Below are 70,826 nucleotides of genomic sequence, written 5' to 3' on the forward strand. Positions count from 1 at the left end.
GCCCACCCGAATTATTTCCTCCCCTTATAAATAACGTTGTCTTCCCTTACAATATTATAATCAGAATCATTCAATTTCTTAATCTTCAGTTGAAGATCATCCTTACCAAAAGCCATTTGAATCGAACATTGTTTAGTAATTCAGATATATCAAATAAATCAACGGTGTAGGTATCAAGTAATATATTAATGATGAGCCGTCCATTTGTTTGATATATTTGGATGACTAAAAATCTCTATTTTGAGAGATTATTGTAAATATGATCTTCAAATGAAGATTAAGAAATTCCCTGGCGGAGGCACAGAAAGACCAGAGTGATCATAGGTTTATCCTAACTTAGAAAAAATAAGATTAGTATTACACCTATTTCTATTGCTTCGCAACCGTTCTCAACACTTCAACAAATTGAATCATTATATCTCTTCTTTTCCATCACAAATCAATAACCATTAAGTTAAAACCCTTCATTCACTTTTAATTTTAAAAAAAAAAAATACCCGGCGTTCACTTAGCTCTGCAGAGCTATTCCCCCTCTTCTTCTTGAATTTTTATATTTAACCATTTCAAATTTATTGAATAAATAACAATAAGGTTTGTAAAACTCTATTCAATTCTCTATTACTCTACCCTACCTCTTACTTGAGTGTAAGGGTTTATAAATTTTTTAGTAATGTTCTCTATTGAGTTTAATAAATTTTTTTAATAGTATGCAACGGTTCCAAAATATGAAAACTCGTCAAGAATAATTATGATTACTGTGAATATATAAGATTTTGTACACATATGTTAATTTTGACTACTTCATTATTTGGGTATATATATATGTTTTGCTTTAGTAATTTTATAAATAATATTCTTCTTTTATACTTGTGTGGGGCCCCTCTTCAGATGAAATCATGGCAACCACTGAAGAAATTGAACAGTTCTGATTATGAAATTATTAGGGAAGATACATTATTTACAAGCTTGGGAATGCAAATATTATTCTTTTTACGTTGATCATGTGACACTAGCATTATCCTTTTTACTTGCAATGAGAAGTTTTACGCACAACAATTTTATGGACAAACACATATGGATCTCATCAGGGCATGCTGGTCGTCACGTGAAAGTGACGTAACCATATGCACAGTTCGGAAGCTAATAAATAATAATAAAAGTACGAATAAATAAAAACCAGCTATACACAAAGTAAGAACATACATGTGCAAGCGTAAGTGTGAAAACAAAGTTCGGAGCACGAAGACCTAATGCAGTCTGAAAGAAACAACACTACATAAACACACCCAAAGGTGGTCCTACACTGGTGATAATCTGTCAGATATGCCGAGAAAATCCTCTGGGGAGCCACCACAAGTGCTAGCCAACTAGAACCTGGAAGGGCGCAAAACAGAAAGCGTGAGTGGGCAAAAACAAAGCTTTTCAAAAAGCATTTCATAAACAAAGTTCTAACCCCTCGCCGTAAAACCTGTATACTTCCCAGAAAAATAGAATATATACATATATATAAATCATGCTTGGAAATATGCCATGCCAAATGCCTCGATATAAAATGCAAGTACTCAGGTAATGCCAAACAATGCCATGTAATCTGTCAGCCGGAGTCACCTAACGTGACCTGTACGGTTGAATCTAGAGCTCAAATCTCCATCTCACTAACTATACCTGCACACGAGTCGGAACCACCTAAAGTGGTCTGTACGACAGGACTAGGTGTATAATAAGTACGCTCAAGTGCTACGATCACGTGAAGGCTGGGTGAATGATCGCGGGTCACCTACGAGTCGGAACCACCTAAAGTGGTCTGTACGACAGGACTGTGCACCTAACTTGGATCCAAGATGAGCGTGTGGTGCGGGAGGTGAACATCACGTGAAGGACTGTGCCCAACTCTGGACGGGAGCACTAACACCGGGGGTGCAGGTTATGAGCTATCTATGCATCTGAAATCACTACTGAACATAAACATAAACCATAACTCACCTTGCACTTACCTGTGCGTCCGCAGCACCAACACATATATAAATATGCAACAATAATGCATAAATAACTGGGCAAACAATATACGTGGCATATAAACATATAAGCATTTCATTTCACTTTCTGGGAAAAACATAAGTATATAGGTATATACGGAAAACCAAAAGCCCACTCACTGGTATGTAGAAGGGTTGTAATCCCCTTGCCTTGAGTGACCGCGCTCGTCCTCGGGATAGGTCTCACCTATATGCGAAACAACTATAAAAACGTTAATTTTAAAGCACATAACCAACCTTACGAAATAACTTCTCATACAATGCTCAAATGGGGTGTATGAATACACCAACGTGATCTACTCAACCTCAGGAACATCCTCATATTTTTAGAAAAATTTTCCGACGCCGCACGTGCCTAGCACACTGACGACGTCAGTTAACGCCGTTAGGAATATTCTGTTAAATCTAACTGATGCCGTTAACGCCGTTAGGAATATTCCATCCAAACTGACGGCCCGTCATCTTCTCCGGCCAAACTCCAGCACTATCGCCGGTGCCGGAAAATCGGGAAATTTTCAAAACTTTGTATCTTCTTCGTTTTTCAACCAAATTTCACAAAATAGGTACCAAAATGAAGCTTACAACAAGAGGAACAAATCCATACCACTTTCAAGCACTAAAACCCACGGAATCTCGTCGGGAAAACACCACCAACTCCGGCCAAACTTGTAACTCACGATCCTAACGTCCAAAACCTTCAAACGAACCACCCCGAGCCTCCTAAGGACCTCACCAAGCTTCCTACAAGCTTGAAATTCCCAAAAACACAAGAATTAACGTGTGCATGAATAGTGACCAAAATCGGGGATCCCGAGTTCGACGTGAAAACGAAGGTATCCTTACTTGAAATGGGTATGGTTGAACTCCTAAGGACCTCACAAGCACGAATATGTAATTTGTTTCCTCGATCTGTGAAGTTTTCAAGGGTTTTGGGTGGTGTCCGTACGAAAAGAATAGGAATGGGAGAGAGAGAGAGAGGGACTCGGGACAGGGCAAAGAGAGAGGGTAAGTGTGAGGGTGTGTGTGTGGTCCAAATTCCACCAACCAAAGCCCAAAAATGGCCACACAATGAAACAAACATACTAGGGCAAAACCGTCATTTCACCCCTACGGTACGAAAAATCTGGGACAGGCTATCACAATTCAAGTCATACAACCGTTTTCATCACCACCATTAAGGCACAGAGCATGCAAGTCGTGCAATTTTTTTATTTTTTATTTCTTATTTTTTTTATTTTTTAAATTATGATTATTAAAGAAAGGGTGTGAGTTAATATTATAATAATTTAGAGAAATTGAATTTTTGAACATATGCGGGGAAATTCAACACCTTATTAATTAGGATATTATACCACTTGCAATCCTACAATTCCACAAACACAAATCCCATTTCACAAAACTTAAAAGTTCAAATTAAATTCCATTTGAACTTGGATTCCCATTTTCAAAGCATACATTGGCACAACAAATTAGGAATTTCTCAAAGCAAAATTGCCATTTGCAAAAGAAACTCAGAAAATTCTCAAAGCAAAATTGGAACAAAGGGGTACGAATCTCATATCCTTGTTGATTTCTTACTTTCAAATTACTGTTAGGCCAAGGGCCATTTTGAATCCTCTATGCATAGAGTCTTTATTAATTAGAATTTTTGTTAAATTGCACAAATGACACCTATATTTCTTTAACTTATGTCATTTACCACCCTGGCTAATTAAGTTACAATAACCACCCAAACTAAATATTTTAACAATATTTCTACATGCTAGCTCCTGTATAGATATGTGGCATCATTTAACTAGAAGGGAACTCAAGCTCTATCAATGTACCCGTCACCTAGAAAAATTTCTTGAGGAGTGGATGGACCACTTTCGAGATAATTGGGCCCAATTTTACAAGGAAGATGGAATTCGACCCCCGACACATTTTAGTGTGGGTTATTTTGCTGTAGTTTCAGAAATAATGTGAATTATTTTGGTTCAGTTTCAGAAATAATGTGGGTATTTTGCTTAAGTTTCAGAAATAGTGAGGTTATTTTGTGTAGTTCTAGAAATAGTGTGGGTTATTTTGCTGTAGTTCCATAAATAATGTGGATTATGTTGGTTAAGTTGAAAAAATATTGTGGTTATTTTGCTATAGTTCTAGAAATAGTGTAGTTATTTTGCTGTAATTCCAGAAATAGTGTGAGTTATTTTGGTTAAGTTCTAGAAATAATGTGGATTATTTTGGTTAAGTTTCAGAAATAGTGTGGTTATTTTGCTATAGTTCCAAAATTAGTGTGGATTATTTTGGTTAAGTTTCAGAAATAGTGTAGTTATTTTGCTATAGTTCCAAAAATAGTGTGGGTTATTTTGCTATAGTTCCAGAAATAATGTGGATTATTTTGGTTAAGTTTCAGAAATAGTATGACTTATTTTGCCATAGCTTCAGAAATAGTGTGTGATTATTTTGTTGTAGTTCCAGAAATAGTGTGTTGTATTTTGATTCAGTTTCACAAATAAAGTGTAATTTTGTAGAAGATTCATAAATAGTATTTATTTTTCAATTCAGAAACAATGTGAATTATTTTGGTTCAGTTCATAAATAGTATGAATTATTTTGTTACTTGTCATGCTTGTTAAGCCTTTTTCTGATTTGGAATTAATTGATAAAATTCCAAAGGGGATCTCTTTTATTTTCTTCCTTCTCCCCCAATTTTTCCTACTTCGTTTCATCTCTTTTTTTCTATGGTCAAAAGTCAAAACTAAGAAGGCCCAACTTCCTTCTTCTCCTCCACCACCACCACAAAACCCATCATTTTCTCATTACTAAATCAAGCAAAATCATAACTAGTAGCAATAGTAAACTTCCTTCTCCAATACCAAAGCTATCTCTCTCCTCACTCACTCACTCCCTCTTAAAGCTCAACAAAAGTATGAATCATAAATAAAGCCCCCAGATCAGGGAAAGAAGCAATTAAAGGTACAAAATTACTCATGCCACTCAACCCAAATGACCCAAAAAAAAGAGCATAAGTTAAATTCCCAAAAAAAAAATTACAATTTACAAGAAAAAATTTCAGAAGCATTCCATTGATAGCAAGTGAGGAAAAAGCTAAAGGCAGGGGGGGAAAAAAAAAATCTTTCTCTACCACTACTGCTGGTCTTCTTACGAGGGCAAGTGGTGAAAACCCCAAAATTTTGTTTTTTTTTTTTATATTAATTTTTTAAGGAAAATTATGGATTTGTGTGTGAGGGTTACTAGATATACCTAGTGGCGGCAAGTTTAGGTCTGGGCGACTGTGCACAACATTTGCAATCAAAGCTTCAATCACATAAATGTCTGATATTTTTTTTTTTTTTGGGTTATTCATATTCAAAGTAATTTTGCTCTCTTTAAGTCTACATGCGTGTGTACAAGTGTGGGCACACCAAATATGGAAGGATTTGAGGTTATGGAGGCAGAGAATAGCAGAGAGAACTAAAAAGAAAGAGAAATGTTAAACGGGGCTGGGCGTGCCAATCGTTGAAAGGATTTAAGGGTAAAATTGGAAATTCCATGTTTGGGCCATTTTAATTGGACTGATTCAATACTGAGTTTTGTCCTAACCATTAAATAAAATTATTACATAGTTTTTGGATAACATTCAAAATTTTCAAGTTCTTATCATTAGTTTTTCCCATATTATAGGACGTGGATTCGTAATGTTGCCTATGTAGTACGTAGCAGTATTTTGATTCAGTTTCACAAATAGTGTGTAATTTTGATTCAGTTTCACAAATAATGTGTAATTTTGTTGTAGATTCATATAGTGTGTAATTTTGATTCAGTTTCACAAATAAATAGTATTTATTTCTCATTTCAGAAACAATGTGGAGTATTTTGCTTCAGTTCAGAAATAGTATGAATTATTTTGTTACTTGTCATGCTTGTTAAGCCCTTTTTTGATTTGGAATTAATTGATAAAATTTCAAAGGAGATCTCTTTTATTTTCTTCCTTTTCCCCCAATTTTTCCTACTTCATTTCATCTCTTTTTTTCTATGGTCAAAAGTCAAAAGTCAAAACTAAGAAGGCCCACCTTCCTTCTTTTCCTCCACCACCACCACAAAACCCATCATAAAAGTATGATTCATAAATAAAGCCCTTAGATCAGGGAAAGAAGCAATTAAAGGTACAAAATTACTCATGCCACTCAACCCAAATGACCTCAAAAAGAAAAAGAGCATAAGTTAAATTCCCAAATTCCCAGAAAAAATTGAAATTTACAAGAAATAATTTCAGAAGCATACCATTGATAGCAAGTGAGGAAAAAGTTGATGGTAGAAGAAGAAGAACAACAAGAAAAAAAAAAAAAAAAAAAATTTCTCTACCACTACACTCCTGGCCCACCTTCCTTCTTTCCTCCACCACCACCACAAAACCCATCACAAAAGTATGATTCATAAATAAAGCCCTTAGATCAGGAAAAAAGCAATTAAAGGTACAAAATTACTCATGCCGCTCAACCCAAATGACCTAAAAAAGAAAAAGAGCATAAGTTAAATTCCCAGAAAAAATTGAAATTTACAAGAAATAATTTCAGAAGCATACCATTGATAGCAAGTGAGGAAAAAGTTGATGGTAGAAGAAGAAGAACAAGAAGAACAAGAAAAAAAAAAAAAAAAAAAAAAAAAAAAAAAAACTTTCTCTACCACTACACTCCTGCTTGTCTTCTTATGGGGGCAAGTGGCGAAAATCCCAAAATTTGTTTTTTTTTTTTATATTAATTTTTTAAGAAAAGTTATGGATTTGTGTGTGAGGGTTACCGGATATAGCTAATGATGGCAAGTTCAGGTCTGGGCGACTATGCACAACATGTGCAATCAAAGCTTCGAGCACATAAATGTTTGATATTTTTTTTTTTGGATTATTGATATTCAAAGTAATTTTGCTCTCTTTAAGTCTGCATGCGTGTGTACGAGTGTGGGTGCGCCGAATATGGAAGGATTTGAGGTTATGGAGGCAGAGAATAGCATAAATATCTAAAAAGAAAGAGGAATGTTAAACGGGCCTAGGCATACCAAGCGTTGGAAGGATTTAAGGGTAAAATTGAAAATTCCGTGTTTGGACCATTTTAATTGGACCAATTCAGTATTGAGCTTTTCCTAACCATTAAGTAAAGTTACCAAATTATAAGACGTGGATTCATAATGTTGCTTATGTAGTACGCAGCAGAAGATGTTTGCTCATGTAGTACGCGGCAGTAGTCTTGACTTGAGCTGCGCTTTCTTCAGTCAGTCAGTTGTTCATCAAGGCTCTCTTCAATCGGTTGGCAGGTGAATCTGGTGTGTGCTTTCAAGTTGTTTCTTGCATCATCCACTTTCATGTCGATTTTTAGTGACTTGTGGAGATGGATTTTTGGTGGTAATGATGAGCATGATTCTAATTCTGCTTCTCACGTTCAACATCGCACACAAACCCGATCCTATGAGCAATCTCAACCCCTATTTCCTCCATCTAAACCAGTCTCATCTCCCTGTAATCCATCTTCATCGTCCCTCAAACCCCCATTTCCTCCATCTAAACCAGTCTCATCTTCATCGTCCCTCAAACCCCCATTTCCTCCATCTAAACCAGTCTCATCTCCATCCTCATCGCCCCTCAAACCCCCATTTCCTCCATCTAAACCAGTCTCATCTCCCTTTAATTCATCTTCATCGTCCCCGAAACCTTTTACGTCATTGTTTAAACCACCGGAATCTTCTTCTCTCAATGCATCGTCTCCATTTTCTCCTAATCGCCCTCCGGTATGTGCTTCAAAACCATCTCCACCTTCCCCTATTGGGCCTGCCGTATCTTCCACTAAGCTCCATCCAACGTTTAAGCCCGTTCTATCCCGCGCCTCTTCAAATGTACTGGATCAAAAGGGGAAGCAAAGCTATGTGTGGGTTGAGAATGATTCCTTACCTCTATTCGCAATTCCTGACGATATCAAGAATGGCATCGCACCCAAAGTTCTAAACCAGCCTCTGTCTCCCGCGACATATAAGGATTACTTCGCTGCTCTCTTATATGCTGAAGAATTATACTACGAGGTACGCATGAATCTTGCCAGTTTCGTAATGCATTTTTCCTCTTAGTTTGCTAGTTAAGAAAAAGCCTTTTACTCGGAAAAAATTTGAAAGATAAGAGGGATACTCTCTGTACTGTATCTGCATATGACGTCTCGTTAAGTTGTGTTCGTAGTAATCTTACTGCAGGCATTGGTTGGTCGTATGAATCATAGATCGTAGGGGGTTGTGATAGATGCAACGTTGTTATTTTCTCGGTTTTGCTTGTATGCTTTGCATCCTTGCATTGAAGAAAAACTCATGCTTTTCTTTGAATCAGAAATGGCCTCATTTCGAATTGGAGAATGTCCCTGTGGAGTTGCAGGAAGCAGCAATTTTTAAAAAACCAGACAAGGAAGAGAAAACCTTGGTAGCATTTGATATGGCTTCTTTTCCTACGAATCGCCCATTTCTTTTGTCGAGGGACTTGGTCTATGTGCGACCATCGGGGACAAAAGCTGAGCCATTTCAGGTAAACTACGAGCTTCGACCCATCAACATGCTCTGGATTCTAAACGTGTATCTCATTTCAAAACTTATCCGTCAACATGATCTTACCTGTTATACAGGGCTTTATATATCGCGTCGTCAAAAGCAGTGTTGTTCTAGTAGAATTTGAAGATAATTTTTATGTCAATCACCATTCGGCCCAAAAATATGATGTCAGCTTCTCGTTCAATAGGGTCTGTTTGAAAAGAGCTCACCAAGCTGTACAAAATGCATCAGAGGCTTTGTTTAGGAACTTCCTCTTCCCTGAGTCTGTTTCGCGTGCGAGCATTCCCACTGCACCAGTGCTGCTGTGCACCGGTCATAAACTTGATCCCAATCAATTATCTGCAGTTCGTCGTATTTTAAGCATTCGTGGCTCACCACCTTACCTATTGGCTGGCCAGCTCTGTGTTGGAAGGAGCGATTTTGGGCTATCGAGAACTGGACTGGTGGTTAGTGAAGCAGTGCACCAGTTACGTCAAACTTCACACGGAAATAGGATGCTCATATGTGCTCCTAGTAACCGCTGTTGTGATGGGCTTATGAGAAGCTTGTTGAAATGGATTCCTGAGTCGGACATGTTTCGAGCGAATGCTGCATTCCGCGAGAAAGATGAGGTACCCGAAGACATCCTCCCGTCATGCCTTTACAAAGAGCCCTACTTCTCTTGTCCTCCGACAGAGGAACTTCGTAAATTCAGAGTGATCTTCTCCACTTACATGAGTAGCTTTCGGCTACATGATAAAGGCCTAACTGCAGGACATTTTAGTCATATTTTTCTGGTGGATGCTTCGTCTGCTATTGAGCCAGAAATAATGGTGGCCCTGACTAGTTTCGCTGACAAGAATACTACTGTTATAGTTACCGGTGAACCAGGAAACCGTTCGTCTTGGATTCGAGCTGAGATTGGAAGGAATAAGGGGCTGAAGATTTCATTCTTTGAAAGACTCTCCAAGTCAGTGCCATATAATATAGAAGACAGTCCAATGTTCATCACACAATTGGAGCAAAGAGTCTGACTCATTGAACACCTACAGGCTACGGCCTGAACTTTATGGGTTTGTTTGTCAAGCGCCATCGAATGTGTACGTAATTATTCGAATGTGTACGGTATATGTTATCTTTTGGATGTGTACGTATAAGTTATTGTACTGACACATATGTTATCTTTTGGATGTGTACGTATAAGTTATTGTACTGACAGGTCTTGGTGTTCTGCAGATGATTTCTTGTGTATTAAGCTTAAAAGTTCAAACCATTTTCGTAGATGTCTTGGTTTATGTATGCAGTTTATGAGATGGAGATTTTTTATGGTACTCTAGAGTATTTCGCCACTCCAAATCTTTTAACCTTTGATATTTGGTTGAAAACTCAACAACAACAATAACAACAAAGATTTCTCTCTAAGTGGTGTCGGCTATATGAATCCTAGAACGTCATTGTGTTCGGTTTTGTGTCATGTCTTCCGTTAGATTTAAGTACTCCAAGTTTTTTCTTAGAGTCTCTTTCCAGGTCTTCCTAAGTCTACATGTACCCCTTCGGCCCTAAACTTCTGTCTCATAATCACATCTTCTAACGGAGCGTTTGTAGGCCTTAGTTTCACATGTCCAAACCACCTTAACCGATTTTCTCTCATTTTTTCTTCAATCTCAGCTACTACTATTTTACCTTGGATATCCTCATTCCTAATCCTATCCTTTCTCGTGTGCCTACACATCCAACGATGCATTCTCATCTCCGCTACACTTATTTTATGTACGTGTTGATGTTTCACCGCCCAACATTCCGTGTTATAAAGCATTGCTGGCCTTATTGTTGTCCTATAAAATTTTCCCTTGAACTTTAGTGGCATACGATGGTCACACAACACACCCGATACACTCTTCCACTTCATCCATCCAGCTTGTATTCTACGGTTGAAATCTCCATCCAACTCCCTGTTCTTTTGCAAGATAAAACCTAGGTAGCGAAAACGGTCGCTCTTTAGTACTTCTTGATCTCCAATCCTCACCCCTAACTCATTTGAACCTAAACTTGCACCCCTAACTCATTTGGTTGAAAACTCAAACCAGATAAATCCAACCGTTAAAAACGCCCGAGTATCGTATGCCGTATGACCGTTTGGGGGAAGAAAGTGCAGTGATAGAAGCTGCTCTCAGAAAAGAAAAAGGTGTACTTCAAACCTGAATGGGGAAGGAAAAAGGTTTATGGAACTACTTAGAATCATCAGCACCCCCACAAATCGGGCATCCCCGATTCCTCATGCACAAACTTTCTATTGTTCCCACAGCAAGTGAAAAAGGTGGCAAATTTCCAGACCCAGTTTGGGAAGATCTTCGTTTCAACTAAGTATTTCTGCAAAGATTTTGATCTGCAGAAGTTCAGTTGTCAATTTAACAACTAATTCAAAACCACAAGTGTTCCTCTCAGAGAGAGAGAGAGAGAGAAAATAAATAAATAAATAAATAAAGCTAATAGCGAAATGTTACAAACATAACAAAACAATTACTCGATTCAGAAAGATCACACGACGCATGCTACATCACAGCATTAGTGTTTCAACACTCAGGAAGATCATTCCCAATTCATACAATCAGACAGATCTGCACTTCTTCACACTTGAAAACCGGTACTTTAACATGAACTTTGAATTCAATATTGACAAACACAACAAAAACCACCTACCCCATGTTTTAGGAGACCAACTGCTTCGATTTTGCTTGCTCGTCCCAGCTTCACCTGATATTATTTACTTTCTAGACTTTACAGGCAACCTGCACGTTAAATTCACAATTTCGTTACTGAAGAACAGAAACAGTAGGAAGAACAAACCATGTATCACGAAAACCATATTCATGATCAATGATCCAGAGTTTCCAACACTGAATGTAACATTGAATTAATTTACAGTTGCCACACACACACACCAAGCATCGGAAAACTGATTCAGTTTCCAGTTTAGCGTGCTGCTCCCCAGTTGGGAGTGGTATTGGCCATTACATTTGATCCAACGGTTGGAATGTGCCTTCAAATGCGGCAGAGATGTATGTCGCGCTGTGAAGGCAGAGCAGTCAAACCCCTGCTGCTCAAGTCTAAACACGACTAGCAAAGTAGTCGAAAGATGATTTACCAATACCAGAACAATCACAAAAGCTAGCAATGTAATGTAGGAAGACGACTATAACAACATGTCATATAATTGGATATGAAGCATGAGGATCGATTAGTCGGAGATAGAAAGACGATTTGGAATAAATATTTTCATCATAAAATTGAAATTCTGGAAAGCCCTTTCCAGTTACAACAGCAAAACCTCCAGCTAAAACCCTAACTCTTCTTCTTCTTCTTCTTCTTCTCCTTCATTCTCTCTCCTCCTCCAGCAAAAACCTCCCAAATCCTACAAACAATTTGAACCCCTAAGAAAAACCCTAATTTAAATTGCATTGATACATTGCTTAAAATTCACAAATTTGCACAAACCCTTATTCTTCTTCTTCGTCTTCTTCGTCTTCTTCTTGTTCCAGCCACCCAAAGCTAGTTAAATTCTAACCTTATGAATCCTACTACAAAGAAATTTCTTCAAATAAAAGAAGAAGTCCAACTCTCTCACCTCTCCCCTAAAGGCTAAAACCACACAACCAACAACAACAAAAAAAACAAAACAGAGACATACACATATTTATATATACCAACAAAACACACCACCACCACCAGCCACCGCCAACGGACGGAACTCCAACCGAATCGGGTTTTTCAACGCTGGTCGTCTTCTCTCCGACCCGAATTGCCGTGCCCGCCCGACAAAGAAGCCAACAAATTGAGATGTCCAGGAAGGTAATTTCCCACTCTGGCCGCCGAGGCCTCGCCCATCGGCTGCTGCTGCAAGAACAACGAATGCTGCTGATGGTGCTGTTGCTGCTGCTGGTGGGACAGCGCTGACTGAGCCATCAGCTCCGGGGGTGGTGTGGCGGCGAAGCTCCACACCTGCCCGAAGTGCGGGGCCCAGAACCCGCCGGGTCCCCCTGCGTTGGGGCCTAGCATGGAGGCCATGGAGTGCCCGACGACTGAGACGGCTCCGTCGTTGTTGGCGTGGTTGTCGGAGGGGTCCTTGGCGGCGGAGGCGTCGTGGTTGTGGTTGTGGTTGTGGCTGTGGTTGTTTTCGGGGTCGTCGAGGGAACCGCGGACGCGTTTGCCGAGGATGAAGGGGGTGGGGCCCAGAAGCTGAGGTTTGTGATCGGAGGAGGTGGTGGAGGAGGGGGCTGAAGAGGAGGTGTTGCCACCGCGGAGGGAGACAGAGACGGTGGAGAAGGAGGCAGGGGTGGTGCCGGTGCCGGTGGCGGCGATGATGGAGGGCTCGGCCTGGCGGAGGAGCCATTCGATGGTCTGGCCGTCGGACTTGTGGCCGAGCTCACGTGTGAGCTGGAAGACACGTGCGGCGCAGATGATGGGCATGCGGATGCGGCGGCCCCGTCCGTCGACCTTGCTGTGTCGGTCCTTAGAGGGTGGCTTCTTGACGGCTAAGACGCCGTTACTTGACGGCCTCTGCGAGGTCTGCTCCACCATGGCTCCTGCGCCGCCGCCGCCGTTAGTGAGCTCGTTATTAGGCGCCTCGGAATTTGACATGGGAAGAAATTGATGGTGAGCTGCTCCTGCTCAGCTGGGTGTAAAGCTGGGTTTACACACCCACACACACAGTGCGTATACGAGCTGTTCAACTTCTAGAGGGAGAGGGAGGGAGAGAGGGTTGAGTGGTGGTGGTTTTCGGGGGGTTTTGGGGCGGGGTAGGGGGGAGGTGGAGAGGGAGAGTGGGGAGGGGAGGGAGGTGGGCTGGGCTGTAGGAAACACAGCTCTTTCAAATGATTGAGCTTCCAGACAGGAGCTGGTGGAGACAGAGGAGGGCACATGGGGTGGTGGCCCCCACTTATATACAAACACTCTTCCCCTTCACACCTCTTCCTTCACTGTGTGAAACACGCGCACTCCCAATCCCATAATTAATTAAAATGAAATTCTCTTTATTCTCTATTTTTTTAAACTAAATTTCTAAAATTATATGTGGCACTTTATTGTATTGGCGAAAAAGAATTATGTCCATACATTTTGATACATGTTCAATATTCACGGATTTCCTTCCAATGTAACGATTAACTATTTAACCCATTAATGTTATTACTCTACTAAAAATAATTATAAAAATCAGAAGAAAAAAAACTTCACATGCCATTTTTAGCATTTTACATTATAAGTTTAATTTTGGCCATTATTTTTATTTAATTTATTCAATCTGATGTCTACAAAGAAAGAGACGTGTGTGTAACGTCAAGTATTATGCGTAAAATTCACTTCCTTTATATAAGAACTAGCTCATTTTCATGTTGTTTGAAAGTTTGGCGCCTTCGTCCACCTTAGCCAAAATTTTCTTCAAATAATGGTCATGTGACAAGTATAAAGGATATTTTTCAAAAGCATTCTTTTGATCCAAAGACCCTATAATCATAGTTCCCAAAAAAAAAAAAAAAAAAAAAAAAAAAAAAAAAAAAAAAGACCCTATAATCATACTTACCTGATTGTTAATCAAAATTGGATACACTTGTTGTATGGAATGACGAGAAACCCTTAATAAATGACCCTTGTACTTGTCTGGTGACCTTTTTTTAACGAAACAAATAAGCAGTAGTGTTGCATTTTCACACACGTAGTTTCATGGGGTTAACTGCAAAAGAAATAAATAACTAGTTAGACAAAGGTGGAAAAATGAACGTAACGAAATTAATGGGCAACGATTTTCACACTTTTAGTCGTATGTTCGTTAAATTGAAATTTTTTCAATTGGTTCCACACTAACCAAGAAAACGGTATAAAGCTGAAAATTGAGTGTAAACATGAGTAACCTAATTAAAACCATCGCATTCAAATTCATCAACAGTGTCACTTAGTATTATTGTTTAATGATATTTCTTTTTATTTGTAAGTAAGAGGTTTTAGGTTCGATTCTCACTAAAAATTAATTTAAACTTTATTATTGTTAACTCATTATAAAGCTTAACTTGCTCTCTCTCGTCTTAATGTAAATAACATTATTTGTTTAAAATAAAAATAAAATTCATCAACAGTGGTCCTCTCTGTTGACTGCTACTAGTAATTTTCTCTCAGTTCATTCAAAATTACTGTCAAAAGGACGGGATAAAAACAGTAAAAATTACTGTCAAAATTACGGTGAGTCAAATGTAATGTACTTACAATCCGTGCGACCTTATTGTTATTAATGCAAAAGGGTTTGATTCTCTCTTTTCCCAAGCCAAAAGGCCAACGGTTTTGAACCAAAAAAAAAACAAAAAAAGTTTAAAAGTCACTAGTACTCTAGTTTGCTTTAGGTCCTTCACTTGGGGCTTTTACGGTAATTAAAGTGAGTTTCATTTCTATATACATATGAATTATCATGTACAGTGTTTATTCATACTCTCATTTTACTTTTTACATACCTTATTTAATTTTAAGTCATCGAATTGAATAATAAATTCAAGATGACCAACAGAGAGAGGTTAACAAGGGGTTTGTAAAAAATAAAAATAAACGCGAGAATAGCACCACTCATCATGTTTTATTGGTTGAGGGTTCATCAGCTTGATTTTTATAACATTTGAATCAAACTCAATTTTATGCTTTACTATGAAAGACGTAAGTGAGAAATCTTACGTAAAATTATGTAGATGATGATGTTTGTAACTCTTATAAAATCGTAAGTTGATACATAGTTTCACGAGTAAAAGTCGAACTTCAACGCCATAAGTTTGGTATAAAAAAACATAGATTTTACAACATAGAAGTTATTGGTTCACTGGATAGATTGAACTAACGATGCAAACACTACAAGATCAACGTAACGGAGAAAAAAAATCTACAAACTACAAAGACAAAAATGAAAACTCGTGTAATTAAATTAGTGCAATTTTGGGAAAGTAAAATGTCTTGTGTGCTGGCCGATAAGATACAAACACAGCATTGCCCCCTTCAATAAATCAAAGGAAATATGTCCCACCATTGCTTTCCACTTTCTAGTCCGTTTTCTAACTAATCCCACCTACTCATCAATATATATTCAAAGTTTCAAACCATCCCTTTTTCTTTTCTTTTCTTTTCTTTTTTTAATTTCTTTTCTAACCTCTCAATTTTTTATTTTTTATTTTTAATCGGATTCTAATTCTTGAATTTAATTGGTAAGAAATTGTATGCCTTTTTTAAAAAAGAGCTCACATTATTCCATGGACAACATCAATGTTGAATTATACATTTGTTTTTTAAAACAAGCAATATCAGAAGAAGAAAAATCTAATTCGAGACTTTGAGTGTAGAGATAAATACTCTTAATTAACTCAGATACTAGTGTTGAATTAGAATAATATTTGCCTACATAAAATTTGTGAAGGAACTTTTTTTCAAAATAATTTATGACCAATTTATGAAACTCTATGCTTATGATGAAAACCGTTCTTAATATAAATCCCCTTATAAAAATCATCTCTCTAAAAATTCAATAAAATATGAGATCGTTTAGTCATTGAACTGTATAAAAATGGATGGTCAAAATCAGTCAAAGCATTGCTTGCTACAGTTGATTGACTAAACGACTTCAATTTTATTTATTTTATTATTATTTTTTTTTTTTTGCAAATACGATTTTTATAGAGTGATTCATAATACAAACATTTCCGATCATAAGCACGAAATTTTGTAAATAGGTCATAAAGTATTTTGAATAGAAATTCGTTCCCAATTTTGTAGAATCAAATATTGTCTGGTCAGATATATGCCAAACCCAAATTCATAATATTCAAACCGTCCAAATGCTCAAGAATTTGGTTCCAAGACTTCGTTTCCTTGAAGAAAACCGGACTAAAGCTGAAAGGCCAAATCAGAGACAGCTTCTTGTTGCAGTTTTATGGAACATAACATTGTTCCATTAGTCAACTAACTTTCATAATGATTGGGTTCAAATCTAAATTCCGGCTGGATTTGGCTTATAAAACAATGATTACTAATAGGCTTCCTACCCTACTAACCAACATATATCAGTAACAACCAGTAAGTGCTATGTCATAACCTCGCTTAACACATGTTCTTGGGACCATAATTTTCCTTCCAAACACCTTTCAGGAGATTAACATTCTCTCTAATCATTGTGATGGCTATGTTTGCAGACATCTCAGCTTGATTTTGCATTTTCATGCCCCTTTTATTGACAGTTTAAACTCATTCTCACACATTCGTTTACGTGTAGCTACACTCAAGTCAAAACACGTGGACAACGTACACTTGGTGAGATGGATGTACTTTGAACATAAGTCAACGTACTCTAATATCATGAAAGAGTAGTAATAGAGAAAGTGACTTAACTACTTATAAATCCTTGCAAAATTTCTTAACTTTTCAATGTGGAGTGCCACTTCACATCCTTACAGTGGTCTCCGCATGAGACTTCCGTAAATAGAACAAGAGATCATAAGATTTCTCGAACTTTGTAAAGAACGATGTAACCTATATATGGAGAGATTATTTCTTATAACCAATGTGTAGTTCTAATAACATCAGAATGTGCTAAAAAGGTAAACCATTGATCAATGAATGATTTTCATGTGGCGTGTTTAGTTACATGAGAGTATTTCATGTAGGTGCCATGGTAGTATATTTACTTTAATTTAGAGGTTTGTTTTGGTAAAAGAAATATTTAGCACTTTTGTTATCCTTGTGATTTACGCCTCCAAAAATCTAAACAAAAAAATGTTAAGCATGAAAAACGTGTTACGCGGGTGGACGTGATTCGCACGGTCGAAAGAAGGCGCGTGAGCTGTCTTGGCTTTATTGAGGTCAGTGAGTGAGTGAGAGAGAGAGAGAGAGAGAGAGAGAGAGAGTGAGAGAGTGTAGTACAAAAATGACACATGATGCGGTGTGTTTTTATTTACGTAATATGCCACTTTTGTGGCTGTGAATTTTCGACTTCAAAATTTAGCATTTACCCCCTTCCCTTCCCTCCTCATCTATTGCGACAGTGATGACGTGGACCAATTCATGTCCTTGGTCGTTGTATTCCAAACCCTAAAGATCAAACGGTTGATTGGAATTGTTATGAGCTGGAAGTCTCCAGATTCAAACGCTACGCTGCAAAAAGTCAAGGTCATTAATTTTGAATTAGAAAAAAGTTTGTTGTCTGCATTATGAAGATTAATTAACCGGACAATGACCTTTGCTGGTGTGATTAGTTTGGGATTAATTCTTTTGAAGATCCACCGTTAACCTAATTGACGAAGACTGAGAAAAAGGAGAAGGGTGTATGCAAAAGGACCTTTAATGCTTAAGTTAGGAATAGTTTGAGATAAACTATAACAGAGAGGACTTTGAGTAGTAAATGGTGATTAGCCATTCCATTGTTCGCCTTGACTAGTTATAAGAGCGAACCCTCATAGGCAGCTGGGAAGGGAGACCCTAGGCCATACTAGGCAAAATGCTATGTTCTGCTAGTATGATGCTGACTAATCTCGTCATGTTGAAGGCCTTTGGAAATAACTACGCGATAGTGTTGGACTCCCAAGGGAGACCCTAAAGAGTCAATTTCTTGCCATCTTAGATCGAGAATATCACGATGGCAGGATCGGGATATCAAGGGCCTTGATATGTAACTGACTCAAAGGCCTAGTACCTATAAGGCTTGTAGATATTAGGCCTTTTGTGGTACCCTGTAGTTTGCTCACAACGTCAAGTAAAGCAGTCATATTGAGTTCGAAGTTCATGTGTCCTTTTATTAGATGTGGTTAATTATGTCTAGAAAAAAATAAAACAAAAAGAAACAAATTGCTAGTAATTGTAATTCATTCCTTGCGTGTAACAACTTATAGAACCGAAGGCAATTCGCCAATGTAGGACGCGGTGATTGTCGCAACTACAACTTTAATTGCAAAAACAAAGAAACAAATTGCAAAGCGATTGTAATTTATTCTCTGCATATGACAAGCAGCAAGAAAATCAAGCCTAATTGAGTCTTCCATTTTTCAACCCCCTAAAGAAAAACCAAAATAAGTTGGTCGTTGTATGGCAGGCTGGCTGCTGGCAGCTGGCTTGTCAGCAGACCAACAGTTAGCTATATATCAAATCTCAGAAATTATAGTTACATGGGTCCATGTGCCCTCAAACAAGGAAAAAAATTTTTTTGTTGAAAATAAAAACTAGTAATAAGTTACGGTTATTCACTCATTTGAAGCCCAAAGAAATTATAGAGAATTTCATCATACCCTTATCAATCAAGTAAATCCACCAACTCGAAGCATTAAACCGAAAACCTTTCATATTTTTTGTTGTTTATTAGAGAGCCTCAATCCACTCTCTTACCATTAAACATTAATTTATGTAGTTGTGCCCTCGAATAAGTTGTGTTGTAGTATTTTACTAAGATGTCTTGACTAATGTAAAAACCTTGGTTTACCACATTGGTCCATGCAACACGCTTTTTATCTTTCCTCATTGTAAAGCAGAGTGCATGTAAATATTAAAAAATGACACTATATTACACACACGAGGGTATATTGTATCCTAATAACGCCTTCTTCCGCTTTGGATTAATAATTCTCAATTATTTCATTTAATTATGTTTTAATTATATATTTTGCCAACCACTACATTATAATTATGTTGTGGGTTTGTTAATTTAAAAGTATTCAAAATTGACGCATGAATGATGGAACATTCCTCTGTCAGCCCTTAAATAGTAGTTGTATAGTTGATCATATCATGATCTTTTTAATTTTTATACAAAGAATTGACAATTTTTAAATTATAATTAAAGTCTGATCGGTACACGTTCCTGGAATTCGGGTTTTGTGTTTGTTTATATTTGGTATGGGCTGGCCCTCCCCTCTCCAATACGCAACAAACCTCATTCAACAAGATATTCAAGCATGACAGCAATTTGTATAGAACAAGTTCATTATTATAATGTGAACGCTTTAATAATATGTCATGTGAAAAAAAAAAATTAACACATGATAAGAAATTATTGAATCGGAACGCCACAGTAATTGTAAACCAATTTTATGTTAGTCTTTCTCTTCATGCATTTGTTCATTATTTTTACCTTTAATTTTTATTTTCTAAAAAAAAAAAATACATTTGGTGGCAAGTTACGGTTATCCATCATTTTCGGGCTCGAAGAAGCTATGGAAAATTTCACCTTGCCATTGGACACAGTCAAATAAACTCATAAACTACGAGCATCGAACGCAAAACCTTGAACATAAGGAGATTGGGACAAACCACACTTTGGCTAACCATAATAATTAGTATTGAACCCGTCATATAAAGAAATATAACGTAAAACATCTCACTTATAAATAAAAAACAAATCGTAGGTGGGTGGGGGCAAACAATAATTCTTCTTTTTACCTTTTGATTTGCTTTGCTTGTTGGATAATGCATAAGAATACAAAGGAAGTTGTAAACAAATAATGGAATCCTCATAATGACATAATAAGGATCAAGATTCCGTGTTTATTTTAAGCGAAAATGGCTTTTCCCCGCAGTTTTTTCTGGTTGTTGTTCCCGCCAATTTTTTTTCATTAAGATGAGGTTAATATGGTAATTAACTAACCACTTCCAAGTCACCAACTTTCAACTCACATAAACTTGTCCATCACGTATTTAAATTTTGAAAAAAAAACTGTTTTCATTCTTTACATGCAAAATCACGTGAGAAGAGAAATAGAATATATATATATATATATATATATATATATATATATTATGGCTGGAGCCAAGAATTCAAAATGGATGGGATAAAGAATGAAAAAATTGCACACAAAAGTTTACCTTACCCTCTAAATTTTATTTTGTTTCACCTTATCCCTATAGTATATTCATCATTTGTGTTGTGTTTTATCTCATTTTATCAGCTAAGTTAACCGAGGCATTAGTTTCATTGACATTATAAGACATACTCTTTGATCTTTTCAGCTCGTTTTACATTTGAGACATCTAAAACCACAAAATTCCCTATGGCACAAAAAATAAAAAATAAAAATCCCCTGCCAAAGTTACCCAAATTTCCACCTTGACAATGCTTTTTGGCTCAAATTTTCAAGATTGTCATTAAAATTTGTTGATGCACAAAATCGGCGAGGACTTTGGTACAATAGAAAGTGTCAGATTCGTGACCTTCGCTAGGTTGCTCTGGTCATTAGTGTGGATAAGTATGTAAATGAATAGAGACAGGGAAGCAAACAACATAAGATGTATGTGGTTCACCCAGATTGGCTACGTCCACGGAGTAAAAGAGTTCTCATTAGTTGTGAAGGGTTTACACAAATACATAGGTTCAAGCTCTCTTTTAGTGAGTTCTAGTGAAGAGTTTAGTACAAATGACATTAGGGATTATTGTGGGAGAATGATCCCCTTTTATAGAAGAGAGTTTCTAGCTTTGTTCTGACATTGACACGTGTTGTTTTGTGATTGGCCTCTGATATCGACACTTGTCACGCTGTGATTGACTTCTGATACTGACATGTGTCGTGTTGTGATTGGCCTCCTGGTTGGAGGAAAAGTCTTGTGGGTCCTTGACGGTATGTTGTTGACCGGTGCTTAGTAGTTTCGGGATTGGTCAAGTATGGTACAAACAGTGCTGGTCAAGTATGGTACAAACAGTGCTCCCCTAAGTTCCCGAGTGAGGGAAGCTCCTCGGTTGGGGACTTGCAAGATCTAAGCCATTGAGTAATCACGAAACTTCCAAGTACCGAAGTGTGGTGTCGCTTTCACTTTCCTTCTCTGTCCTGTAAGTAGATGTGGCATCTTCTCTTGGAAGTACTTTTCCTTCATCCAGGTGTGGTATCTTTGGTTGGCGTTGACGCACAAGGTAATGTATAATTTTCATTTGAAGCTTACTTGTAGTTTCGGGTTTGGTCAAGTGCGATACAAACCATATAGTAGGAGTCCCCCAAGTCTCTAAGCGAAGAGATCTACCGAAGGAGGTGACAGACAAGGTAAGCAATCAATCTCAGATCGGTAGGTTGATCTTGGGTTCCGGCTGATTGTACTCATTATCCCTGTCTCTCATTCAGCAATAATGATAAAGAGAAGAAACAAGGAGAAGATATGATATGAGGTACTCTTGTTTTTTGAGAAGACGGACGAATCGGCACGTACTTTGTTGTACTTGACTTTCCACAGGTGTATTCTTGAACTGGGCTGGAGGGTTTTCTGGTTTCCTCCAAAGAAGCGAGCCGACTCCAGAATTTGAGAGTCAAAACAACTCCGTCAAACCTGGAGTATGTTCGATCCTGATGATACGGGATACTTTTGCTGTTTGACAAAGTAGTAGGTGTGGTATGGCGAAGCTTTGTTCTTCGACGACGGTGCTAGCAAAAGGCTGTTGAGGCTTCTCGATCTCTTCAATTAGAGCAATGATGCCGAGCTTGGATTTGACTTAGACTCTTCCGTCTGGATTGTGCGGTTTTACAAGAAAGGGCGTCATGCTGTAGTGATCTGTTCTAGCTCGCCGTTGAACCTTCTACTTCAATCTTTTGTATAGCAGAAATAGTGCGTAACCTTTGCATTTAAATGGTCCTTTAGAACACTACTTCTCAGTGACTCATCCATACTTGGCAACTTCAGTGTAAAGAGCTAATATCGTACCAACTGTTCTGAGGTATTTGCCTAAGAAATTCATAACCTTGACAACAGTTGAGGATGAGTACTCGAGAGCAATGCTAGGCAAGCGACCAGGCAAAGGTTCTGGGCAATCAGTTCTAGATCGTAAGTTTGATTTCAGGTTCCGACTGATTGCATTCTTTCTCCTTGTCCTGCAGGTAAGAGCAAAGGCAAAGGAAAAGACAGGGAAAAAGAATGATATGGGATATTCTTGCTTTCAACCATGATGATATGAGATATTCTTGCTCTGATGTGGCTGGTTGGCATAGGTATTATCGATGGTGAAGGGTAAATGTACGCTCCCTAAAGGTTGCACAACATCACCAGAGAAGCTTATCAGAGGAGAAACCGAGTGATCGAGCAAATGTTCAGCTACATTAAGTGTTTTGAAACCTTCAGCAAACATAATATTGACCAACGCCCCCGTGTCTATCAGGATTCGTCGTACATCAAAGTTGGCTATTTGAGCCTCCACAATTTTGCTAACTAATCCTATATTCGATGGTAAAAAAAAAAAAAAACCAAAGAGCCTTGTTGTGTAATTGAAATTAAGACCTCCTTCAACCCTCTCTCATTCCTCTAAAATACCCTAGATCTGAAACTTTCAACAGGAAGCGCCCTCTCTCCGTCCTCCAAAAACCTAGATATACAACTCAACAGATGTCGTCCCCTTGCTTCGGCTTGAGGCCGTTGGCAGCCTTCTCGCCTCCATCCTAGCCTTCCTCCCCTCTGTCTTCTTTCTACCTTTTCAACTCATCTTTTTCTTTATTCTCCGCTCACTCTTCTCTTCCCCAGAATCTGGCTTGAGATGTCCTATGCCAACCTCCTCTATGTGTTGTCCTTACAAACGATGGGCGACCTACATGTTTCTGCTACCTAGGCTCATGCAGATTCTGTACCAACGTCTCTTCTGTGGACATATCATCCGCATTGGTGTAATTTTCAATTAGTTATATGTGTGTTGCTTCGACAATTTGTTTGTATTGCTTCGGTGATCTATGTAGCCTGGCTATTTGCGATGGTTTTGGATGAGGAAATCGGTGCTAGGTTTGTCACATCTTTCGTATTAGTGATAGATTTACTTATAAACTCTTGGTTCTAGTGGTTTATTGTGGTGCACGCATAGAGGTTTAAAATATTTTGCGTTTTCAGCCCATTATCTTCATATCAATAAAGTGATCACTAGAGAAACCATCTAACACCTCTTATATTTGGTTATTTTCGTTAATGAAACAATGTACCGCTTTTCTTAAAAAAAAAAAAATTTAAAAAAAAATTGCATTATGGTCCCAAACAAGAAGCCTACCAATAAGAATTTAGAAGTGAACTCAATTAGCGCATGTATATATGTTTGCACACGTGAATCTGCTTAAAATTTCATACTTAAGTAGAAAAGGAAGATGATGAATAATAATTATATGGGTCCAAACCAAATGACACAAGAATTACCTTCCAAGAACAATTCATCATGCATGTGAAACTTAGTGATGGGTCTACATCCATCTACCCACAACATTTTGAATCTTATATTTTTGGACGCCTTTTAAAATTAACTCCAACCAAACCTTTTTATTGCTCGAATAACTCCAACCAAACTACTCACTACGCATGGAATCTGCATGGACATGGATCACACAACAGGATATTTTGTGGGTTATAAGGATGAGGATCCCTTCCGGATTCTCTTTGTGAGGATAAAAATTTCACAATAATTTCTAACCGTATAATGTACGATAAATTGATAGAATGCTAGGGTCCTCACAAAGAGGATCCAAATGAGATTCAAATCTGGGTTATTATATGCTAATATGCATGGACCATATGCTTGACTCTTAATTTAATTAACTGATGATTAATCTTAATTTCCTTAACATTTAAGTAAAGTTATTCATTTGAAAGGGATGAATCAAGTTTGCCCTAATTCTGTTTCCCACAAAAGTGGAAGCAACTCAAGCAGGAGCTGTGAAAGTCATCTGAAAAAAGGTCATGCATCATATGAGCAGACTATACCTGACCTTATCGGGATTCAGGAGTCGGCAGACTCTGAAACAAGACCTGATTTAATAATTTAATTTTTTTTTCTTTTAAAAACAAGGGGCCACACATGACATGAGGTTGCAAATTGTCCACCAAATCATACAGCTGGAGCCCATCTCAACCATTTTTGTAGTGATTAATTTCATGGAAAATGACTTCGGGAAGGGAATTGGATCAATCAGAATTCAATTTATAGGAATCCTAGATATCTTCGTATCTTAGTCATTCATCGTATATTATACGATCATAAATCATTTAATTTAAATTAAACACAAATAGTATTCAACAAAAACTAACCGCACGATATACGATAAATGATTAAGATATCCGGATCTCTAGAATCCTCACAAAGTAAATCTGAAGAGGATCCCTTTCTTCTAGAAGGGGAGGATAATACCATTATTAGGATGGGTATTCGCTCCTGATATTTTTTGTGAGGATCAGAAATTTATTTTATTGTGTTTGTTAATCGTATATTTTGTAGTCAGTTTTTATCGTGTATTATTTGGGTTCAATTTTAAATGAAAAAATTCAAAATAATTTAGGACTGCAAGATAACATATGAACGGACACGATGAAGTGATTCCCGAGATTCCGAATAGAATCCTACTCCCCATTATTATTCGTGTTATGGAGTCTGTCGACAACGTACATATCACTTACTATTTCCGAGTTTTATGTTGCATCTCCTTGATATTGTAACATATAAGGAGAACATATACTAAGCTCTATAACATGGCATACACCGGACTTATGTGAAGAGTTTGATCTGCTGTAAGTATTCAATAATCAAGAATTTAGTTGCTACAAATTTTATTGTTATACGATACATCTCTAAACTTTAATTGAATTGAAACTTTAATCTTTCAACTAAACATCCATCAATATCAGTCCCTAACTTGTAGAACGATTAGTTATTTTAGGTATCTCTGTTGGAACTTTCATAAAACAATTAGTCACAAATTTTAGGTATCTTGTCAAAATGTAAAACAATTAGTCATTTTAGATGAAAATTTCTACTTCTATAATCTAGAAAAATAGTTGTTTTATGTTGATGCACAAAATATGTTTGATATTGGACCAACTTAGATCGACCGTAAATCATACATACATAAAAACATATATTTTGGTTCATTCCAAGTTGGGAAAACATCCTCGTTGGTGTAGATCTGGTTTCACTATGTAAAATAAGTGTTAAATTGTAAATAGAGGATTGTTGCTAGGGCTAGGGCTTGCCATCCTCCTAATGAGGGTGAGGGTGAGGGATCCCTTTTATAGAACAAGCGTTTCCCTCCCCTCTTACATACTTCATGGTGAAGTAGTAAGGACCATTTATGGTACAACATGAGTCCCCCAAGTCTTCAGTCAAGAGAGTATTTTGGTTGAAGATTTCAAATGCAGTCCATGCGTGGGCTGAACTGACCGGTTGTCATCTAGAATCGATACTTCGGCATGAGGTGGTGCTCAACGTGAAACAATACTTGGCTAGAGGTTGTGCACGTTGCGAGGCTACTCGGCTGGTGCTCGCGGAGAGGTGGTTGATAGGCTAGAGGCTATGCTTGTTGCAAGCCAGTTAGGTTAGTGGTGTTCCTTGTTGCAAGTATGTCATCGATGTGAGTGTGCACTCAATATGAGTTGATTCTTGACATGAGCTAAGTTTGCTTATCAGGTTCGCATATTGAGTCTATGTGTCGAGTTCACAAGTTAGGTCCACACACAGGGTCTTTAAATAATTGTTTTATTTAAGCTCTATAGTTTAGCAAAATGTAAATAATTATTTTATTTAAACAACTTTGGGTAAATTGCATTTTACCCCTCAGGTTTGGGGTCAATTTCAATTCCTGACAACATCTTTAAAACATTTCAATTTCATACATTTACTTATCATTTTATTTCAATTTCATATATCCGTTAGAAAATCTGTTAAGTAAACCGTTAAGTGATGACATGGCAAATACGGGATCCACATTTGTGCTGACGTGGCTGCCACATTTGTGCCATGTGGCAAGAAAAATATTTTTTTATGTATTTAAAATATACTAATATTTATCCTATTATAAATAAATAAAAACCTAAACAAACGCAGAAACCCCCCCGACCCACTTCTCCATCCCCTCCCTCTTCACCTCCCATCCATTCTCTTTCCCCAGATCCACTCCGCTCTCTTCACCCCCCGACCCACCTTCAACTTGCTTTTCGTTGCTCTCCTTGATGAAATTCTGACCCATCTTCGTCAAGAACATGGAGCTCGGCTCAAACTCGGCCAATCTTCTGCTACCGCTGTCTTTGTTGAAATGTTGCTCTTCGATTCCGATTTTGCCACTAGGCTTCTCCATTGCCACCGAGCTTTTCAATATGTTCGTGATCTTAATCAAATTTCTTCCATTTCCACAAGGTTAAGCTTCATCTTGAGCTTAATAAAAAAAATTAAGCCTAATTCTTTAACTATTATATAATCAATTTTCTCTCTGCAATCAAATTCAAAATTCGATAACGAAAAGGGTGGTAGGTGCGAGTTGGGAGGTGGGTTAGGGGTGATCGAGGATGAGAAGGATTTTGGGGGATTAGGGTTTGGGGGTTTATGGTGAGAGTGTCGTAAAAGGGTTTGAGGGAGAGTAGGGAATAGGTCGGGGGGTGAAGAGGGAGGAGTGGGTTTGGAGGGAGAGAAGGAATGGGGGGTGAAGAGGGAGGAGATTGAGAAGTGGGTTGGGGGGGACGGGTTTGGGTTTTAGAGTTCGATTGGTTTTTTTTTTTCTTTTTTAATTTTTTTTAAGGGTAAATATTATTATATTTTAAATGTATAAAAAAATATTTTTTTGTCACGTGGCACAAATGTGGCAGTCATGTTAGCACAAATGTGGATTTCATATTTGCCACGTCATCACTTAACGGTTTATTTAACAGATTTTCTTACGGATGTATGAAATTGAAATAAAATGATAAGTAAATGTATGAAATTGAAATGTTTTAAAAATGTTGTAAGGAATTGAAATTAATACTAAATCTGAGGGGATAAAATATAATTTACCCAACAATTTTTCATAGTGAGGAATAAAAAAGCTTTTTGAAAGTATGATGGTTCTGAATTCAATGATGTCATTTGCGGAAAGTTTATGCACTAATCAATGACATGTTTATTGTTTAATACAATTTGTTAGCTTGATAAAACTTGTCTTTTGTTGGGATGCTTTGAAATATTCCGGCGGCTCAGCATTCCTGTCCTGTGACTCCTAGTTGCACAAAACATTAAGGATTGAGTGGTTCTGTGTGCAGTCAAATTTCATCTCTAAACCCTTGTTTTTTTAGACACCTAATTTACTTCTACACATTTTTTTAGACGGCCAAAATAATTTTCTAAACTTCTAAAAAATACCCTTTTTCACTTTTTATTAATTTATTTTCCTCTCAACACCCATTTTTCACACCCATTTTTCATTTTCTTTAGATACCCATTCTCCCTTCCCATCATATCGCATATATCTCGACTTAACTGCCATAATTAGATCCAAATCAAGGCCATGCTCTTTGTTGAGGCCCAAAAATATTACATGCAAGCCCAATCAAGTCTCAAGGCTCAATTGTCAAACAAACCTCAAACCAAGTCCAAAATAAATACCATGATTGGGAATTGAGAAGGGGCTATATTTGTAATCATGCCATGCTACGTTGAACCATGCATTTGTGTAAATCACACCACACTCGTGCAAACACATGCATATTCGTCACGCCAAGTTTTATCACGCTAATCACTATTCATACTAAAATAAGCCTAAGTCACATGCTCGGGCTTGACAAGTGAATTGTGGTGTGAATGGTTATGGAAATGCATTGGGCCTATATAGAGTCAAGATTATAAAAGACTTTAGGTTGCTTGGGAGCCCAAAGAGCCAAGCCCATCTACGTGGGCAAGTTTGAGAGAGAACCAGCTTAGTTTCCTCCTTTCCCTAGCAAGCTAACCAACTTATTTAGGAATGAATCGAACTCTAAGCCATAAAGTTACGTGAAAGTCCAACAGAGTATGCATTGAATTAGGGGTGGTTCGGTATGGGATGCAAAACCGAAAATGGGATCCCGAATCCCAAACCAAAAATTTTCGGGACTGGAATTTGAAGACCAATTCCGAACCGAAATTTTGGTATTCCCAATTTTCGGGATTCTCAAAATGTTTTCCGTATTTCGGGATGTATTGGAATTGCGTTTTGGGTTTTGGGCATAAATTTGAGATTTTCGGGTTGTGGGATAAAATTTGGGCCCTTGGCTTAAAATTTTGTTGCCCAATTTCATATCTATTGAAATTTAAGTTTTTTTTTACCTATTACCAATTTGAAATTTCTTACCAATTGAAATACCAAATCATTCTAAGTCAAATTGACGTTCCAAAGTTCCAAACTACTTAATTTCATATTTCTATTTCTAATATAGTCTACTCTCAAATTATGTAAATTCAACATTCAATATGCATGCAACCAAAATAAATATACATATATATTTTCAGTTTGGTATGGATCCCAAAAATTTCGGTATTATCGGTTTGGGAATTTTTCGATATGGGATCCGAATTTTTTTAGTGTGGTTTAGGATTTTTAGGAAAAATTTCCAGTACTTCATTTAATGAAGAGAGATGATGACTTTCCCTTCCTAGCTCATGTAGAAGATGAATGCTTGAAAGCCAGAAGACACGTTACTAGAAGTAACGCCTGTGGAAGGCTGACTCAGGAAAACATCCCTTTAGGAAGAAGGTCCAGAACAAGCTTCACGAGACCAACGGCACCTAACTGTCTTGCACCAAAAAGGAAATGGCAAAAGAACTAGGGAGAAAAAAAAGGGAAGACCATGCCACAAGTAGAGATTCCTTAGGAACCCTAAAAGAGAATCATTCACCTACAAAAAGAGATATCAAAAGCCATTAAAGAGAGACATGATAACACAAAGGTTCAAACCCAAAGAGAAAACGTGAGAAGGTTGTGTTGCACCAAGCTAGGGAGTTCTTTCTCTAAGTGCAAATATCCTTGAAACCTCAAGAAACATCACCTCTGCAACCTGAGTGTTTTCCACGACTTTCCTCTAAATACCCAGCCATCTAAAGCCTTGTTACTACCCTAGGAAACTCTGATTATCCAACCCAGGACACCATACAACCATGCAAACTCTCGCTCTCTCATGCTAAACTGATAAACTTCTAGGTTCTATAGTATGCCTCACTTGAGCAAGTCATTATTTGCATAATCATGTTATCTTCGAGTCATTGATCCAATTAGGATATTTCCTTAGACATGATAATTCTTTTGACATACTTTAGGGCTTGGTAAGAAACCGAACCAAAGGAGACAAGATGACGTTCTCAAATCTCAAGTTGACCTTGACCTAAAAGTCCCCCAACACTCTCTCCATTCCTCTTTTTGAAAAACTTGAAAGGTTGAATTTTTGGGTTATGTAATGGGTTTTAGATTCAAGAGGCAAATGAAGCAGTGCCAACGACGGATTTGGTGCTTTTTTGGGGACAACTTCAACTACAAGCGTGATATGTAGTAGCAGGTGTAGATCAGATTTGGGGTTCAGATGGATGGCGTCTAGGTAGGATGTGTTAAAACTTGATTTGAAAAAAAATAGTTTTGATTTTATTCTAATGGATGATAACTTTTAAAAGAAAATTGATTTCTATTACGTGGCGTCATATCATTGGTTAGCACGTTGCTATTTCAAAATTTTATGAGTGTCTAAAAAAAAAAAGAAAAAAAAATTGTTTTTTTTTTAATTTTTTTATTTTTTAAATCACTAAGACTATCTCCAACCCTTAAGTTAAAACTTAAATTTTAAGTTAAAACCTAAGATTTTTAACCCAAAAAATTTAGGTTTTAACCTATAAACAGTTTTTTTTTTCCTCTAATCCTTCTGGGTTAAATTTTTAGCCTGAAATTATTAAAGAATGAATTTAGGATTTTTTTCCTTAAAATAACTTAAAAAAAAAAATTATGTTGACTATCATAATTTAATTTTATGAACATTTTAACTTAAAAATATTTAGATTCCAAAAAATATTAAAAAATCACTAAACTGACACCATGAAACTCGAGGAACACTATGAAAAAATATGACACACGTAAAAGAATTTTTTTTAATTACTTTAGCCGTTGCATTTAAATTTGGACCGTTAGATCTTTTTTTTTACTATTGGATTTGATTATATTAGATCTTAGCTTTTGGATTCAATGAGTTTATAAATATAAAACTACAAAAAACATACACAAATATGGAGGGCTAACCCAGGAGGAATCCTGTGCTAAAATTTGCCCTAAGAAAGTTTTGTTAAAACTTATATTTGCCCCAAGAGTTGGAGCAAGTTGGGGTAGATTTAAATCCTAAAGTTTGAATTTTACTCCAAGAGTTGGAATGGGTATAAAAACTTTGTGACAGTTTAATATATGGGTATAAAAGCATTTTTCATTTAAACAAAAGTGATGCTTGCCCAGAGATGAAACTTGAGTGTAAAAACCACTTATAAGGATTTTGTTAAAAAAAAAAAAAAAAAATCTAGCAAACACTATTAAGTTATCAATCTATTAATATTTTGACCAGAGTTTTAACATGTCACGTATATATCAAGAGAATGTTAACCGAGTTTCCTAAATTTGCTTCATCCTGTGATTTTTACTTATTCTTATTTCGTTGCGAAAAAATGCATGGAGGGCTGGCCCAGGTCCAGTGTGGGTAGGGCGACTGTCCAGGGTTCATAAGAGTATATTTATATATTTATATATGTTTTCATAAGAGTATGAATTTACAAAAATTGGTTTGATGACAAAGAAATTTAATTGGAAGTGGTGGTTTTGTCATTTGAAAATAATGAAGAGGTCTTGAATTCAAAACACCACCTATGCTTATTTACTTTCTAATTTTTACAAATTTCTTTTTATAAGATTATAAATTTATAAAATTTGGTTAAATGATCAAGAAGTTTAATTAGAAGTAATGGTTTTTGTTGTTTAAAATTAACAAGATTTCTTAAGTTCGAAATGCGTATGTTTATTCTTTTAGAAATGCACAGGCCTCAAAATTCTATGGACCAGCCATGTTGAGTGTAACAAAAGGTACAACTGCAAGGCAAACGACGACCACCTCGGTATCGTCTATTTTCTTGTAAGCCCAAAGTTTTTTGGCTTTCTTCTCTCGATACAAAATAAATTAGTCTTTCTGTGTTTATAAATTATTGAGTTTGAACTGCATTTTAAGTATACTTTTATCGATATCTTACGTGTGAAAATAAATAATTTTCTTATATGAAGTTAGGGCACATTTTTTTGACATCGCTGCAGACCTCAAAAATCTATGAACCGGCTTGAGTAGTGATTTCTGCACTCACCTTTCGACCTTAGCAAGTTGAATCCGAATAAGAGCAGACCATGTAAATAGTAGCAGCTCTATTCGTTTCTATTTGTTTAGTTGTGCATAAGCTCACGGGTTAGCTCAAGTGCTAGCAGCTCAAGCCTCGCTCGGAAGAACATTGAAGAAATGATAAACTTGGTCACCACTACATACACATGAGTCTTCTTAGGTTGGTAATAATCTGCCTCGTATTAATTTGTTTTGTTTCATTTACGGCGGTGGTATTTGGGTTGATGATATTTTGATGAGCCCAGCATTATCTGGGCTGGTCTGGGTTTTTGAAGGAGTTGGCTCTTTTTGGTTATCTTGGCCCATTAATGTTATCCTTGTGTTTTGGAATGTGTTCGTCTTCCACTAGAATTTTCCTCACCACGTGATCTGAAAGTGAAATGGGAGGTGATGATAAAATTTAGCACAAAAATGCTTTTTCCCACCCATCCACAGTGGATGGCACAACATTTTGTATATCGTTTCGTGGCCAATAACCTCCCACGCCAAGTGACACAGACGCGGCTTTTCCCCTTCACTCAAAACCCTGACTCCCTTCGTCCCTGCCCTCCCTCGACTCTATCTCCTCATTCGACAGAACATGGACACCGTCGTCTCCAAATCGGCGTTACTGTCCATCCCAATAGCTTCACTCCCACCGGTTCGTGCAGTTACTTCAAGCTCTTACTCTAACAAGCTCTTCTCCGGCTTCTTCTACGGTTCTGCAAGCCGAATAAGACAAGTGGGTTTTCGAAACTATTCTTCTTCTGCTCGTGCAGTTCGTACAGTTCCCAAGTTTTCAATTGCTTCGAGTGCTGGGATTCAGGAAATTGACGAGACCCAGTTCCAGGATTCGGTTCTTAACTCGGACCGTCCGGTTCTCGTCGAGTTCGTCGCCAGTTGGTGCGGTCCTTGCCGCTTAATCTCCCCTGCTATGGAATGGCTCGCTCAGGTTCCTCTCTCTTTCCCTCTCTCTCTCTCTCTCTCTCTCTCCGACTTTTTGGAGCATAATCATTGTTTGTATGTAGTAAATTTTGAAGGGAATTATGAAAACCGGGGAAAAGTTTTAGTCTTCGAGTTAAACATATTTTCAGAGAAAGATTACAAGAAATACAATGCTTAATTTCCAACTTAAATTGTATTAATTAGGAGGAATAAAAATTTAGCTCAAGAAGTTGATTGGGTATGATCAAAATCTAATGAAGAAATGCAAAGGGGTATTGGTTGATGGAATCTACGCAAGTGACACACAAGAGAATAGTTTGGTTGGAGACTTGGAGTTGGGTAAAATTTTGTTTATTTATTTAAGTGTGAGCCTTTCGTTTTCTGTTTAATATTGTATGATTTGGGGTTGAACTAATGTAATAATGTGTAAATGATAGGCCGTAGGTAATTTCTGTTTAACCAATTTGGGATTCCTTCTATAATAAGCACTTCTGCTCATACGAGCTTCCTACTAGAAGCACACCAAAACTTTTACTAAAAATCCGAGTGTTGCCTGAAAAGCAATTGGAAGTGATTCGTGAAGACCCCATGAAGCTCCAAATAGTGCGTTTAGAATCTAGAAGCGTTTTCAGTTATTTATGTCAAACACTGGTAGAAGTGCTTTTCGTTAATTGGAAGCCCATTGAGTCTTTTCCAAAGCATTCGCAAAAAGACTCTAATAGTCTTTCATCCAGATACGATTTTTGAATTCTTGTTGGTAAAGAAACACAGAAGCGATATCATAGTCTTTTAATATGAAGATCATTTTGGAACTTGGAAATGTCGTAAAGGGATAGGGAGGACGAGTAGTATCTTTCAAGATGTGGTATCAATTTGCCTTTGATTGGTGTCCAAACTAAAGAAGATATCTGAAATATAAGCTTATTTGTTGCACTCAGGAATACAAGGACAGGTTAACCGTTGTTAAGATAGATCATGATGCAAACCCAAAACTGATTGAAGAATACAAAGTTTATGGGTTGCCGGCTTTGATTCTCTTCAAAAATGGAAAGGAAGTTCCAGAAAGTCGGAGAGAAGGCGCAATTACAAAAGCAAAGCTTCAAGAGTATGTAGATGCTTTGTTGGAGTCAATGTCAGTTGCATAGTTCCAGTTCCATCAAATTTGAAGATATGCCAAATTCCATCAGGTTCAATCTGTGTAATATGAGTAATCCCTTTCTCTTTTTCTTTTTAGTTTCTGATGGTATATTATACTTGCATTCGATTGTATAATTTGAGCTGTAAATTTTTGAAAACTATCCTCTGAGTACATGTTGCCTTATTTTGTTGAATTAGTACTCCGTCTCCTCCAATTTTCGCTTCTTTTCTTCTCCACCTAGATGGGTGATTATATGGAAGATTACTCTGAATCTAGACTGTTCTTACAGCACATGAATGTAAAAAGGGCGGTATATTAGTTGCGAAGTTGATGATTATCGATTGTATATGATCTACATGCACATATAATTTGTGTTTGAAAAAGAAGAGTCGTGTATTCTTATTGATTTACAACTCGAAAATGAGCAGGACAAAACAAAGGGATTCACAAATATCATCCGCCGATCCCCTAATTGTCTGTCTAACGAGATTGGTTTCTTTCCCTAGTCAACTTTTTGTTGTTATATCAGAACCCAGATGCTTGGATTTTTTACAAATCCCCCACTGTGATTTACTCAATCAAACTACAACTTTGTCTTGCCTACCAAAATTGACAGCCTCATCAGGGATGTACTTGCCCCAGAACCAGTGAGCTTTCCAAACTCTATTCATCTCCTCAATCGGAACATTCTTCGTCTCGGGCAGGAAGAAAGCGATGAAGATGGTCATAATGATCACAAAACCGGCAAAGAAAAAGAACAGACCAAACTTTAAGTGGCAAAGCATGCTGAGGAAGACTTGGCCAATGATAAAAGTGAACAACATGTTCACCGAGACGTTGATGGCTTGTCCGGCTGATCGGATCTCCAGAGGGCAGATCTCGCTCGGCACCAACCACCCCAACGGACCCCAAGACCATGCAAACGCTGCTACATATGCACAGATCGAGAACAAGATCCAATTGGCTTCAGTTTTTGTAAAGGATCCGACTCCGCTGAGACCAAACTTCATGCCTATCATCACTCCAACAGCAATCTAAAATGCAAGTTTAGTAAGAAAATCTCCTTCACAAATTAAAGCAGGCAAATAATTGTGTTCCTAAAATTGATCGTGTGTTTAAGTACCTGGCACAGGATCATCTGCACACCACCTTGAAGGAACAACACCCTTCTTCCAAACTTATCAACTGCGAGAATGGACACCAAGGTGGCAACCATGTTAACACCCCCGGTGATGACTGTGGACATCAGGGAAGCTTCGTCTCCAAAACCCAAAGTCATGAAAAGGACAGGTGCATAAAACATGATTACATTGATCCCGGTGAGCTGCTGGAAGAATGGAACGAGAATGCAAATGACAAGTTGAGGCCTATATCTCGGCTGTGTAATGTTGGTCCATTGGTTTTCCACTTTTTGGGCAGCGTCAGTAGCAGCAAGAAGGTCTTGGAACTCATTATCAACGTTGTCGGTGCCGCGGATTTTTTTCAACATTTTCTTAGCCTTCTCGGGGTTACCTCTTTCTAGGATGGAATTTGGAGTGTCGGGAAGAAATATTGCGGCAAGAGTCATCATGAAGGAAGGGACGGCTGCAAGAGCAAGAGAGACTCGCCAGCCATATCCGCCCTTGATCTTGGCTGTGCCAAAGTTGACAAGGCCTGCCATTAGAATACCAATGGTGATGGCCATTTGGAACCCCATGTTCAATGCTCCTCTAATCTTTGTTGGAGCCATTTCCGCTAGATAAACGGGAACGGACTGCAAATCACCATGACAATTTCGAATTAGTTAGCTACCAATCTAGCTCTAAGTTTCAAGAATGCTAGAGAGATCATATTTTCACGCAAAATCGACACCAACCACATTATGAGGTATATGTTGGTAATTGATACATAACTGTTGAAATATAAGTGTTTTAGCTGAATAAACTTGTATTTAGTTACAGTTTACAGGTTTAAATGTCAGCCATTGGATTACATTCCAATTGGACAGCTAAGATGTAATCTTAGAGTTAGTGACTTGTGTTGACACATGTAACTATCTTATAGGATAGATTGCATGAATGGTTGGATTTGAGTTTTGTATCATAGAGAGAGAATCTCTCTCTCTCTAACGGTAATAGACCTCTCGCACATTTTGTGTGAGGTGTGAATGAATGAAAGCAACTTTTTGTGGGAACCTTCTCTCTGCGACTCTTTGAGCATTTTTTTTCAATTCATTTCTTACCACAGAGATCATAGTCTCTGAGATTCTAACAATAATCTCTTACATAATGCCGTTTAAAATGCGTTATTACTATTAGGTTCATGTTTTTTAATAAGCGTGTAATTAAAGATAGAAGATATAGTTACCTGATTAGCAAATCCAACACCAATACCAAGCAAGAGACGACCAATGATTAGAACTATAATGTTATTGGCAATACCATTTAGGATAGAGCCAAGAAGAAACACAAGGCCTGCCACAAACATGGAGATTTTCCGGCCAAATTTCCTAGTCACTGATGAAGCAAAGAAGGAAGCAACCAAGGCTGCAATGTAGAGGCAAGACGTGAACAATGTGAGGAGTTGGCTGTCAAATTTGCAGTACTGGTTTTGATTAGCAGTCTCATTCTTCATTTTATGGAACACAGATGGGAAGAACTTGCTCAAGAACGACTCCATTGAAGTCACTCCACCTGCATATACGCATGATATTCAAAACCCGATTAGTAGTTGTTTCTCTTGATGCTCTCAATTCTCTTAAACAAAGAGAAAATTACAGAACTAATTACCTGAGATTCCGAGATCATATCCGAAGAGGAGACCACCCATGGCAGCCACCACACAAGTGAATATCACAAAGATGGTGACACCTCCTTCATAGCTGCTCCCTCCTCCGCCGCCAACATACACTCCTCCAGCCATCACTCTACAAAGTTTTGAAGGCTTAAAGCTCTTTGTAGTTAGAGAATATTAAACCAATTCTCACAAATCTTTTATAAATCCACTATAACAAAAAGAATGACTACAGAAAGAATTAAATCCTTTGAATATCTTTGTTATCTCAAATCCGAAAATGTTCCAAGTTTATAAAGGCTCCAAGCTGCAACAAAGCCAGGCTGCAGTTTCAACAACTTGACCTAATCTTCATTTTTCTAGTTTCTGAAACTCTGTACCTCCTTGTCAATTTTGCCATATTTGGGTATAAATAGTTGGACATGTTAGGATATGAGGATAGTACCAAAGTTCTTGTTTCGACTAGATTATGATAAGTAGTTGTTGATATTACACCATTTATCTTGCTGTCAGGAGCTCTAAATTTGGCAAAGTGTGATGATTGATATATATGAACGGATATGGTCAAAGCTCAAACCGTTTAACAGGCATGTAGTTTATGAAACGCCATAATAATATATCTTGACGATATAATTACTCATTATTCTGATGTCCCGTGATGTCGAGTCCTGGTGTGTGCTCCTGCTTGCCTCTTAATTTCTTCCCCTTGGCCAGTGTTACTTCTCATGTTTACACTTGTATAAAGTGGAGTGGGATATCATGTTGTTTTCAGATAGTTTGTATCCCAAACAAGTTATTAAACTATGATATTTGTTATAAAAATTATCTGATTTAATATTTTGCTTCTACTCGTCTTATGTTATTGTGTACACATATTATACAGTACAACCTTCTTATGCGCATAAGAGTCCTGTTAAATATAATTAATATTCAGTTGTAATTATAAGAACATCAAATGTCATTTTGTGTAATATTACATTATGACTTAAGTGGCTTTGTGAAGGCCCACGTTGGTGTTTTCCTTTTTGTCTTGAAAAGCTAACATGGTTGCAGACAAGTAGGTGAAAGTGTGTTAAGGAATGTGGTAATGTATTGATAGAAGAGAAAATCTCTCTCTAAAAAAATCTCTCCATTGAATCTTCTCCATTTTTGTCCAAACCTTACACATCTCTTATGAAATCTTGAGCTGACACACCTCAACCCCGATATCCCCAAACATCAGGGTAGGCACGTGCTGACCAACACCCGAGGACGACAAAACCATTTAAAACATGCATACCACTAAAAATAGGTAATTAGAAAGAGATACACTAATGCAGAACCATGTTCAGAGCATACAACTACTCAAGAATAATGTGAAGGAATTATCAGAGAAAGGTACGAACCAAGGAATTGGTCCTACCCAGAGGAGACTCGAAGATGCCTAAGTGAGAGTGCCCTGTCGCCAGGATCGTGTGCCTCGAATTTAAAACCTGAGGGGGCTCAAAAACAGAAAAGGTGAGTGGACAAAAGTTTATAATAATACTAATAATATGAAAATCATTTTCTTTATGAACATACTAACCCCCTATTTTGAAAACGTACACACACACACCACACTTTACATATATGTCTTTTTCTGAAAACCCTAGCATGTCATGAAATCATTCGTAAAACAAGTATGACTAAAACCATGCTCACTAATTGTGCTATCATCACCTGAAGACAAATCCATAAATCTCATCAATACTGTACTCTTTAGGGGTATCATAGTCGCCCGAAGACAATACCTGTGCATCACTAAAGGTGAAGCTGTACGACATTGGGTTACGCCAGTGAAGAAACATGGTAGGCCTCATCATCTGAAGGTGAAGCTGTACGACTTCGGGTTACGTCCGAGAAGAAAATATATACATCACACACCGACACTAGCTGTTGCTAGTGAAGTTGTCCGACATTGCTTTCGGCAGTGAAGCTGGGAGTATATCATAATATCTCATCTCACTCCTCATCAACTGTGTCCTGTGGCCATAGACGTCATAAAACCCGTGTTGTGTGGATGTGTTGTATGATAACCCACTAGATAGCATTGAAAACATATCTCAAAAACTTACATCAAATCCGGAGCTCAAAAGCTCAAAACCTCAACACATAAATCCAAGATAATTCACATTTGTAAATCCATAGAATTCCATATATGAAAATCCCATAATTCATAACCTTTTGTAAAACGTAAGTGCGATAAATCATATCTATCTCGTAAACCGTAAATATAGAAATCTGGAAAACAATATATAAAACATATTCAAACCATGAAGTGTGAAATGCATGCTAGGCTAATATTTTATAAAAATATGTAAGTTTAGAAGGGGTCCACTCACTGATATTTTGTTGCCTAAGAATCGCTTAAGCTAGCGAGGATGGAGTCACTTTCCACCGATGCACCTAACCATAATTAGGGACCATTTAGTAGAACTCTACAAAAACATTAGAATTTGGAAAAACGGACGGTGCATTTGGAATTAGGATGTCGAAATTAGCCTAGGAGGGGTCTTTTCCGAAATTTGAAAAAGTCAACCCAAAAGTTAACGTTGATGATCAACGGTCAACGAAAGTCAAAGGTTCGGTCAACGGGTCGGATCCGGTTAGGGTTGTTGGGTTGGGCCGAGATACTGGTTTAGGCTGGGTTGGATCTAGTTTGAAGATGGGTTCTGGGCTTAAAGGAGTGGATCGGGTTAGGCTAAAGGTTAACAAATTGGGCCTAGGTAAATGGGTTTATGGATTGGCCAGATACAAATTAGATTTCGGCCTGTTTAAAACTGCGGGTTGGGTCAACCTGAATTAGATTGCGGGTCACCGGACCCATCGGAGAAGGAAACCGGATTTTTAGTAGGGAAACGTAAGGAAGGTGGCCGGGAAAATTTCCTAGCTTCGATTGGGGTCAAATCTACATTGTCTTCAACAATTTAAAAGCCAAAACGGTCCCACGCCGTGGCCGAACTTGATCGTAAAACCACTTGAAAGTCAATGAACCCTCACCAAAAAAGTAGAAAACAAATGACATATACTAACAGGGTTAAAACCCTTGATCTTCAACCAAAATCCACCCATATAGCAAGAGAATATCACCAAAAGCTAAGGAAATTCCTATTCAATAAAGCTCACCTTGGTTTTTGGGTTCTAAGTTAACTCGCCGGAGAAAATGGCGATTCTGCCACGTTAACATTGTTGCAGAGTTGACCGTGACAAGAAAGGGAGAGGAAATAGATGTGGCGTTCGTTCATGGGCAAAAGGGAATCTCGACGCTGTCATCGGAGCTGAGTGGTGACATAGGCGTGGTGGCGCTGGTGATTGCAGAGAGAGGAGAGGAGAGAGATGTGTGTCTATTAGAGAGAGAGAGAGTTGAGAGAGCCTAGAGAAATGATAGGGTGTCATCGAGCAAGGCTGTGATAGTGGCCAGAGTAGGTGACTCGGGGAAGGGGTTGCAGAGATAAAGGATGAGAGAGAAAAAAAGGGAGATCCAGAGAGCGAGAGAAATCAGGGAGAGAAAAGAGAGGGAGAAAGTTCCAAAAGATTGGGGAAGGAACTGCCACATGTCAGCTCGGGGATGGTCTAAGGTGGAAAATATCTCTACTTGAAAAATTAACAAAATGCCCTTGCGTTTCGAATCCTGTAAAATCTTTGTTTTAGCTCCAAATTCAATTCCGCTTGTGCCCCCGAGTTCGTAACGACAAGTACTATGGGGCTACACCAAGGGAATGAATCTTACTTGACACGACGATGCGGTCAACAAAAGTCAACATTTTTTCCTCGAAGGGCATTTTTGTAATTTTGTATTTTAAAATTATAAAAATCGTAATAATTGGAGATGGGTCATTACGTGAGCAAATATTCTAGCTTGATACAAAAAATCCAACATGGTATCAAAGCTTTGTTGGATCAACCAAGTTATGGGAGTTACCTTGTGTTCTTCAATTTAGGGTTTTATTTCTTAGAATCCCTAACTTTCAAATTTGAAGGAATCAATGGAAAATAGCAGCAACAATGATAACAATATCTCATCTCCAATCTTTGATGGTGAAAATTATGACATTGGAGAGTAAAGATGAGGACCTTATTCACAACTTTTGGGCTATGCTCATTTATCAGTGTTAGGGTTGTTGAACCGAAGGAAGGTGTAGAGCTATCTACAGTAGATAAGGCACTTCTAGAAGAAAATCTCAAGAAGGATGCTAGAGCTCTCTACTTCACTTAGAGATGCCTCTAAGATGAAATCTTTACTAGGGTCTCGAACGAGATGAAAGCCAAGGATGCGCGAGATGTCTTGGAGGAAAAAAAAAAAAAAAAAGAGGTGCAGAGAACGTAAGGTTTGTAAAATTGCAGAGTCTTAGAAGAGATTTTGAATATGCTAGGATGAAGGAAAATGAATTGTTGAAAGATTACTTGACTAAAATCAATGATGTTATAAATAAAATGAAATCATATGGTGAGAAGATAAGTGATAGAAGAATTGTTGAGAAAATATTGATTATTTTGCCTCAACAATATAATTCTATTGTGAGTTTCATTGGGGAAACTAAAGATTTGAGTTCCTTGTCTGTTCGAGAGTTAAAGAGTTCACTTCAATCCTTTGATCATAGATTAGATAGGCATGCTAAATACTCAGTTGAGAGTGCATTTCAAGCACTTATAGTGAATGTGAAAGGAAGGAGTAGAGTCCATCTTCATCTCAACAAAGAACAAAGCAAGCCCAATTATTCAGCCAAACAAGAATTGGAAGGGAAAGAATCAGAATTTCAAATGGAAAGGAACTTTTCAAAAGAATTCCTATTTAAGGCCATCTTCCATACAAGAAAAGTGCAAAATTTGTAATGGGAAGAATCATTATGAGGATACTTATAGGTTTAAAGGAAACCAAAGTGTCCTAGATGTGGTATCTTTGGCCAATTACAAAAACATTCTAATGTGAAACTCAACCAAGTTGCAAACTATGTAGAAAAAGAAGACAAAGATGCTAGTCTTTTCTATTTTTGTTATACAGCTATGACTGAAGACAAAGAAGATGATATTTGTTTTGTTGACAATGGATGTAGTAATCGCATGATTAGCAACAAGAATCTCTTAATGGAGTTTGATGATATAAAGAAGACAAAGGTCAAGGTGGGTGTTTCTTATTGTGTAGCTGTACTCGGAGGGCACTATGGCAATAAAAAAGAAGAAGAGTAGAAGATTTATCCAGGATGTGATGCTTGTACCTAAGCTTGATTAGAATTTGCTTAGTGTGGGGTAACTGATGAATAGTGGTTATCATGTTCACTTTGGTGATGACTTTTGTAAGATATTTAATAAGGAAAACAAATGAGAAGTTATTGCAAGGGTTAGAATGACTGAGAATGCAAGTTTTTCATTTACATTGAAATATTCTAACTTGGTGGCAATGAAGGTGGACGCAGTTGATTCATCAAGGTTACGGCATAGGAGATTGAGACATCTCAATTTCCAAAGTTTGAAACATTTTCAACAACATGCCATGGTATATAGGCTCCCTACAATACATGAAGCACAAGAAGCATGTGAGGGTTGTGCTATGGGAAAACAACACCGTGACTCATTTTCAAGAGAATGAGCATGGAGAGAATCAAAACCTCTTAAGCTCATTCAGTCAGATGTTTGTGGACCAATGAAAACCGTCGCTAATGAAGGTAACAAATAATTTTTGATTTTTGTAGATGATTCTTGAAGAATGACACGCTTTATTCCTTGAGTTATATATCATAAGTATTCTTTGTGTTTAAGAAGTTCAAATCGATGATGGAAAATAAAAAGGGTTTGACAATTAAAATTCTTAGAAGTGATAAAGGTGGTGAGTATACCTCAAATGAGTTTGGAAGATTCTGTGATGATATGAGACTTGAAAGACAACTTACTGCAACTTATTCACCACAACAAAATGGTGTAGCTGAGAGAAAGAACATGACTATTGTTGAAATGGCAAAGTCTATGCTACATGAAAAGGGGATGCCCTATAAACTTTGGGAGGAAGCCGTATATACAATTGTCTACCAAATTAACAAGTCTCCAAATAAAGCTTTGAAGGACAAGACACCATTTAAAGCAGACATGGCTGAAAACCATTTGTAAATCATTTGAGAGTGTTTCGGTGGATTTCGTTCGTTCACGTTCCTAAGAACCTTAAGTACAACTTGAAGAAAACAATGAGAAGTGTATCTTTGTGGGGGTACAATGGTCATACAAAGGGTTATAGGCTATTTGATTTGGAGAAAAAGAAAATTATCATTTCAAGAGATGTTTTCAATAAAAAAGCATTTTGGGATTGGAAGAACAAATCCACCCAAGATTATTGACTTCAAGTTAATGATAGCAACGAAAAATGAAGAGAATGAAGTTGAAATTGAAAATGAAGATCCACCACAATCACAAGCCAGCTCTTCATTATCACAATCACAAACGTCTACACCTAGCCCAGCTTCTATTAGGATGAGATGGCTCAGTGATGTGTATTCAAGTTGTAATTTATGTGTCATTGAACTGGAAGGTTTTGAAGAGATTATGCAAGATATAGCTTGGCAAAAAGCTATGGAGGAATAAATCTCAGTGATTGAGAAGAATTCTACATGGGAATTGGTAGATAGGCTTTGTGACAAAAATGTCATAGGTGTCAAGTGGATTTACAAGACAAAGTTGAATTTGGATGGTTTAATCCAAAAGAATAAGGTAAGGCTAGTTGAAAAGGGCTACTCACAAAAATTTGGAGTAGATTTCCATGATACTTTTGCACTGGTGGCAAGACTTGAGAGACTATTTGGATCCTAATTGCATTGACTGCTCAGAATAGTTGGTATCTGCACCAACTAGATGTCAAGTTAGTATTCTTGAATATGGTTTTGAAAGAAGAAGTCTATGTTGATCAACCAGAAGGCTTTGTTGTGAAAAATGAAGAAATGAAAGTGTACAAGTTAAAGAAAGCTCTCTATGGGTTGAAGCAAGCACCTTGTGTATAGTATGGGGAGATTGATGCTTTCTTCATCAAGAATTACTTTGAAAAAAGGGAAGAGTGAGGCTACTTTGTACACCAAAAATGAAGGTAAATAAAAAATCCTTAGTATCTCCATCTACGTTGATGATTTGGTGTTTACAGGAAGTTATGAAAAAATGATTTCTGATTTTAAGAGAGATATGATGAACAAGTATGAAATGAGTGATTTAGTCTTGTTGCATCATTTTTTAGGAATTGTTGTGTGCCAAACCAATGATAACATCTTTATCTCACAAGATGTGCTAAGAATCTCCTTGAAAATGGAATGAGTGGGTGTAAGTCTGTATCTACACCTTTTGTTGCTAATGAGAAGCTACAAAAAGAAGATAAAAGTGGTGAGGTTGATATCTCATACTTTAGGAACATTGTCAGAGGCTTGATGTATTTAACTGTTACAAGACCATATATTATGTATGTAAGTTCACTGTTGTCTAGGTTTCATTTTAAACCAACTCAGATTCATCTTGGGACTGCTAAAAGAATATTGAGATACACTCAAGGTTCACTAGATTTTGGCATTCTATATGAAAAATGTTGAGCTAAAAGTAGTTGAATTTTGTGACAGTGATTGGGTAGGTAGCATGGATGACATGAAGAGTACATTGGGGTATGCTTTTTTATTAGGGACTGGTGTGTTCTCATTGACTTCAAAGAAGCAAGACAATATTGCTTTATCGACTGCGGAAGCTGAATATGTATCAACTACTTTGGCAAGCACTCAAGCTATGTGGCTAAGGAAGATAATGAATGATATTGGTGAGAAGCAAGAAGAGTTAACTCCTCTCTTTTGGGACGATAAATCTGCAATAGCAATGTCCAAGAATCCTGTCAATCATGATGCTACTAGGCACATCAAACTAAAGAATCACTTCATCAGAGATGTTATTGAAGAAAAAGAAGTTAACATAGTCTATTGCAGAACAGAGGAGCAAGTTGCTGATATCTTCACCAAAGCAATTGCCAAAGATCAGGTTTCAATGCTTGAGGACACTATTGGGAGTTCAGCAAATTCACGTTAAAGGGGAGGGTTAAATATAATTAATATTCAGTTGTAATTATAAGAACATCAAATGTCATTTCGTGTAATATTACATTATGTCTTGAAAAGCCAATATGGTTGCAGACAAGTAGGTGAAGTGTGTTAAGGAAGATGGTAATGTATTGATAGAAGAGAAAATCTATATTTTCTAAAAAAATCTCTCCATTGAAATCAACAGAGAAGCCAAAGGCCAACTTTCTGGTTTTGTTGGCTCAATGATCATTTTCCACGAAAACTTAGCTTTTTCTTCTCTTCTCCGTTTTTTTTATCCAAACCTTGCACATATCTTATGAAATCTTGAGTAAATATTCTAGCTTGATACAAAAAATCCAACAAAACCTTTTCTGATCAGATGCAACTTAAACAAAAAATTCCTCTCATTTTTCACAATAAAAAATGTTAGTACCTCATCCAAAGTCTCACTTTTTACAATGATAAAGTACGGGGAACTTGTGGCTCAAATGTTAGGTACATTTATACGTGAGATTATGTTCGATTTTCCTTTCTCTCCATATATCGCTTATATAAAATCAAGTTTTAAAATGTAGCGTGGATGCTGTTGCCATTTCATCCAATATTTCTTTCTTACCCAACATATCCCTTTGTGTTCCAGAAAATGAAAAATAAGACTGATCAAATAGCTAATTATCTTAGGATGCTACCTTATTTTTCTTTCTTATTAAGCACAACCTCTTGTTTTTAATCCACCATTGTTGTTACAAAGAAACTTGCAATTAATCAGGATTTTCACCATTAAGATTCATCAATAATTTTGATTAGTTTAGTTATACCATCAAGAAATAACTATAATATCCAAATTTCCTTATTTACATGGCTTTTCCCATTGTGGGCCTGTCAAACTCTTTGACTACATCGATTCATTCCTAACAGGATACTCTTCGGATCCTTTTGGTGACGATCTTGGAGATCCGTGAATCATGTCCATTCATCGTACATCGTATGGTTAATTTTTGTCAAGTATTATTTGTGTTTAATTTTAAATAAAAATATTTAAAATAATTTCTGACCACATAATTTACGATAAAAGAACAGGATTGACGGATCCCCGGGATCCTCACAAAGAGGATCCAGATTCCATCCATGCATCCATAATATAAATCATGCATATGTACGTACATTGCCAAATTAATCTTATTCTAATCCAAAATCCAAACCAAGAATTTGCCATGATAATATCCTATCAAATTCAACTCTTCAAACCTAAATATGGCAAATACAACAAGGAAGGAAAGAATTTCGATTAGGTTATTTAGTTGTCGAGATAGCCAATATTTAGTTACCTTTTGGTGCATGCATATGCCTTATAAACGTTACGTTTTTGGATTTTAGAGATAAGATTAAGGAACAAAGAGAATTAAACCATTCCGATCTTTCGTCTCTGCCCTTGTTCTTGATAATTGGGTTTGCTTATAATTCAGAGGCTTTTAGGACTTCGAAACTTTGTACTGTGATGGCTGGAGGGGCTTTCGTTGGTGATGGCGGAGGGAGGAGCTATGAAGGAGGTGTCACCGTCTTTGTGCTATTCACTTGTGTGGCGGCTGCCATGGGCGGTCTCCTCTTCGGATATGATCTCGGAATCTCAGGTAATAAGTTGTATAATTTTCCCTTTGCTTAAGAGAATTGAAATCATGAAGTGAAACAAGTATTATTAAAACTGGGTTTTGAATAATCGGTCGTATACATGTAGGGGGAGTGACTTCAATGGAGTCGTTCTTGAAAAAGTTCTTCCCATCTGTGTTCCACAAAATGAAGAATGAGACTCATCAAAACCAGTATTGCAAATTTGACAGCCAGTTGCTTACATTGTTCACGTCGTGCCTCTACATTGCGGCGTTGGTGGCATCCTTTTTGGCTTCAACGGTTACTAGGAAATTTGGTCGAAAAATCTCCATGTTTATGGCAGGCCTTGTGTTTCTTCTTGGCTCTATCCTAAATGGTGTTGCCAATAACATTACACTTTTGATCATTGGTCGTCTCTTGCTTGGTGTTGGTGTTGGATTTGCAAACCAGGTGCATATATCTTTTATCCTTAATAGTTATCCCTTTTTCACATGTGATTAACACATACAAGTCTAAAGTGATTCTACACTTTTAGACCACATATGGTCTGTTAAACTACGTATCAGAGTATCATAATAATTGATTTCGTCATAAAAGGACCTTATCCAGCTATTATGTGGTTTACCAATGTGATATCAAACATAATCACTTTATACCTTAGGCCCAAAAAATTTGATGAAACTGCAATTGACACTGCCCAAGCTAAAAAATTTAGGGTCAGATTCGGGCTACCTTAGGGCTAGCTAGCTACCTGATTCATAATGGCGTGGTGATTTTGCAGTCGGTTCCTATTTATCTAGCGGAAATGGCTCCAACAAAGATTAGAGGAGCACTAAACATGGGGTTCCAAATGGCCATCACCATTGGTATTTTAGTGGCTGGTCTTGTCAACTTTGGCACTGCCAAGATCAAGGGCGGCTTTGGCTGGAGAATATCTCTCGCTCTTGCTGCCGTTCCTTCTCTGCTGATGACTCTTGCCGCAATCTTTCTTCCTGACACTCCAAATTCCATCCTAGAAAGAGGTCACCCCGAGAAGGCCAAGAAAATGTTAAAAAAAATCCGTGGCACAAACAACGTTGATGATGAGTTCCAAGACCTTCTTGATGCTACTGAGGCTGCTAAAAACGTTGACAACCAATGGACGAACATCACACAACCAAGATATAGGCCTCAACTTGTCATTTGCTTCCTTATTCCATTCTTCCAGCAGCTCACCGGCATCAATGTGATCATGTTTTACGCCCCAGTTCTTTTCAAGACATTGGGTTTTGGGGATGAAGCTTCTCTAATGTCCACAGTCATCACTGGCAGTGTTAATGTGGTCTCTACCTTGGTCTCCATTTTCACAGTAGATAAGTTTGGAAGAAGAATATTGTTCCTTGAAGGTGGTACGCAAATGATGATATGCCAGGTACCCAATTAACGACATAATCAATTCAATGAAACTAATTCATTATTACCAGCTTAATTTAAACAATAATAGGAAATGTCTCACTTTTTTTTTTCTTCAACTAAATCTGAATTTCTAAAGTATATTTTCTAACTAATTAAACTTGCATTACAGGTTGCTATCGGAGTGATGATAGCCATGAAGTTTGGTCTCAGTGGAGAAGGATCATTTACAAAACATGAAGCCAATTGGATCTTGTTCTTGATATGTGCATATGTAGCAGCATTTGCATGGTCTTGGGGTCCGTTGGGGTGGTTGGTGCCGAGTGAGATTTGCCCTCTCGAGATCCGATCAGCCGGACAAGCCATCAACGTCTCGGTGAACATGTTGTTCACATTCATCATTGGTCAAGTCTTCCTCAGCATGCTTTGCCACTTAAAGTTTGGTCTCTTCTTTTTCTTTGCCGGTTTTGTGTTGATTATGACCATCTTCATCACTGTCTTCCTCCCCGAGACGAAGAACGTTCCGATTGAAGAGATGAATAGAGTGTGGAAAGCACACTGGTTTTGGGGCAAGTACATCCCTGATGAGGCCGTCATTGGTAGGCAAGTTTGATTGACAAAATAAGAGTTGGATTTGTAATAATCCAAGCACTTGGTTTTGATAGAGAGGCAATTAGGAGATTTGGGGGATAATTGTTGTCCATCCCTTTGTACTCAATTTTTGGGTTTTAAATCAATAAAATCACATTTTATTTTCTTTGTCAACCAAATGGGGTTTGATATATAACCAATTACCTAATAGTATAGGCATACTCTCTCTTCACAATTCACAATGGAGATGTCTTAAATTTGAATTTTCTGTCCGCATTTTATTAAAAGAAAGAAGAGATTAAAAAGAAGGGAAACAATTTGAGCACAATAATTTACTATTTTTCATACTAACAATCATGTCTTTTAATTTTGTTTTATTTTATTCAATCTAAACGCTAAAAATAAACAAGAATCTACGAGGAGAAAAAAATGTGCTAGAAGTAATGTCATCATATATATGTGCCAATACCTTGTTAGTTGTCAATAAGGTTTAACATAGACGTGATTTGAATTAATCAATTAGTACCCAATCATTTGATGAAAAGAATTTTCTGAGCATATTGATCAGAATTTGCTGAGATAGAAACGTGGTTGATGTCTTCATTACATTATATTGCCTCAGACGCAATCTCTGCCAAAAGTTAAACGGGATGCTGCTCGAGTTTGTGGGCTCCATCTGTTGCCATGGCAAGATTGGGTCAGTAGAGATGGGTTTTTAAGTGGCTTTTGTCTTTTAGCCCAATTGTTTGGGTAAAATTCAACCCCTGGACTTATTCTTGAGGCATTTTTAGCCAAGGGATGTATGCCACTTTTAGCCTAAATTGTGCAAAACTTGTCTCCCTCAAGGGTCAAAATGAATCTGCCAAACGAATCAAGGCTAAATTAAGCCAAGAGCTAGGTACGTATGTACATCTGAAGCCAAGATACAAAGATTTACCCTTGCATCGCTGAAAGTAAAAAAAAATTAGTCCCTGTTATAAATAGGTAAAAGTTAGAGAGATAACCCTTACTAATGACAGGAGTGAAGCAGGTGTAAAATATCATACTGTAACTATAACACAAAGAGCTGACTAATCAAAGAGGGAGGAATAGATACTGATGTTATTGATCTTTCCTCTTTTCTCAGTGTATTTTGATAGCAACCGGAGCGCTCTATTTATAGATCAACTCCAAACGTATTAATTACACCCTTTGAAAAATATGATCTCTTTCATTTCCAAAGTCTACATTACTATGTGTGGGTATTGAAAAATCAGTGTGGGCATTCATTAATTTGCCAACATTTTCAACATTGCCAATATTTTCAATACTGCCAATGTTTTCAACACTCATTCTTGGATGCCCACATATCAACATTAGTTGCCTCGTTAAAACCTTGCTTGGAAAAACCCAGTGGTTAAAAACCATAGCGAAGGGAAAAAAGTACAACTTTACCTGGATTGTTGATATAGTGTTAAATATGCTTATGTTGCCTCGTTAAAACCTTGATAGGAAAAATCCAGTGGGAAAAATCCTAATCGAAGGAAAAAGAGTACAACATGCATTTATCATGGATGCCCGCCTGATATATCTCTCCCCCTAATTCCACATTCTCCAAATTTATTTGATTGGTAAGTCGACGTAATCCGATACTTTGCACTAACTTTTGAAATGTGCACTTTGGTAGACTTGGTGAACATGTCTGCCAGATTTTTATTGGAATGGATTTGTCCGACTTCAATAACTTTAACCTTCTGAAGCTCATGTGCACTGAAAAACTTTAGAGATATGTGTTTGGTTTTATTGCCCTTGATGAATCCTTCCTTCATTTGGGTAACACAGGTTGCATTATCTTCATGGATGACAATAAGAGTGTCTGTCGTAGAAGTTAGACCACATGAATTCTGGATATGATGGATCATTGATCTTAACCAAGAACATTCATGACTTGCTTTATGTAAAGCAAGTATTTCTGAATGATTTGAATATGTAGCAACTAATGTTTGCTTTGTTGAGCGCCATGAGATTGATGTATTTCCATTCTTGAACACATATCCAGTTTGTGAGCGGACTTTATGCGGATCAGAGAGAAAACCAGCATCTGCATATCCAACAAGAACCTGGTCATTTATGGATTTCTTTGAGTAAAAGAGACCTATGTCTTTTGTCCCACGAAGGTATTGCAATATATCTTTGATTTCCTTCCAATGATGAATTGTTGGAGCAAAGCTATACCTTATAACAAGTTGACTGAAAAGGCTATATTTGGTGTAGTACATTGTTCTAAATACAATAAAGCACCTATTGCACTCAAATATGGTACTTCTAGACCAATGACCAGTTCATCATCTTTTTTTAGACGGAATGGATCTTTCTTAACGTCCAAAGAACGAACGACCATTGGCGTGTTTAGTGGATAAGCCTTGTCCGCGCCAAATCGCTTCAGGATTTTTTCAATGTAAGTTGATTGGTGGACCAAAATTCCACTAGCACAATGCTCGGTCTGCAGGCCGAAACAAAATTTTGTTTTTCCAAGGTCTTTCATTTCAAATTCGTTTTTCAGATATTCAACAGTTTTATGATGCGATGATTTATACGCGCACAAATTAAACCCTCTTTTTGTCAATTGTAGTGAAGTGTATAAGTAGGGATCGTTCTGGACCGGGGATTAGGAGGGATTGTTAATCACTTGGATTTTACTTAAAAACGTAAAAACACAATATAAAACACTATTTAATGCTCGAAGAATGCAAAACTAAAAATAAGAAAGATTAAGACTAAGACTTCAACGAAATAGGGGGGAATTGGATTTGGACGAATTTAAACTAAAATGGATACTTGGAAACAAAACAAATTGTAAATATGGATTTGACGGAAATGAATGGATGGGAAGCTAGCTAAGGGGTTCATCGCCACACATGTTATACTTTCATACAAAACGATTTCTAATTACTTTTCAATAAACCATGAATTCTCAACGCTCCGGGTTAATTAGGTCCGCTTAAATTAACCGTCAAGTTTTCCTTAAGTTAATGAATTGGATGATTGCATACGACAACCCAAAGCATTCCTCACAAGTTCCCTACATGAATTGCATAATAGAGATACAAGCAAGAATCATTAAGCAACATGAAAACTATAAGTATTGACGAGGCATTCGTTACTATGATTGCATGAAACTTATGCCAAGAATTTGTTTAACGCGATTGTTTATAAGCAACCTCCACTACTTGTGAATATAAGTTCATAACTATTACGTGAAACTCACTTATATTCTAGCGTCAAATTCATGCATGGAAATTAAGCGTTCATTCTTAATAAACATACATAAATAGGATATCAATCAAGTAGTTAAACAAATTGAATTCACAACTTATGAAACGTAATTAGAAGTAATCAAATCATATTGCAAGCATAAACATATATTTCGAATCACCCCCTAGCTAAGGGGGGTTTAGTTCCTCATATTTACAAAACAAAGAGAATTGAAATTAAACATTGAAATCAAAGAAACACCTAAACATTCCAACAACTCAAACTTGAATTGTATGAACGTTTAGGCCCTCTTATCTTCCTCTTCGTTGTGGCACAAGGTCTAAGGAGATGTTTAGGGCTTTAAGTGTATGTGGAATGGAGTGGGGAATGGTTGGAGAGGGATGGAAATGGAAGAGGATAGATAGAAGATAGAAAGAAACCCACGACAAGGATTGGGAAATGGTGTGGTTGTGGTGTGTTGTGTATGAAATGAGGAATGAATTGAATGATGGGAATGCAAGGGCTTTTATAGGAGAATGAAGGTGTAAATGGCTGTTTGTTTAAGCATGCAAGTGGCTAATTAATGATGAACAAACAGCTAGTAAAGCATAAGCAAGCTGGAATTGCATGTGAAGGTGTTGGAATGTCAATGTGAAGTGCACGGCAAGGATTTTCAGGATGGGTCTTTGTGAATGATGGCAGGTTGTGTGGTGGTTTTGTTGTTGGTTAAAGCTTGTGAAAGCATGTGCAATGTGTGGTGGATGAATGAGATTGCATGTGGCTTTATGGTTGAATGATTAAAGGGTGCATGTGGGTGGATATGTGGCTGAAATGATGAATTGGACAACCTGGAAATGGCAAGGGAAATGCACGGCATGGGACTTGTTGTTTGTGTGAAGTGTGTGTGAATGCATGTGAGTGGCTGATTTGGTATTGGGAAATCATGCGAATTAAAGGGATGAAGGTGGGTTATGCATGGCATGGGTATGAGTGGAATGATAGCTAGGTTATGATGATGAATGCATGTGGAATAAAGATGGAGAAGGTGGTGTAATGATGCATGGTTGTAGTTTAGGGTGTTTGAATATGGATTTGCATGGCTTTTGAAGTGATTGTGGGTTTTGGAATTGGAAGGAAATGCATGGCTTTTGGGGTTGGTTTAAGAGAGAATGGGCTAGGCCCTTTGTTTTATGTCCAAAGTGAATACAAGGCCTTCAAATTCGTCCAACACTTTGGCTCCAATCATATGCTATCCATTCCAAGCCCAATTTTGCTCCAAAATGCTCCAAAATGCATCTTTTTGCTCCCTTAGCCATATGAACCTAAAAACACACGAAAATGGCTTAAACTACTAAAACAACTATGAATTAACAACATAGATGCATGAAAACAACCTAAGTAAGTCGCCTAAATATGCTCCTATCATTTTATTGAGCTCTTCAAAGGTTCAAACTAAGTTCATATCATCGACATATACTGCCATTATAGCAAATGCAGAGTTGGATTTCTTAATGAACACACAAGAGCAAATGACATTGTTGATATACCCTTCTTTGATCAAATACTCACTAAGACAATTATACCACATTCGTCCAGATTGTTTTAGCCTATACAATAATCGCCTTAATTTGATTGAGATTATACCTCGTGGTATGTTAGTTGTTTCAAGCAACTTAAGTCCTTCTGGGACTTTCATATATATATATATATATATATGTGTTAGTATCTAATTCTCCATATAGATACGTGGTGATGACATCCATAAGTCGCATGTCAAGTTTTTCTGAAACCACTAAACTTGTTAAGTAACAGGACGTAATTGCATCCATTACAGAAGATTATGTCTCCTCATAATCAATTCCAGGTCTTTGCGAAAAGCCTTGTGCAATGAGTCGTGCTTTATATCTTGCAATCTCGTTTTTCTCATTACGTTTCCTTGTGAATACCCATTTGTAACCCACAGGGTTTACACCAGGCAGGGTTTGAACTACTGGTCTGAAAACATTTCGCCTTTCCAAGGAATTTAATTTTTCCTAGATTGCAACTTTCCACTTAGGCCAATCTTGTCTCTGTTTGCATTCATTAACAGATTGGGGCTCAAGATCATCACTTAATATGATTTCATTGGCTACTGCGAATTCGAACATGTCGTCAATGATTATTTCATTTTGATCCCACAATTCATTAGTACAAGCATAATTTATGGAGATTTCTTTGCTTTCATGTACCTCTGTTTCTTCGGGTACATGTGTCTCATCAAGGACATTTTCTTTTTTTGAAAGTACAGAATCATGAATTGTGGATTTGTCATTCATTTTCTCTTCTTGAATGATTTCATTTGGATTCAGTTGTGCCCTTATCTTTCTCTTTCGAGGGGCTGAATCTTTTGAACCTGAAGGTCTACCACACTTCAGGCGTGCACCAAATCAATCGTTCCCTGCCACTTTATTTTGTCCAACAGGGACATCAATTTTTCTAGGTGCATTTGCAGCTGGTATATGTGATTTTGTCACTTTTATAGCATCATTAAATGTATCTGGCATTTGATTGGCAATACTTTGAAAATGAACGATCATTTTTACTTCATTTTCACATTGAATGCTTCGAGGATCAAAATGAGATAAGGTGGGAATAACCCATGTCAACTCTTGCCGTTTTTCTAGAAAGGTCTTTTCTCCCCCTAACGACAGGAAGACTATCTTATCAAAGGGACAATCAGCAAAACGAGTTGTAAACATATCTGTAGACATCAAAATTTCGGTGAAATGAATGTTGACCAATAATTAAAATTTCAACGTTCACGTGTCACATAAATTTTACATGTAGCGTGTGATTCAACGAAAAATCGAAATAAATTGGAAAAATCATCAAATATGACACGTGTCAATACCTGGCAGAAATGATTTATTTCATCTGATTATTTAAATCCAAAAATCAAGTTTTGGAATTCTATAAATAGGAGGCCAAGGCATTCATTTTAAAAAAAGAAAGAAAGGAAGGAGGAAAAGAAGAAAGAAAGGAAGGAGGAAAAGAAGAAAAGAAGGAAGGAAGAAAGAAAGAAGCCTTGAAACTCTAAAGCTCTCAAGCAAATCCCGAAGGATCAAGAAAGCAATCTTCGTTCTTCGTCAAATCCACCTTCAAGATCAAGCCCCAACGGCCCTTGAAGAACTTCCACCAACTCAAGATCAAGCCCCGACGGCCCTTGAGGAAAGTGTTCATCGTTCATCATCCATCAACCTTCAAGATCAAGCCCCAACGGCCCTTGAAGAACTTCCACCAACGCAAGATCAAGCCCCAACGGCCCTTGAAGAACTTCCACCAACTCAAGATCAAGCCCCGACGGCCCTTGAGGAAAGTGTTCATCGTTCATCATCCATCCACCTTCAAGATCAAGCCCCAACGGCCCTTGAAGAACTTCCACCAACGCAAGATCAAGCCCCGACGGCCCCTTGAAGAAAGTGTTCATCGTTCATCATCCGTTCATCCTAAGTTCAAGCCCCAACGGCCCTTTGGATCAACAACCTCAACAAATCCACACATCCAATCGTTCTTCAAGATTAAGCCCAAAAGCCCTTGAAGATCCGCTCATCCATCAACCTTCAAGATCAAGCCTCAACGGCCCTTGAAGAACTCCCACTAACTCAAGATCAAGCCCCGACGGCCCCTTGAAGAAAGTGTTCATCGTTCATCATCCGTTCATCCTAAGTTCAAGCCCCAACGGCCCTTTGGATCAACAACCTCAACAAATCCACACATCCAATCGTTCTTCAAGATTAAGCCCAAAAGCCCTTGAAGATCCGCTCATCCATCAACCTTCAAGATCAAGCCTCAACGGCCCTTGAAGAACTCCCACTAACTCAAGATCAAGCCCCGACGGCCCCTTGAAGAAAGTGTTCATCATTCATCATCCGTTCATCCTGAGATCAAGCCCCAACGGCCCTTTGGATCAACAACCTCAACAAACTCATACACCCATTCTTCAAGATCAAGCCCAACGCCCCTTGAAGATCCATTCATCAACTGTGCATCCTTAGATCAAGCCCCGACGGCCCTTTGGATCAACAACTCATCCACAAACCCACATCGTACGAAGATAGAATCAGAGGATCAAATTACAAAGAGATTGTAACCCCAAAATCATTAATACAAAATATATATTTTGTACACGTATTCTTGTCGCTTGTTTCAGGAATTATTCGTGTTTACAAATTTGGCACGCCCAGTGGGACAATCTCTACCTCTCATCTCTATCCTCAAATCATTGAAAAACGCAAATGGCATCAAGAAAGGATCAAGCTGTTCCTGCAATCAAAGCAAAGAACAAGAACATCATCGCCGCAAGTGGCGATATTTCGGGCATCATAACCCGAAGTAAGGCAAGAGATCTTTTTGCCGCGGCTTCCGCCCCTGCATTAACTCTGTCAAAGGAACAAGAGCACCTGAGGTACGAGCCTGTGATCACCCTAGCCTCGCTAAGGGCATCAAAAGGGGAGAGCCCAAGGAAATACTCAGAGTCCCTACTCTCCGACGCTGATTCGAGCGGCAGTATAACCATGCAAGTCATGACCACGGGAGCAACTTCAATCGAGGAGCAGCTAGCTCAGATGAATGAAGCAATCGCAAAGCTCACACGAACTGTGGAAGAGAAGGACTTGCAGATTGCCGCACTTGTCAACCAACTAGATGCGCTGCCCGACGTGAAAGTCGACCCAATTGTTGGCCTATTAAAGAAAGAAGACGACGAAGAAGAGGAGCCACCAGCGGAGAAAGTTGAAGAGAAGCCGAAGCTAAACCAAGCAACGGCATCCATGGAATCTCTCTCTATCCAGCAGCTACAGGAGATGATCGCAAGCACTATCAAGACACAGTACGAAGGAAGCTCGCATGACTCCGTACTATACTCAAAGCCTTACTCCAAGAAGATTGATGCTTTGAAGATGCCAAGGGGTTATCAGCCCCCAAAATTCATGCAGTTCGATGGAAAAGGCAACCCGAAGCAACATGTCGCCCATTTCATTGAAACTTGCAACAATGCTGGGACAGAGGGAGACTACCTCGTCAAACAGTTCGTGCGTTCGCTGAAAAGTAACGCTTTTGACTGGTACACTGACCTCGAACCTGAGTCTATCAACAGTTGGGACCAGCTAGAAAGGGAATTCCTCAACCGTTTCTACAGCACTCGTCGTACTGTAAGCATGCTAGAGCTGACCAGTACGAAACAGTGGAGAGATGAACCTGTCGTCAACTACATAAATAGATGGCGCTCCTTAAGTCTGGATTGCAAAGATCGGCTTTCTGAAACCTCTGCCATTGAGATGTGCGTTCAAGGCATGCAGTGGGGACTACACTACATCCTTCAAGGCATCAAACCACGAACATTCGAGGACTTAGCCACCCGCGCCCATGATATGGAGTTAAGCATCACCCGTCATGGGAAGAAAGAACAGATCGCTGACTACAAGAATGACAAAGTTTTGGGGCCAAAGGTGGATAAGGCTACGTGGAAACCCACCAAGGAAGCAATGGCGGTCAACACAACTCCAGTCAAAATCCCTACACGAAGCAAGGCGATTCAAACCGAAGCTTTTCGTGATCAAGAGATACGTAGACGCACTTTGAAGGAGCTTGAGGAGAAGACTTATCCATTCCCCGACTCTGACGTGGTTGCCATGTTGAAAGACTTGCTTGACAAAAAGGTGATCGACCTACCTGAGTGCAAACGGCCAGAAGATATGAACCGTACTGACAATCCAAGGTACTGTAAATTCCACCGCTTCATTAGTCATCCGACGGAAAAATGCTTTGTGCTAAAAGATCTCATCATGAAGTTGGCTCAGAAAGGGATCATCGAGCTAGATCTTAATGATGTGGTGAAGACAAACTATACCACCGTCACTTCTGGCTCTTTGAACTCAAAATCTTCACCTCAACCGCTGGGGGCATGCTCCAAAACCATGTCAGTCAAATCAAGTGAAGTTGAAGGATGGACTTATGTCACTCCAAAGAAAATGCACAAGAAACATAGGTCTCCTCCACAAGTTCACCAATCGGAAAGGGGGCAAAGCAGCTACCGTCAACCTTCAAAGCTACATGAAAGTGTTGAGGATGATGAAGTTATGACACAAAGATCGTCCGTTGCCATCACAATGCGCGATTTCTTCCCCAAAGACTTCTTCAATCACTCAGTCAAGACTCCTTGCTATGAAGATTGCAAGGAATGCCCATCTAAGATCGTTTGACAAATTCAAAAAAAAGCTCCTCGTTCGCACGAGCCTAAAAGGCGACAACCAAAGCTCCTCGTTCGCACGAGCCTAAAAGGCGACAACCAAAGCTCCTTGTCCGCATGAGCATAAAAGGCGACAACAAAAGCTCCTGGCCCGCAAGAGCATAAACTGTGTACGGCAAAATCATCATCAAAATCATCATCAAAACCATCACTCGTTTGAACTACGTCATAACTTGATCCTTCCTCAACCAAGGGTACGTAGGCAACTTGAAACTTCAAAACTTCAAGTACAGTCACACCATCATAAAAAATAAAAAAAAATAAAAATGTTTGAACTACGTTTCGACTTGATCTCTTCGTTGGAAGGGTACGTAGGTAGCTCGAACGTTTAATTTTGAGTTCAGTCACATCAAAATGAGGTTGTAGTAAAAGTGACTAATGAAAGTCAATATTATTACGTTCTTTGTACAAAAAAAATTACATGTTGTTGGTTTCAAAAGAAAAAAAAAAAAAAAAAAAAAAAAAAAAAGAAAGCAAAATGTCGACAAGCCCAAAATGGTGGGCTGGATTGTTGTGTTGAGGACAAAGGCCCATATACCCAAAAGAACCGGGCCCTACTCACTCTCAAAGCCCATCCCACTTTCTCTCTCTCCCGGACGACAACCACATGGGCTGTCACCATCAACACATCCAAATCAAACGTACACACTGGTTGCTGCAAATGATGTGCTTCTTGATTCTTCTGTAGTTAAGTATAGCCCCTCAGACTGCCAGAAACCAAATCTCCAAACCTTCCAAAATACAAAACCCAGAAAGAAAAAAAAGGCAGCCCAAAGAAGAAACGAGGAAAAACCCAAGAGCTACCGTTCAAATCAACTCGAATTCGAAATCCCTAAATCAGGAGGACAAACCCGGAAAGAGGAAAAACCCAAGAGCTGCAGTTGAGATCAGGAGGAGGACAGATGGAGCAGACTCGTCCTCGTCGTCTGTATATATGCATCGAGGAGCGCAAGTATACGGATTGTGACAGGTGCCGTTACATAATCTACGCCATCGAGCTGAGCGATCTCTTAAATTGCTCCTGCAAGATTAAACCTGATGCAAGCTGTCAATCTCCCAGATGCCCCACTTGCAAAGCCAAAGCCCAGCGAGCCTACCTCCAACAGGAGTACAAAACCATGTACCACGATGACCTCACCAAGCGCCTCTCTTCCGAGCTCAGCGGCAACACCAAGAAGGCCGTAGGCCGTACTCCTCTGGATGCACGACCCCCCAACCCGCGACGCCACCGAAGTCGACTGCAGTGTACCCCTCTCAGATCTCCAGATCCGACCCTTCACCCCCTCTTCATATCAATCACCACCTCCACAAAGCTCACTGTGTAAATCCATGGCGTCCTGCAAATGGGTCCCTTCGTTTCTCACAGTGTTACTGATTCTCCCGCTTCTCAGATCTTCAACCAGTTCTCTGAGCCCGGAAGAGTTGGCCCAAATCCCGGACTCGCTCTCCAACTTAACACGGGTGAGTCGACTCGGTCTCTCTGGCAATTCGTTCTCCGACATATCAGCAAAAACATGGCTCGGCTGATGCTGTTCTTGTCCGCTGCCTTGGTCCTGGCGGCGATCAGCTGCGGGGTGGCAGCGTCGAGCTTCGATGAGTCCAACCCAATCCGATTGGTGTCCGACGCTCTCCGTGACATGGAGGAGCAAGTCGTCCAAGTCCTCGGCAGCTCCCGCCACGTCCTCTCGTTCGCCCGTTTCGCTCACAGGTTCGGGAAGAAGTACGAGAGCGCGGAGGAGATGAAGCTGCGATATGCGATTTTCTTGAAGAATAAGAAGCTGATTCGATCCACCAACAGGAAGGGCTTGTCTTACACTCTTGCTGTTAATCGGTTTGCTGATTGGAGCTGGGAAGAGTTCGCGAGGCACAGGTTGGGAGCTGCTCAGAACTGCTCTGCCACCACAAAGGGCAACCACAAGCTCACTGGTGCCGTTCTCCCTGAGTCGAAAAAAAAAAAAAAAAAAAAAAAAAAAAAAAAAAATTGGAAAGAAGAAGGCATAGTGACCCCGGTTAAAGATCAAGGTCACTGTGGATCTTGCTGGACATTCAGCACCACTGGAGCTCTCGAGGCTGCTTATGTGCAGGAATTCGGAAAGCAAATCCCCCTATCGGAGCAGCAGCTTGTGGATTGCGCTGGCGCTTTCAACAATAACGGCTGCAGTGGTGGGTTGTCATCTCAAGCATTTGAGTACATCAAGTACAATGGCGGTCTTGACACCGAGGCTGCTTATCCGTATGTTGGAGTCGACGGTGTTTACAAATTTGGCACCATCTTATTGGGTGTCTTGAGAAATTCTCCTCGATTTCATCCTTGCCGTCTCTACCGCAAGGGATGTGCTTGAAAGGTGGGAGATGGACGCATACTGCGGTGATAGCTGCCATTGGGGTGATTAAGCAGAGAACGCAGAGAGGCTTCAGTGGTGGAGGAGCAAATGGAGCTCAAACTCCAACAGTAGCTTGTTCGCTGCCCGTCAACGCTTCCACCGATTGCAGCAGCAACCATCCTTGCCGTCTTTGCCGATGTCAACTCCTCCCGCGGAGTGTTCCTTCTTCATCTCCACCAATGGAGACATTTGCAGCACTACAAAAAAAAAAAAAAAAAAAAAAAAAAACACAACGGAGATCTCACCAAAACGCAGCGACAAATCCACCAAGTCCCGAACCGTCTCCTCACGCTGCCAACAAACCTCGAGCTCGTCACCCTGGCCACCATGATCAAAATTAACGAAGAGCTTCATTGACCGCTGTCAAACGACTAGCCGGTCTTCAAACTCGACGCCTTACACTCTGCTTCAAGCTCTGGCTGCTTCTGCATCTCTGCCGTGGCTGCTGCCTTTGAATGTGATCAACAAAATCAAAGTTTGTCAACTCACACCCAAAGATCTCATCCGTCTGCTTGCCTCTGCTGCTGCCTTTGAATGTGCTCAACAAAATCAAAGTTTGTCAACTCACACCCAAAGATCTCCTCCGTCTTCTCTCGGACTCGACCTGGGTTTTCACCCACGAACTCAATCTTGCAGATGGCCTTATAAAGAAAAAAAAAAAAAAAAAAAAAAAAAGTAGCAATGATTATGCCGGGAAGCATATTTCAAAAGAAAAAATAAAAAAAAAAAAAAAGTAGTAATTATGATGCTGGGAAGCATCTTTTAAAAGAATAATAAAAAAAAATTAAAAAGAAAAAATGATGGTGCTTCTGGAGCCATGTGCAAAAAGGAAAAAAAAAATATATATATATAATAAAAAGAAAGAAAAAACAATGGTGGTGCTTCTGGCACTATCTGAAATATATATATATAAATGAACGGTGGATCAGCGCCACCGAAAGCAAAGGAAAGAATAAAAAAAATGATGATGGACGGTGATGTACATGTTTTCTCTGTATTTAGCACAATACACTAAATAAAACAAAGCATGTTCATTGATTTTCCAGAAATTACAAGTTTGTACAAAAAAAAAAAAAAAAAAAGATGGAGCTTTCACAAAGGTCGTTCACGTGAAGCCCCACTACTTGGCCAAACTCCAGGAGCAGGAAGCACCGAAGATAAATCATTCGAGGCCCCAATACTTGGTGGAACGCTTGATGACGCCGGAAAAATGTGCCTCTGGAAGAAAGACGCAAGCCTTTGACGGTCATTTTGAATGCGACCTTGAGATTCTTGCATCTCATCAAGCTTCCTCTTCATGCCCGACGAATAGTTATTTGCAAGCACATGCAAACTTCTATTCTCGTACTTAAGCTGTTTAATCTCCTGCTTAAGATCTTCCACCTCTGCCATCAATGATTCCACCTGATGGGACCGAGCAAGCAGGCGTTGGCCCATGTTGGACACAGAGCCCGCACACTGAACACTAAGAGCGAGGGACTCTTGAACGGCCAACTCATCGGACCGTCCTGACAGCAGCCTACTATCTTTTGGAGTAAGGAGGTTCCTAGCTACTATTGTAGCTGTTGTGGCGTCCTGCATCACGGAGTCTTCACCTGTAAGAGGACCGTTAGAAGATAAGAAAGAAGGACACCATACATTACCTTGAAGCGGCGCAACCGGATCACTGCTGAGACTCAATTCTAAGCTAAGGTTCGATGGGTTAGCCATTTTTCAAAGGTGTTAAAAGAGATGGGTGGATGAAGTTAAAACTCAAAAGGCCGGAGATGATTTTCAGGAATGAGCAATCTTCGAAGTGTGCATGTTAGAGGTGATCAATACCTCTATAAAAACGAAGAGGCGCTTGCTCAGAAATCGAAGGGCCGCTTGTTCAAAAGTGAAGAGACATCGCTCTGCAAATCTCAAAAGCTGGATTTTCCGGCGTAAGTTAGGCGACGCTTTCTCGGCTTTCCAGAAAACGCGTTCAACTTTGTCAAAAGATCTCCGACAAAGTTGAAAACACGTGGAGGCTGGCGACGCTTTCGCGGCTTTTCAGAGCACGGGTGCCACTTTGTCAAAAGATCACTTGGAGGTCATCATCGCAGCTACACATCTTTAGCTGACAAGCGCAAAGTTCGGCGACGCTTTCTCTGCTTTTCAGAAAACGCGTGCCACTTTGTCAAAAGAGACGCTCGTTCAGAAATCGAAGAGGCGTATTCAAAGATCGAAGAGTCGTCACTATTTCAAAAAGCCGAATTTGCGGGATCAAAACGTTTGTCGACAAGGGTAAAAGAACAGTACCACCACTTGCTATTGGGAAATCCCTATATATGTCGACCTTCATCTTTTATGGCAAGGCAAACCTGCAAACAAGAAAAAAAAAATGCCCAACTCTTCCTCACCTCCGAGAGTACACTCCCAGCAAAGCATCTCAAAATGCTTAGTTTTCTTCCTCTCCGGGAATACCCTTGCAAACAAATGACACCAAGGCAAAAGTATCTCATATCATCAAGGGCGAAAGCAAAGGTATCTCATATCATGCTTTTCCCCTATCTTTTCCTTTGCCCTTGTTCTCACCTGCCAGGACAAGGACAGAGAAAGCAATATGTCGGAACCTCCACTCAAACTTGCGCTGCCACCAAGAAGTGATGGTCCATTCAAATGCAAGGTTTGCATTCAACTCCTGCATCAGGAACAAATAGTACAAGAGAAGATGCTAAACCTGCATAAGGAAATACCACTTCTGCAAAGGGGAGCAAGTAAGGCAAGTGAAAATGATGCATTGAAGCATGTGGAGACAAGCTACAACTGCATATGCTGAGCTATCCTCTGACCCTCTTCAATACGAATTGGAGAGATTGAACAAAGAAACAGAAAAAAAGGAGTAAGCTCAGACCTTCGGGGAAGACCAAAAGAATCCTGCTGCCCAGTTCAAGAGTAGCACAAAGGAAAATCAACGATAGGGGGAGACCAAAAGAATCCTCCAGCCCAGTTCAAGATCAAGCCTCGATGGCCCTTGAAGAAATCACAAGTCCGATTCAAAATCAAGTGTTCACCACCCTTGAATCAAATTCAACTCCAGATAAAAGGAGTAAGTTCAGACCTTCGGAGGAGACCAAAAGAATCCTCCAGCCCAGTTCAAGATTAAGCCTGCGGAAAATCAACGATTGGAGGAAACCAGAAAATCTTCCAATCGAACTCAAGATCAAGCCTCGATGGCACTTGAAGAAATTTCCAGCCCAATTCAAGATCAAGCCTCGACGGCCCTTGGGTTGACATCTACATTAAGGGACTTCAAAACGCATCTTCTACACGTGACAAGCACATGCCTACGACGCGCCTTGAAGTGGGGGCATTTGTAGACATCAAAATTTCGGTGAAATGAATGTTGACCAATAATTAAAATTTCAACGTTCACGTGTCACATAAATTTTACATGTAGCGTGTGATTCAACGAAAAATCGAAATAAATTGGAAAAATCATCAAATATGACACGTGTCAATACCTGGCAGAAATGATTTATTTCATCTGATTATTTAAATCCAAAAATCAAGTTTTGGAATTCTATAAATAGGAGGCCAAGGCATTCATTTTAAAAAAAGAAAGAAAGGAAGGAGGAAAAGAAGAAAGAAAGGAAGGAGGAAAAGAAGAAAAGAAGGAAGGAAGAAAGAAAGAAGCCTTGAAACTCTAAAGCTCTCAAGCAAATCCCGAAGGATCAAGAAAGCAATCTTCGTTCTTCGTCAAATCCACCTTCAAGATCAAGCCCCAACGGCCCTTGAAGAACTTCCACCAACTCAAGATCAAGCCCCGACGGCCCTTGAGGAAAGTGTTCATCGTTCATCATCCATCAACCTTCAAGATCAAGCCCCAACGGCCCTTGAAGAACTTCCACCAACGCAAGATCAAGCCCCAACGGCCCTTGAAGAACTTCCACCAACTCAAGATCAAGCCCCGACGGCCCTTGAGGAAAGTGTTCATCGTTCATCATCCATCCACCTTCAAGATCAAGCCCCAACGGCCCTTGAAGAACTTCCACCAACGCAAGATCAAGCCCCGACGGCCCCTTGAAGAAAGTGTTCATCGTTCATCATCCGTTCATCCTAAGTTCAAGCCCCAACGGCCCTTTGGATCAACAACCTCAACAAATCCACACATCCAATCGTTCTTCAAGATTAAGCCCAAAAGCCCTTGAAGATCCGCTCATCCATCAACCTTCAAGATCAAGCCTCAACGGCCCTTGAAGAACTCCCACTAACTCAAGATCAAGCCCCGACGGCCCCTTGAAGAAAGTGTTCATCGTTCATCATCCGTTCATCCTAAGTTCAAGCCCCAACGGCCCTTTGGATCAACAACCTCAACAAATCCACACATCCAATCGTTCTTCAAGATTAAGCCCAAAAGCCCTTGAAGATCCGCTCATCCATCAACCTTCAAGATCAAGCCTCAACGGCCCTTGAAGAACTCCCACTAACTCAAGATCAAGCCCCGACGGCCCCTTGAAGAAAGTGTTCATCATTCATCATCCGTTCATCCTGAGATCAAGCCCCAACGGCCCTTTGGATCAACAACCTCAACAAACTCATACACCCATTCTTCAAGATCAAGCCCAACGCCCCTTGAAGATCCATTCATCAACTGTGCATCCTTAGATCAAGCCCCGACGGCCCTTTGGATCAACAACTCATCCACAAACCCACATCGTACGAAGATAGAATCAGAGGATCAAATTACAAAGAGATTGTAACCCCAAAATCATTAATACAAAATATATATTTTGTACACGTATTCTTGTCGCTTGTTTCAGGAATTATTCGTGTTTACAATATCACCTGTTAAGGGTTCCAAATATCTAATGATAGATGGTGAATCAAAACCCACATAAATTCTCAGTCGGCGCTGAGGTCCCATTTTAGTGCGTTGTGGTGGTGCAATAGGTACATAAACAGCACAACCAAAAACTCGTAAATGTGAAATGTTTGGCTGATGCCCAAACACGAATTGTACTGAGGAGTATTGGTGGTTGGCTATAGGTCTCAATCGAACAAATGATGCAGCATGTAAGATGGCATGTCTCCATGTAGAAACTAGCAATTTTGTTTTCATGAGCAGAGTGCAGACTATTAACTGAAACCGCTCGATCAATGTTTATTCTAAACCATTTTCAGTATGGACATGAGGAACAGGGTGTTCAACATCAATGCCCAATGTCATGCAATAATCATCAAAAGTTTGAGACGTAAATTCACCAGCGTTATCAAGTCGGATTGACTTAATGGGGTAAGCTCAGAACTGTGCTCACAACTTAATATTTGAGCAAGAAGTTTCACAAAAGCTACATTCTGAATAGACAAGAGACAAACATATGACCAGTAGATGCATCAACCAAAACCATAAAATATCGGAATGGTCCACAAGATGGTTGAATAGGCCCGCAAATATCCCCTTGAATTCTTTGCAAAAATGATGGGGATTCAACATCAACCTTTAGTTGTGATGGTCTAATTACCAACTTCCCTTGAGAACAAGCTTTGCAAGGGTTATCATTTCAGAAAACAATGTGTCTACTCAATAATGGATGTCCATTAGAGTTAGTAATGATCCTACGTATCATGGTAGATCTTGGGTGACCTAGACGGTCATGCCAAAACGTGTAAACTTTTGAATTAATGAACTTATGGTTCATGACAGTATGTGATTCAACTGTTTTTACAATCCACTCGTCAAACCATGTAACTTCTTCAATATATGCTTCTGGGTATCATTGGAGGTAATGTATATATACTCCACATTTTCTGCACTTTTCGTTTCAATGTCGTATCCATTTAAACGTATGTCTTTAAAACTTAACAAATTTTGAGTAGATTGAGTAGCGTACAACACATTCTGTATGGACAATATTGTTCCATTTGGTAACATAATTTGGGCTTTCCCTGAGCCTTCAATTACATCTAAAGGGTATGATATTGTTGTTAACCTTACTTTTGTAAGCATCAATCTTGAGAAATACTTTTGATCTCGAAGTATTGTATGAGTGGTTGCGCAGTCTGTAAGAGAAATATCTCCACCATTTCTTTTGTTTTGAGAAGGACCATAATGCTTATCCATGCTTTATCAAACATAAACGATTCAGTTGGACTGGTATACTTCATTCTCCTTTCCACAATAAAGTCCAAGACATCTAAGTGGGTTGTGTTCAACTGCCCTGATAAATCACTCACTGGATCAGGTACATTCATTGGTTTAGCCTGGTTGAGAAAATTGGTCTAACACCTTTCTCCTTGATGGAGGCTCGATATAGATCCACCAGATGTCTTGGGGTATGACAAGTACGCGCCCAGTGCCCATTGCCACCATACTTATGGCAGACTCTTTTAGAGTTTCTGGGAGCATTGCTCATATGAGCTTTGCCTTTGTGGCGATTCACATTTTTAAAGCTCGAGCCTGAATTATGCCTTGGAATCTGGTTATGAAACTGGACACCATGATTCTTGCCTTTCCTGTTCCACCGTCCTTGCCAGTGGCCACATCCTCATTTATGATTATTGCCACTAGAGGATGTGGCTTTCACTTCGAAGGAAACATCATTCACTTCTGGGAATGGTGCATATCCAGTAGGTCGGGACTGATGATTTTTCATCAGGAGCCCATTATTTTGTTCAGCTACCAGGAGCACAGATATCAGCTGATTGTATTCAGTGAAACCTCGCTTTCCAGCATATCTTCCTCAGTGATGGTTTCCCCACAGAGTTTCATCTGGGAACTAATTCTGAACATCGCAGAATTGTACTCAACCACTGACTCGAAATCTTGGATCCTTAGGTAAGTCCACTCATAACAAGCTCTTGGAAGAATCACCATTTTCTGGTGATTGTATTTGTTTCTCAATGCCTTCCAGAGAGTTAATGGATCTTTAACCGTTAAGTACTCGCTCTTTAGTCCTTCATCAAGGTGGTGACAGATAAAGATCATGGCATTCGCCCGATCTTGATGCACTGTTCTCTTAGTATCCACTACCCAGGTAAGGTAGTTCTTCCCAGTAATATCTAGAGCAACAAAATCAAGCTTTGCCAAGTTCGCCATTTTCTTTTCTGAAAGAAAACTTAGATGTGTAAGAACTTGCAATAATATGTATTCTGGAGGTATGTAGTGTTAGAACTTCTGGTTCTTACGAATTTTTCATTTTGATCTTCAGGCCAAAGTGATAAGCACTCGAAAATTCAGGGTCGAGATTTTCAAGGTGAATGAGGAGGGCGATTGTACCACACCATTCTCATTGAAATAACATTACATAGGATGGGCGATTATTCCGCACCACTGAAGTAGCAGGAAAATTTAAATACGCATAGCAGGGTAGGTGATTATACCGCACCACCTAAAATTGCAATGAAATTAAACAGTAGGTAAATTTAAATACGCATGGTAGGGTGGGCGATTATACCGCTCCATCTAAAATTTGTAGTAAAATTAGATTCGCAGTCCAAGATAGGCGATGATATCGCACCATCTTGGATTGCAGTAAGAGTAAATTTGCAGTTCAAGATGGGTGATTGTACCGCACCATTTTGGATTGCAATAAAATTAACATAAATAAACACTAAGTTAATAATCAAGATCTACACCAAACAAGAAATCAAAGATACATGTAACTGCTAGGTTGAGAACTAAAAGCAGACATGGTGCAAACAGTTTTGCTCGAGGGTATGTCCAGCAGTTGAGATAGAGGAAGAAGATGAACAGTAAAATCCTTAAAGGAAACTTTTTTTTTCTTTCGTTCTGCGAAGAGAAATGAGAAAATGGTTAGATTTTTAGAGAGTTGTGCTGATAACGTTTTATAAATAGGTAAAAGTTAGAGAGATAACCTTTACTAATGACAAGAGCGAAGCAGATGTAAAATATCACACTGTAATTATAACCCAAAGGGATGACAAATCAAAGAGGGAAGAATAGATACTGATGTCATTGATCTTTCCTTCTTTTTTTTTTTTGTATTTTGATAGCAGTCGGAGCGCTCTATTTACAAAGCAACTCTAAACGTATTAATTACACCCTTTGAAAAATATGATCTCCTTCATTTCCAAAGTCTATATTACTATGTGTGGGTATTGAAAAATCTGTGTGGGCATTCATTAATCTACCAACATTTTCAACATTGCCAATGTTTTCAATACAGCCAATGTTTTCAATAGTCCCACAATATTTTGTAAATTAATAATTTTTGATAGCCTAAACGTATTTCTTGTTGGAAATTATATATTATAATGTGAAATATTGTAATATATAATTTTAAAAATTGAATTAAGAATAGTGTTAACCGTATTTCTTAGAAATGTTATGTTATTTTGGTGTATTCCCTTGATAAATGATGTATATTTATAGATGAAAAGCTACATCTTTTTAATAAGGAGTAATTAGGTTCTATATAAACCCATGAAACCATGGGTATTAAATGAAAGAAAATTAGAGTTAATTTTTACTCTGGAGAAATAAGGTTTCCCCAATTTGTTTCTCTCATTCTTAGTTTGTTAAATTCCAAATCGTGTCTTGAGAGTACGGAATATAAAAAGTTTGCCAAAGTTTTAAAATTTAAGTGCTTTGACTTCGGATTATAAATTGTTGAATTTTAGAAGACGGACGCCTACCGAACCACAAGCACAAGAGTAGGGGCGAAATTCTGTCTTTAGGACATTGCATTTATGCAAGCCTCAATCTCCAAGCTTATCAGTATTTCTAACTTTCTCACTAGTTGTTTATATTAATCTCATACATAATTGATGTTGTGATTCTCTTTATGATTATTATTAAAATTTTATTATTATTTTCATATTTTCTAATATTGCTCCAACAGTCATTGAATAGATTTAGTCTACCATAACATGACAACTTAGAGCATGTGTTAGCAGTGAAATGAAAGGTAGGGCAAGGGCTGCTCAATTGCCCAAACATAAATAAAAAGAAGGTCCATCGATTAAATATATATGATATTTGTGAATATTAACGCTCTTGCTCTTGTCCTTCTTCTTTCCAAATGGATAGTCATTCGTCTTTTCTTTTCAAACGGATAGATTTGCACAAAAACAATTATTTAAAATAAATAGTAAGGACAATTTTACTGCCTTGCCTCTGTCCTTTAGGTGCTTTTAATAGATAGGCGTTGACAATAGAGCCACGTTTTTCTTGAAATGCATTGGAGCCCAATCAGCTATGAAACTTGTTCCCAAATGGATCAACGGATGATATTAAACCCTGAGTTCTCACACAAGACAATTTTGTCGATAAAAAAAAGGGGTAAAGCGACATGATCTCAAGCATTCTTTATGCGATTTATATAGTTTCGGAACAGATTAAGCTCTGTTACTCTGATTACTAGAAAGAAGAGGTACCTTCTTTAGGGTTTATTGGATAAAGCTTGACCATGTACTCTCTTCCTCTTTCTCCTTCTCTTTCTATGTACCTGGTCATTATAGTTGGTTTATTTATAGGACATTAAGGTTGATTTATTTTGTGTGGCTTATTCATGTGGTAATTTGGTGAAAGTTAATTTGTGAGATTGTGAGTTAGAGAGCAATTTGGGAGAATCTTCTCCATTTGTTTTGGGTTATCTACTTGTTTGGTTTAAGGTTTGTAATTTGTGGGATTTGAGTTATGAGAGTTTAAACACTTTTTTGTAATCTCTGTTTGTTTAGTGAAATTCCTTGCTATGCTTCACCTGTGGTTGTAGGCTTTACGTCAAACCACGTTGAATCTCTTTTGTTCTTTTGAGATTGTTTCTAGCTTTCATATACGATATTGATATTTGGTACTTACTTAGAATTCGTTTCTGTTTGTGCATAAAAGTACAACAAGAACTACACTTATTCTTGGAGATATATATCCTATTTGGATTCAACCAACTGGACTTTGCCTAGTCTGCAAATGTGCGCAAGTTTGGTTCCAATAGAAACATTTAACCGCTTACAATTAACTGTTTAGTGGAGACCCCAAGCTAACAATGCTCCCCGCTTTATGAGAGTTGGGGAGGGGAACGTTTATCGTACGCAGTTTTACCCTTACTTTCAAAGAGACTGATTTCACGACTCAAACTCGTGACCTTTTGGTCACAAAAAAACAATTTTCTGTTGCGCCAAAACTCACTCTCTTGCAATTAACCATTTATTTTAGAATTGGGCTCCACTCATGCAAGATAAATAAATTTCATGGTTAATTAACTAAATAGATAGGTTCGATAAAAAAAAAAAAAGAAAAGAAAAGAAAACTAAATAGATAGGATCTAGGCAAAATATAACAAAAATCGAGTTGTAGGGATTGTGGCGAATTTGAATCTGAGTTCGAGTAGGAAAAGTGACATAAAAGTCGAGTTTCGTGTGGTAGAAACTTTTTCATTTCCTATTCTTCTCCTTCAACCTCCATCAATCTTTGGTCTGCAATCGAAGAAGAAAACACCAGAGAAACTGACCCCCTTCATCTCCTCGGCTGATTCGCAACCTGTTCGCAGGCAATCATCAAATTCGAATAAATCCCATTTTCGGAATCAAAATCCAGTAAACAAAGAGAACCCAATTCCTGATTTTAGCTGCGGGAGACTGACGAACGATTCAATTGGAATTTGTTTGGGCGAATTAAAAGGTTAGACTTTGAACACTTTCTATTTATTCTTTACAATTGGGTATTGGAATTTTGAATGGGATGGGATTGGATGTATGATGTGTTTAGTTTTGTACAGCTTGAAATGTTCCTATTGTTTTTGTTCATGTAACTCTGGTTCA

The 70,826-nt window shown here is 38.5% G+C and overlaps 7 protein-coding genes across 15 annotated transcripts in view; 5 read left to right on the plus strand and 2 right to left on the minus strand.

Moving 5' to 3' along the window:
- Positions 1 to 7,338: 7,338 nt before the first annotated feature.
- LOC125469822 (probable RNA helicase SDE3) lies at positions 7,339 to 9,859 on the plus strand. 2 transcript variants are annotated; one of them, XM_048567763.1, is made up of 4 exons: positions 7,339 to 7,501; positions 7,532 to 8,087; positions 8,383 to 8,574; positions 8,672 to 9,859. In XM_048567763.1, the coding sequence occupies exons 1-4, from the start codon at positions 7,377 to 7,379 to the stop codon at positions 9,608 to 9,610; spliced, it is 1,812 nt and encodes a 603-aa protein (XP_048423720.1). In that variant the 5' UTR covers positions 7,339 to 7,376; the 3' UTR covers positions 9,611 to 9,859. The 2 variants fall into 2 exon arrangements, with proteins under 2 accessions (XP_048423720.1, XP_048423719.1); XM_048567762.1 differs by having other exon boundaries at positions 7,339 to 8,087.
- Positions 9,860 to 11,076: 1,217 nt separating this feature from the next.
- Positions 11,077 to 13,402, minus strand: LOC125469823 (transcription factor TCP7-like). Its single transcript, XM_048567764.1, has 2 exons — positions 12,265 to 13,402; positions 11,077 to 11,365 (listed from the first exon to the last, which is right to left on the minus strand). Exon 1 carries the CDS (start codon positions 13,212 to 13,214, stop codon positions 12,345 to 12,347), a length of 870 nt encoding a protein of 289 aa, XP_048423721.1. The 5' UTR covers positions 13,215 to 13,402; the 3' UTR covers positions 11,077 to 11,365; positions 12,265 to 12,344.
- Positions 13,403 to 32,135: 18,733 nt separating this feature from the next.
- Positions 32,136 to 33,961, plus strand: LOC125469857 (thioredoxin X, chloroplastic). Its single transcript, XM_048567879.1, has 2 exons — positions 32,136 to 32,637; positions 33,569 to 33,961. The coding sequence occupies exons 1-2, from the start codon at positions 32,287 to 32,289 to the stop codon at positions 33,773 to 33,775; spliced, it is 558 nt and encodes a 185-aa protein (XP_048423836.1). The 5' UTR covers positions 32,136 to 32,286; the 3' UTR covers positions 33,776 to 33,961.
- A 142-nt stretch (positions 33,962 to 34,103) lies between these two features.
- On the minus strand, positions 34,104 to 36,669 carry LOC103950499 (sugar transport protein 10-like). Its single transcript, XM_048567880.1, has 4 exons — positions 36,537 to 36,669; positions 36,115 to 36,440; positions 34,892 to 35,521; positions 34,104 to 34,802 (listed from the first exon to the last, which is right to left on the minus strand). The coding sequence occupies exons 1-4, from the start codon at positions 36,667 to 36,669 to the stop codon at positions 34,347 to 34,349; spliced, it is 1,545 nt and encodes a 514-aa protein (XP_048423837.1). The 3' UTR covers positions 34,104 to 34,346.
- Positions 36,670 to 46,086: 9,417 nt separating this feature from the next.
- LOC125469831 (sugar transport protein 10-like) lies at positions 46,087 to 48,201 on the plus strand. Its single transcript, XM_048567784.1, has 4 exons — positions 46,087 to 46,219; positions 46,324 to 46,646; positions 46,978 to 47,607; positions 47,761 to 48,201. Exons 1-4 carry the CDS (start codon positions 46,087 to 46,089, stop codon positions 48,199 to 48,201), a joined length of 1,527 nt encoding a protein of 508 aa, XP_048423741.1.
- Positions 48,202 to 59,027: 10,826 nt separating this feature from the next.
- On the plus strand, positions 59,028 to 60,056 carry LOC125469853 (thiol protease aleurain-like). The gene has a single exon (XM_048567866.1). The coding sequence runs from the start codon at positions 59,043 to 59,045 to the stop codon at positions 60,039 to 60,041; it is 999 nt and encodes a 332-aa protein (XP_048423823.1). The 5' UTR covers positions 59,028 to 59,042; the 3' UTR covers positions 60,042 to 60,056.
- Positions 60,057 to 70,300: 10,244 nt separating this feature from the next.
- LOC125469847 (ananain-like) overlaps positions 70,301 to 70,826 on the plus strand; it is a 5,520-nt gene continuing 4,994 nt past the window's right edge. For 3 of the 8 annotated variants that reach the window (XR_007252131.1, XM_048567848.1, XM_048567849.1), the window contains exon 1: positions 70,308 to 70,686. The gene's annotated coding sequence lies outside the window, so the exon portion shown is untranslated. Of the gene's footprint in view, positions 70,687 to 70,826 lie in introns of all 8 variants that reach the window. The other 5 variants (XM_048567852.1, XM_048567854.1, XM_048567841.1 and 2 more) reach the window with 4 other exon arrangements.

Source organism: the organism of the source record quoted next, unplaced genomic scaffold, assembly GCF_019419815.1.
Source record: "Pyrus x bretschneideri cultivar Hongxiangsu unplaced genomic scaffold, Pyrus_bretschneideri_v1 Contig46, whole genome shotgun sequence".
Taxonomy (NCBI): Eukaryota; Viridiplantae; Streptophyta; class Magnoliopsida; order Rosales; family Rosaceae; genus Pyrus; species Pyrus x bretschneideri.

What these genes read in the sequence shown, in the direction of transcription:
- LOC125469822 (XM_048567762.1), top strand. Translation starts at nt 7,377, where the DNA reads ATGTCGATTTTTAGTGACTTGTGGAGATGGATTTTTGGTGGTAATGAT. An exon ending in CTGAAGAATTATACTACGAG is followed by an intron (nt 8,088 to 8,382) that starts GTACGCATGAAT and finishes TCTTTGAATCAG; the next exon opens with AAATGGCCTCATTTCGAATT. An exon ending in CAAAAGCTGAGCCATTTCAG is followed by an intron (nt 8,575 to 8,671) that starts GTAAACTACGAG and finishes CCTGTTATACAG; the next exon opens with GGCTTTATATATCGCGTCGT.
- LOC125469823 (XM_048567764.1), bottom strand. Translation starts at nt 13,214, where the DNA reads ATGTCAAATTCCGAGGCGCCTAATAACGAGCTCACTAACGGCGGCGGC.
- LOC125469857 (XM_048567879.1), top strand. Translation starts at nt 32,287, where the DNA reads ATGGACACCGTCGTCTCCAAATCGGCGTTACTGTCCATCCCAATAGCT. An exon ending in CTATGGAATGGCTCGCTCAG is followed by an intron (nt 32,638 to 33,568) that starts GTTCCTCTCTCT and finishes TGTTGCACTCAG; the next exon opens with GAATACAAGGACAGGTTAAC.
- LOC103950499 (XM_048567880.1), bottom strand. Translation starts at nt 36,669, where the DNA reads ATGGCTGGAGGAGTGTATGTTGGCGGCGGAGGAGGGAGCAGCTATGAA. An exon ending in ATATGATCTCGGAATCTCAG is followed by an intron (nt 36,441 to 36,536) that starts GTAATTAGTTCT and finishes GCGTATATGCAG; the next exon opens with GTGGAGTGACTTCAATGGAG. An exon ending in TGCAGATGATCCTGTGCCAG is followed by an intron (nt 34,803 to 34,891) that starts GTACTTAAACAC and finishes CTTGCATTTTAG; the next exon opens with ATTGCTGTTGGAGTGATGAT.
- LOC125469831 (XM_048567784.1), top strand. Translation starts at nt 46,087, where the DNA reads ATGGCTGGAGGGGCTTTCGTTGGTGATGGCGGAGGGAGGAGCTATGAA. An exon ending in ATATGATCTCGGAATCTCAG is followed by an intron (nt 46,220 to 46,323) that starts GTAATAAGTTGT and finishes GTATACATGTAG; the next exon opens with GGGGAGTGACTTCAATGGAG. An exon ending in CGCAAATGATGATATGCCAG is followed by an intron (nt 47,608 to 47,760) that starts GTACCCAATTAA and finishes CTTGCATTACAG; the next exon opens with GTTGCTATCGGAGTGATGAT.
- LOC125469853 (XM_048567866.1), top strand. Translation starts at nt 59,043, where the DNA reads ATGGGTCCCTTCGTTTCTCACAGTGTTACTGATTCTCCCGCTTCTCAG.